This window comes from Rana temporaria, chromosome 6, assembly GCF_905171775.1.
Source record: "Rana temporaria chromosome 6, aRanTem1.1, whole genome shotgun sequence".
Taxonomy (NCBI): Eukaryota; Metazoa; Chordata; class Amphibia; order Anura; family Ranidae; genus Rana; species Rana temporaria.
Window position 1 is genome coordinate 13,612,598 of NC_053494.1, and position 60,948 is coordinate 13,673,545.

General features: G+C 45.6%; 2 protein-coding genes across 8 annotated transcripts in view; both read right to left on the reverse strand.

The window, feature by feature from the left end:
* The window catches only part of MTO1 (mitochondrial tRNA translation optimization 1), a 19,599-nt gene extending 16,264 nt beyond the window's left edge, over positions 1-3,335 (reverse strand). The window contains exon 1 of one of the 3 annotated variants that reach the window (XM_040356254.1): positions 3,232-3,335. In XM_040356254.1, coding sequence (XP_040212188.1) covers positions 3,232-3,234 — 3 coding nt within the window. In that variant the 5' untranslated portion in view covers positions 3,235-3,335. Of the gene's footprint in view, positions 1-3,177 lie in introns of all 3 variants that reach the window. The other 2 variants (XM_040356253.1, XM_040356255.1) reach the window with 2 other exon arrangements.
* A 17,224-nt stretch (positions 3,336-20,559) lies between these two features.
* On the reverse strand, positions 20,560-47,673 carry SH2B1 (SH2B adaptor protein 1). 5 transcript variants are annotated; one of them, XM_040356260.1, is made up of 10 exons: positions 46,422-47,672; positions 37,145-37,989; positions 36,352-36,453; positions 34,353-34,444; positions 34,110-34,219; positions 31,867-32,055; positions 30,715-30,926; positions 30,457-30,628; positions 25,132-25,231; positions 21,783-21,892 (listed from the first exon to the last, which is right to left on the reverse strand). In XM_040356260.1, the coding sequence occupies exons 2-10, from the start codon at positions 37,961-37,963 to the stop codon at positions 21,874-21,876; spliced, it is 1,815 nt and encodes a 604-aa protein (XP_040212194.1). In that variant the 5' UTR covers positions 37,964-37,989; positions 46,422-47,672; the 3' UTR covers positions 21,783-21,873. The 5 variants fall into 5 exon arrangements, with proteins under 5 accessions (XP_040212191.1, XP_040212192.1, XP_040212190.1 ...); XM_040356257.1 differs by lacking the exon at positions 25,132-25,231 and having other exon boundaries at positions 20,560-21,892; positions 37,145-37,986; positions 46,422-47,673; XM_040356258.1 differs by lacking the exon at positions 25,132-25,231 and having other exon boundaries at positions 20,560-21,892; positions 31,867-32,001; positions 46,422-47,673.
* Between the last annotated feature and the right edge of the window lie 13,275 nt (positions 47,674-60,948).

Consider the following 60,948-nt stretch of genomic DNA (forward strand, 5'->3'; position numbering starts at 1 on the left):
TTTCCCCAGCTATGAAGAACCTAGAAACATCAAGGATTCGGGTTTCTGCTGACACTTCTTCCCAGCTGCTTTGGTCCAGAGAAGAAGCGAATGCAACCATGATTGGCTGTCACATGATCGGAAGGCTGTTTGCGATCGGGAGCTTTTCGTTACGCGCCGGGAGTGAGTAGGGCGCATTCGCTTCCGCTTATAAGGACGAGCTCAGGCATGTCTGCAACCCGCACATGCAGAGCCTGCCAGGCAGCCAAGGATTGGGGAAATGTCTGCGATTAGCGCTGTGCAGTGCCAACTTCCTGGCAGGCTCTGCAAGTGCAGGTTGCGAACACGCCGGAGCTCATGCTTATCCACTTATTTGCCTCCTCCAATGCCACATTTGGCACCTTTCGGGGGAAGCAGGTACCTGGTTTTGACAGGTACCCGATCCCACTTCTGGCTGACGTTACTTCAGCGAACTCATCAGAAAGTCCGGCCCCCCTCTCCTCCTACCCCCACCGCTGGGTCATTAAGGGTGTCAAAATCAGGTACCCTCTCTCACTTCCTTTTTGACGTTACTGCAGCAAACTCATCCAGAAGTTCGGCCCCCCTCCTCCTACCCCCACCGCTGGGTCATTCGGGTTGTTATAACCAGGTACCCGCTCCCACTTCTGGCCCGACGTTACTGCAGCAAACTCATATGGAAGTTCGGCCCCCCTCCTCCTACCCCCACCACTGGATCATTCGGGTTGTTATAACCAGGTACCCGCTCCCACTTCTGGCCTGACGTTACTGCAGCAAACTCATCCAGAAGTTCGGCCCCCCTCCTCCTACCCCCACCGCTGGGTCATTCGGGTTGTTATAACCAGGTACCCGCTCCCACTTCTGGCCCAACGTTACTGCAGCAAACTCATCCAGAAGTTCGGCCCCCCCACCGCTGGGTCATTCAGGTTGTTATAACCAGGTACCCGCTCCCACTTCTGGCCCGACGTTACTGCAGCAAACTCGTCTGGAAGTTCTCCCCCCTCCTCCTACCGCCAGCCGCTGGTTCATTCACAATGCGCAGCAGGGAACTGGCTGTGAATCCACAATGACAGTGGCAGCACCCGAGAGGCGATTAAAAAATTGGCTCAGGTGAAGACACCGCTGGATTTATGGACAGGTAAGCGCCCCAATATTAAAAGTCTGCAGCTACCGTATTTGTAGCTGCTGCCTTCATTTTTTTCTGAAGGAGCCTTTAAGTATATAATTCATGATTATTTTGTAGATTTAGTATAATAACAGTGCGTCTTCTGTTATCAATATAGACCCAGATTCACAAAGCACTTGCGCCAACATAGAACAAGATATGCCGACATAAGTGCGCCGTCGTATCTGTGCGCCGTACCCACAAACTAAGATGCGCCTAAAAACAGGCTTAATCCCGCTGACGTAACTTGCCGGCGTAGGGTGGGCGCACATTTAGGCTGGATGCATGGTGGCGCTCCCATTGATCAGCCATTCAAATATGCAAATGAGGAAAATACGGCGATTCACGAAAGTACGTGCGCCCGACGCAGGCTACGCAATGTGCGCGTAAGTTGTATGTCCGGCGTAAAGTTAAGCCCCATAAAGGAGGTGCAACCCAGCAGCTGACATGCAAAGGTCTGCACCAAGGAACACAAGCCAGCGTATTTTACGTTGGACGTGAGTCTGGCTGGGGGCGTAGGATACGTTCATGGCGTAGGCAGTGATCCGGCGTATCTTAGGCAGCTGTTCCGACGTGGTTGTGAGCATGTCCACGGCACGACGGATGCGCAATTCGTTAAACGTACTTGTCTGGTGCTCGGACCATCATTTGCATGGGGTCACGCCTCATTGCATGGGTTTGCATGGGTTAAGCCCACTCCCACTTCCTGCGCCTTTAAAACCTACGCCACGCCGACGCATCGTGGGTAGCACTGGCTTCCTGAATTCCATGCATGCTTCTCTGCGCTGCGTCGGCGTGGCTTACATTGGTTTGCGCTACGGCGGCGTAATGTGCGCTCTCTGTGGATCTGGGCCATATTGTTTATTAAGGATGAGCTCCGGCGTGTTCGCATAGAACACGTGCGGAGCCCGCCAGGAAGTCGGCACCCACGCTGCGCTAATCACAGCCAGGCAGACATTTCCCGATGCTCGGCTGCAGAGATCCGGAAATGTCTGCCTGGCTGTGATTAGCGCAGCGCGGGTGCTGACTTCCTGGCGGGCTCCGCACGTGTTCTATGCGAACACGCCGGAGCTCATCCTTATTGTTTATGCATAGAGGGTTTGCACTATGGAGCTGCAGCTTGGAATGCACATTATTGTATTGTGCCAGTGCATATATATATATATATATATATATATATATTACTATAATAATACACGATTACAACGTAAACTGTTGGCGCTATATAAATCGTGTGTTATTATAATAATATATAACTCAGCTCTACTTTAACGCTAAACTGCTGAACTGTAAAGACTTTTAAAGCACCTCCTATAGAAAGTTTAGGGTCATTTGTCATCATTTCATGGGCGTTTACAATATAAAGCTTGGCATGTTGGGTATCTATTTACTCAGAACAACCTCATCCTTCGTATTCTAGAACAGTGTTTCTCAACTCCAGTCCTCGGGGCGCACCAACAGGTCATGTTTTCAGGATTTCCCTCAGATGAAATGGCTGTGGTAATTACTAAGGCAGTGAAACTGATTAAATCACCTGTGCAAAATAATGGAAAGACTGAAAACATGACCTGTTGGGGCGCCTTGAGGACTGGAGTTGAGAAACACTGTTCTAGAAAACATTGGGTAATATATTGTGTTGGTTTGCAATAATATGAATGTTTATGTTTTTATTATGAACATTTGCACTTCAGAGGCCAATGCAGTACGTATTGCATGATGAAAATGTTGCTCTGGCAGCAAAAGGGTTAAAAAAAAGGGGAAAAAAAGTAAACACTGCGATGTAACTACACATCACACCTCCCCTAATATATCTTCAGTAGAAGGTGTCCCCTTCCATGTCAGAGAGTTGTCAGGTATGTTATTGTTGTCACTGATCATCCCACAATACAAGGATCCCTTCATATTTTCATTGTAGACCCAAAACCTCTCTGCTGTTCCCTACAATGATTCCCCCAGGTGTCACCTTCCTTGTGTTCCCCCCACACAGCTCTGTCACCCTGAATTCCCATCCTTACCTTCCCCCCTTGCTCTGCTATGGACGTCGCCATCTTGCTGACCTCATGACTTACCATAGAGGTGACAGGGAGAGAAGGGAAGAGTTGCTCTCTGTGGCCCTCTGCTGGTCTCAAGGAATGCTGCTGTTCATTCTCTCTGGATCCCTGCCTCTAGGTTGGCTGCTTTCATGTGAAGCTGTACAGAAGAAAACACCACTATGGGGGTCAGATTTGTAAGAGAATTCTACGACTCCGAACTCCAAATTGGAAGTTCCGATTGTGGATTCATGTTTACAGTCTAGATCAGGGTCCTGGATTCAAATATGAGGAGGTCCAGCAGGAAAGTCAGTATGTAGGCATTTAAAAAATAAGCAAAATACAATTTCCGTAGCATTTCATTGTGCCCTCTTACATTGGGTGTTCACATCAGAGTCCCCTCTTATTTTGTGTCCTCGTCACAGTGTCCTCTTTCATCTGTTGTCCCCATCGGAGACAGAACCCCTGTACATCGGGGTACCCAAAGCAGTACCACCTTATATCAGGTGTCCCCATCACAGTGCTCCCTCCCTGAGATGTCCCCATTACATTTCCGCTTTACACCATGTGTCCTCATCAGGGCGCCCCTTACATCGGGTTCCCATCAGAGTGCCCCTTACATCACGTGTCCCCGTCAGAGCGCTCCTTACATCATGTGCCCCCATCAGGGCGTTCCTTACATCATGTGCCCCCATCAGAGTGCCCCTTACATCACGTGTCCCCGTCAGAGCGCTCCTTACATCATGTGCCCCCATCAGGGCGTTCCTTACATCATGTGCCCCCATCAGGGCGTTCCTTACATCATGTGTCCCCATCAGAGCGCCCCTTACATCAGTGTGTCCCCATCAGAGCGCTCCTTACATCATGTGTCCCCATCAGAGAGCCCTTTACATCACGTGTCCCCATCAGAGCGCCTCTTACATCATGTGTTCCCATCAGAGCGCCTCTTACATCATGTGTCCCCATCAGAGCGCCCCTTACATCAGTGTGTCCCCATCAGAGCGCCCCTTACATCAGTGTGTCCCCATCAGAGCGCCCCTTACATCAGTGTGTCCCCATCAGAGCGCCCCTTACATCATGTGTCCCCATCAGAGCGCCCCTTACATCAGTGTGTCCCCATCAGAGCGCCTCTTACATCATGTGTCCCCATCAGAGCGCCTCTTACATCATGTGTCCCCATCAAAGCGCCCCTTACATCAGTGTGTCCTCATCAGAGCGCCCCTTACATCGGGTTCCCATCAGAGTGCCCCTTACATCATGTGTCCCCATCAGAGCGCCCCTTACATCATGTGTCCCCATCAGAGCGCCCCTTACATCATGTGTCCTCATCAGAGCGCCCCTTACATCATGTGTCCGCATCAGAGCGCCTCTTACATCATGTGTCCCCATCAGAGCGCCTCTTACATCATGTGTCCCCATCAAAGCGCCCCTTACATCAGTGTGTCCTCATCAGAGCGCCCCTTACATCGGGTTCCCATCAGAGTGCCCCTTACATCATGTGTCCCCATCAGAGCGCCCCTTACATCATGTGTCCCCATCAGAGCGCCCCTTACATCATGTGTCCTCATCAGAGCGCCCCTTACATCATGTGTCCTCATCAGAGCGCCCCTTACATCATGTGTCCCCATCAGAGCGCCTCTTACATCATGTGTCCCCATATCAGAGGGCCCCTTACATCATGTGTCCCCATTTCAGAGGGCCCCTTACATCATGTGTCCCCATATCAGAGGGCCCCTTACATCATGTGTCCCCATCAGAGCGCCCCTTACATCATGTGTCCTCATCAGAGCGCCTCTTACATCATGTGTCCCCATCAGAGCGCCTCTTACATCATGTGTCCCCATCAAAGCGCCCCTTACATCAGTGTGTCCTCATCAGAGCGCCCCTTACATCGGGTTCCCATCAGAGTGCCCCTTACATCATGTGTCCCCATCAGAGCGCCCCTTACATCATGTGTCCCCATCAGAGCGCCCCTTACATCATGTGTCCTCATCAGAGCGCCCCTTACATCATGTGTCCTCATCAGAGCGCCCCTTACATCATGTGTCCCCATCAGAGCGCCTCTTACATCATGTGTCCCCATATCAGAGGGCCCCTTACATCATGTGTCCCCATTTCAGAGGGCCCCTTACATCATGTGTCCCCATATCAGAGGGCCCCTTACATCATGTGTCCCCATATCAGAGGGCCCCTTACATCATGTGTCCCCATCAGAACGCCCCTTACATCATGTGTCCCTTATGTACAGAGGTCAGGAGTATGTAACATACGCCACTGTGAGCTTCTCACAACGTGCATTAGACACTGCAGAAAGTCAGATAGAGCCCGCCTCATTTTCCTGGCTGGAGGATGTCCAGCATCATATAACCCTTTCCTTCCTAGCCTGAGTGTCCCCAGCCCACCCCTCTCATTCATTTAACCACTTGCTGACTATCTCACGTAGATATACTGCGGCACAATGGCTCTCCTGGGCGAAAACCCATACAGGTACGTCCTACCCGTTTTCGGCCACCTGAGGGTGTGCGCCTGCTGCATAACGTGGGGACCCAATGCGCGTGGCCGGCGGGCACGATCACGAGCACCACAAATCCCTGTGCTCTCAGAGGAGAGGAGCCCCGTTTCTTCCTGTAGTTTCTCTCCTAGTCACTCACATACCCACACAGTTAGAACATGCTGAGGTAACACATTTAACCCCTTAATCGCCCCCTAGTATTAACCCCTTCGCTGCCAGTGAAATTTACACAGTAATCAGTGCATTTTTATAGCACTGGTCACTGTATAAATGTCAATGGTGCCAAAAAAGTGTCAAAAGTCTCCGATCTGTCCATCGCAATACCACTAAAAATCACAGATCACCGCCATTACTAGTAGAAAAAAAAAGCCATAAATCTTTCCCATAGTTTGCAGACGCTATAAATTTTGTGCAAACCAATCAATAAATGCTTATTGCGATTTTTTTACCTAAAATACGTAGAAAAATATATGAAAAAAATATATATAGTTGCGCTAAGTGCTAAAAATCCTTGAAGGAATATTGGGATACTACCAGGCAGGGAGCATCCAATGTGCACATAGAATAAAACTTTGAGTACAGTTCATCATAGGTGACCAGTAAACCATAAACACAAATTATGTGAAAACAAACAGAAATTAGAATCCTAAAGGATTGTCATAGGGTCAGCATTGAAATGACCATGTGATAAAAGTTCAAAACAATAAGTGAAAAAGTCCATCCATATATGTGGTGCAGGAAACAACCGTGTGAAATCCAATTGGCTAAGCTCTGTGATGGAGTCTAAAGCTGAAGTGATGTCCACCACCATGAATAAGGTAAACTGCTTAGCAGAACCATTGGTCCATAGGACCTAATCCAGCATGTGTATATTATCCAGCGGCTGACAGCAACCAAGACCGTGGTATAGTAGACCTCCGATAGACTCCACAGCTTTCAAACTCGTTAGTCGTGGTAAGGAAACAAATGCCTCATATAGTGTAAAACCAGTGGTGTTTATTGGTAAAAAAACAGTAAACAGGCAAACCCGTCCGTATGGAGATCAAGCAGATGGGGGTGATGACGTCAGTACGCCGCTCATTCCGCCCTACGCGTTTCGTGATAGGTCACTTTGTCTCGGGGCACGAGCAGCCGGCGCTACAGGCTTAAGGCTGATCTATCTCATTTTACATGTGAGTTTTTACTACTGTTTTTACCAATAAACACCACTGGTTTTACACTATATGAGGCATTCGTTTCCTTCCTTCCGGGGCTGAAGCCGTTAATCATGGAGGCTCAGCATCACATGTGGGCATTAGCTAGGGTGGTCTACATGCATACATGCATCCTTGCAGGATAAATGTCATTTTTGCATGTGTGCGCTATAATCTGTTTTGTACTGTATTTGGTCTTATAGCAGCACCAGCTTAGATGTATAGCATTTTTTGGGTGTGCCCACCAAGTATCTTTTTGTATTTTGTATAGACCCTGACCAGGTCTCTTGGCTGGAGCACCCCTCCCCCTCTTCATTACCTCACATTAGTGGCCACCATTGTATAGGAAGAATCCCTTCAGTTCTCCCACAGAGAGGAGTTTATCTCCCATGGTTGAGACCCAGGTTCTTTCATTCTATTACTAGGGTAGGACCCACTAATTCGGGGTACTTTGTCGCAGTAAGTGGGCTTAGCACTATATGATTATATAGTGTGACCAAACCCCCGTATTTTTGAATATGTTCAGGTGTTTTTAACTAGCCTTGCAGGATAAATGTCATTTTTGCATGTGTGCGCTATAATCTGTTTTGTACTGTATTTGGTCTTATAGCAGCACCAGCTTAGATGTATAGCATTTTTTGGGTGTGCCCACCAAGTATCTTTTTGTACATGCATATACAGACAGCTTGCCTGCCAGGGATTGCCCACTTATCCAGACTGATACCCACCCATCAAAGCAGTCTCCTCAGCGGACAACGAATAGCTAAGACCGCTGACAGCCTATCATTGCACACGACGGCTACAGACTCAGCAGCAGCTGCTTCTCCACACACAGCGGTCAACCCCAGCAGCAGGAATCAGTAGATTCCCGCCAATGTGATTTATAGCATGGCAAAACACTGATGTAAATAGTGCCCTAAGAGCCGGTTCACACTGGGGCGGCATGACTTGCGTCGCTCCTATTAGAACGGTTGTATTGAATAGAATGGGACGCGACTCGTCAGGCAGCTGAGTCGCCTGACGATTTGCCCCAGTGTGAACCGGCTCTAATTCTGTCTGTATCCAGACACTCAAACTCTGCATCCCCTATGATGATAAAGAAAAACACGACACACGGGAGAGAGAGAAAGGCTTAGTTAAGTGTTTTTATTCTTGTTAAACAATACATTTTTTGTGGTTTCGGAGAAAACTTTTTTTCTTTTTTCCCCTCCGTTTTTTTGTTTCTTTTTTTTTTTTCTGTTTTTGTATCTAAAAACCGATCCAACAATTTTTTTATTTTTTTTTCCGTATAATAAATAATTTAAAGATATACTTTAGGCAAATAGATTTTAAAGGTAAATACGGTTTTACAAATGCAAAATAAACAAAACAGAAAAACCTTTAGATAAAATAAAAACAGCTTCAGAAAAAAAAAAAAAGTACCTATTATCACTATTACACAGTAGAAAAATAAATAAAAAAACAAAACAAAAAAAAAAAAGGATTACTTAAATTCGGGAGAAATATATTTATATATAATAGTGTTTTAATGGGAGTAATATATACACTAATAGTATGTGTGTGTATAATATTTTTATATATATATATATATATATATATATATATATATATATATATATATATATATATATATATATATATATCACACATATACACACACATAGAGCAGAATTAAAAGCATACCACGCCCATGTCAAAATAAATGTAAATTAAACATCAAATTGAAATGACGGACTGATTATGCACTCTCTCCGAGTACCTGTTGCTTGTCTGCAACCGAAGAAGCTATTTTGTGAGTAGAACCCAATAGGTATTAAAGGTGGAACTCCAGATAGAGGACAAACATTTAAAGTATACAAGAATGGATGGTGCCAGATATCTGTACATTAATGAGAACAGGTCGCATCTAATGCGAATGCAAGAATCTGAATACCTACAGGTCTGTTTGTTGGTCGTGCAGATGTGACAAATATTTGCATTATTAGGGAAAAACAATGCCTTACTTCCTTTATATGTGTGATTCCTATACTGTCAGGACCATAGAGTAGGCAAAATGCACCCCCCCCTGAAATACAGTACCTTAAAGTGGATGTAAACCCAAATTTTGTATTAATTTTTTTGATGTCACAATGTAGAGTATAAGATTTCCTATCATCTGTGCCCAGTCTTGCCACACAGAGTTAATCCAGCTCTGAGCAATCCTTTTTTATTGTTCAGTGAAATAAAACGGACTAACAGAGAAAAACCTTAGTCCGTTCCGCCCCCTTGCTGTGAGTGACAGGTTATTTACATATCTCATGCACTAGCCTGGAGACGGGCATTCTTTTTCAATTCCCACCCCCACTCATTTTCTGAAGTCATGTGGTTACTTTTCTGGATTTTGACTGGATGTTAGTGATCATAGCAGAATTTAGTGTAGGGAATACACAGGACAAGGGGAGTGTAGAGGAGGGCGGGGAATCTACTGACATCATGACTCCACCCACAGAGCTCCAGACAACAGATCCACCCACAGAGCTCCAGACAACAGATCCACCCACAGAGCTCCAGACAACAGATCCACCCACAGAATCTGCAGTTTTTCAGTTCTTATAGCAGACAGAGGGGAGACATTTGTCAGGTAAGGATACATGCAGGAGGCATCTATATCCTTATAGATCAGCACCATGGCAGTAATTTAGAAAGGATGAGAGTGGCTTTACATCCACTTTAAATCAGGAAAAAGTATAACATGGCCACTAGATGGCGCCGACAATATAGGAACCACACAGGAAGTATTGCAATTTTCACCCCGATTGCACAAATGTTTAATCACATCTGTACGAAGACATATACATTTATACATAGACCCCCATAATCTTTAAATCAAAGCAGAGTTACTGATGAACAAGATTAAATTTGATAGCAGCAAAATGTTGACTCCATCTGATGAAGATCCTGGAGTTATGCTCTGTGAGACCTGACAACCAGGGCTGTGACAAGATGGGTGGGGGGTTGGAGGGACAGCTGCCCTGGGCACTGTGGTATCAAGTGAGGTGGGTGGGGGGGATTTGTGTTAGAAGGGGGAATTTGGGGGGTGGCAGTATTGTTCTAGGAGGGGAAATTCTGTAAGCGGTGATTTGTGTAGGGAGGGGGATGGCAAGAAGATTTGTGCTAGGAGGCGGGGGGTGAATTGGGGGGAGATGTGCACTAGGATGGGAAATTTTGGGGGTAGAGGATTTGTGCAAGGAGAGGTGAATCTTTTTTGGTGGGGGAGGGGGGCATATGAGCTGGGGGGATATGGGGAATAGGTAGGGACAAAGATTTATGCTGAGAGGGGGAGAATTCAGCAAAGGAGTGGATGTGTATTGAGAGGAGGGGGCATTTATGCTTAGAGGGTAGGCATGCAGATTAGTGCTCAGTGTTTTTGTGGGGGGATTTTGTTGACACATAATGCTCATACATCCTTGGGGGGGGGGGGGGGGTGTCACAGTTTGGTATGTTCGCCCTGGGCTCTAGATGACCTTGTCCCAGCACTGCTGACAACTGTTGGGGTGTTCTCAGTGTAGGGTCTAACTAGGCCCAGTCTGCAGGGTGGTAGGCATGCAATAGAATTACATGACATCGTAGTGTGTAATCAATAAGGAAAAAGACATTGCAAGATCCAATGGGCTGTTAATATCGGATCTCTCCGGTTGTGTTCACACTGTTAATGCATGAAAACGCACGTCAATGTGCTGCCATTCATTCTTGATGGCATCTCAATGCACCTTGTCAACACAATACAATGCGTTGTGACGTGCAAAAAATAATAATAATAGTTAAAAAAAAAAAAAAAAGGGACATGCACTGGAGAGAGCAAAATCTGGTGCAGCTCTGCAAAGAAACCAATCAGCTTCCAGGTTCTTTTGTCAAAGCTTAATTGAACAAGCTGAAGTTAGAAGCCAAATGGAATTCACAGAGCACTTGCTCCCAAAACTGTGCTGCGTTTCCTAGGCGCAAGCTGGCGTATGTGGAAGTGGGTGTGAGCCATGCAAATGAGGCGTGACCCCATGCAAATGATGGGCCGAGCGCCAGACAGATACGTACAACGAACGGCGCATGCGCCGTCCCGTGCACGCATCCCAGTGCGCATGCTCACAAACACGTCGGAACAACTGCCTAAGATACGCCGGATCACTGCCTACGGCGTGAACGTAACCTACGCCTAGTTATATTCACGTCCAACGTAAAATACGCCGGCGTGTATTCCTTGGTGCAGCCCTTTGCACGTCTGTTGCTGAGTTACACCTCCTTTATGGGGCTTAACTTTACGCCGGACGTACAACTTACGCGCAGCCTGCGTCGGCCGCACGTACGTTCCTGAATTGGCGTATCTCCCTCATTCGCATATTTGAATTGAAAATCAATGGGAGCACCACATGCGTCCAGCGTAACTATGCGCCCACTCTACGCCGGTGTAGGCAAGTTACGTCGGTGGAATGAAGCCTTTTTTTAGGCGTATCTTAGTTTGTGGGTACGGCGCACAGATACGACGGCGCATATTTGCACTTACGCGGCGTATCTGGAGATACGTCGGCGCAAGTGCTTTGTGAATCTGGGCCAATGTCTTTGGAGTGTGTGTACAGATAGTGCCCTGGCTGGGGTTTAAACCGAGGACCCCAGTCCTACAGGGCAGAAGTGGCAAACCACTGTGATGTCATAATGACGAGTTTCTGTGACCGCTGCTTGTATCCCTGCAGCACTGTAAGATCACAGTTGCTGGGGTACCAAGAGAAAAGGAGGGGGGGGGGCAATGAACAGAGAAGCTACCAGCACAAGGGACACCTCTAATTCAATGCAAGTACCTTACTTTGGGTTAAAAAAAAAAAAAAAAAAAGTTAAAGCGGAGGTTCCGCCGAAATTTTCACGTCACTGCTCGGTTCCCTACTGCGCATTTGCGAGTAGCGCGGCGCGCCATCACTGGTTCCCGCTCTCTCCTGCAAACAGTGCGTTTCCCAGAAGATAGAGCGGGTTGCAGGTAGGGACGGCTGCCGCAGGAGAGTATTCCCGGAAGTGGGTGCAAATACCTGTCTTAGACAGGTATCTGCACCCCCCTCCCCCCTGAAAGGTGCCAAATGTGACACCGGAGGGGGGGTTCCGAAAAAGCGGAAGTTCCATTTTTGGGTGGAACTCCGCTTTAAATAAAAGGCAAGAATGCTCACCTAAGCTTGAATGGTGCGAGCCGCGACGCCCACAAGGTCCCTCACCAGGACCTAAAGAGTCCGCCTGTTTGGATTTTTTTGTTTAGTTTATGGCCTTTAATTCCACTTTAAATCTCAAGTTGAAAAGTCAGGTTCACACAAAGTGTAACTACACAACGGGGGGGGGGGGGGAAAAAAATATTTCATCAGTAAGTCTGCCCAGGAATAATACCCGAATATTCAGGATTTGTGCAGGAGGTCCTACGAGACGGGATCAACTCAAGTTCCCACAACAACCGTAATCTTATCTGAGCCGCTGTCCTGTACCTGTTCATCCAAACACTGTATAATCACATCTCTCAAAAGGCCACTGTCACCCCCTATTATTAAACCGTAACAAAAAAACAAGTGAAAACCTATCATACCACCATTATGTTCATAGGTAATACTGTCTAATAATAAAGCTGCTTTGAACAAGTTATCTAATAATACATTTCAGAAAATGTATATTGCAGAAAATATGGGCGATTTCTAAAGACCTTCAGCTCATTTTTCCACAGATTTATTTTTGCAGAGAAGCTCTACACCCTTGTTGCCCACCCTGTGGCTCTTTGGTGCAATGTGTGCTGCCCTCGGGCCCCAGCAGCATCTAATGGGTGTGGGATCATTGAGAACTAAGGCTGCATTCACACCTGAACGCGGTGTATGTTACCGTGATTTGCCGCGACAAAACGCAGCGTTTTTTAAGTCTACATACGCCGGAGGGGTGATCAACATTGTCGGCTATGTGAACCATCTCCATAGCAGACAATGTTAAATCACCCCTCCAGCGTATTGCAGGCTGCAATAGCGTCGCGCTACAGGCGACAATACGCCTAGGTGTGAATTGAAGTTGCTGTAATGGCAGTAATCTCCAGCAGTCTCTTGCAGCATGTCCATCGTCTCCGACTACTTCCTTTAGTATGTCCACAGTCTCTAACCACCTCCTATATTAGGTCCCTAGTCTTCAAACACCTCCAATACTACATCCCCAGTCTTTGGCCACCTCTTGTAGTATGTCCTCACTCCGACATTCTTATGCAGAGAATGTAAGATATATGAGAATGAGATATATATATCCCCATCTATCGATTTGTTCGATTTTTTTTCCCCCAGGAACGGTGCCGACACCCAGGGCCGTCTTAATAGCATTATGGGCCCCTGGGCAAGGTAATGCTCTGGGGCCCCTACAATGATGACAGTGCAGGTAAACAGACATCAAGTAGGTACTAGGCAGTCTGCCTCCCCTGTGTATTTATCACTCTGCCATCATGGGGCCCCCAATTTCGGGGCAGTGTGGGCTCAAGGACCAGCTGCTTTGGGGAAAGTGCAGGGGCCCCCCATGCAGTGCCCAGGTGTGCCCTCTCATTAAGACAGCCCTGCCGTCACCGCGCCGGTCCTGAGGAGCTGCAGGCAGGAGTTTTAAGGCGAGGCTGCCACTGCGGTCTAGTCCTCAGGACCGGTGCAGTGTCCATGAAAAAAATCTATTTGAATCGTAAATAGAGTTTTTCATCAAAAAAATAAATCACAGATTTTTTTTTAGGGGAAAAAAAAAAAGGCCAGCTCGAATATATATTCTATATACACACAGAGACACAAAATACTATGTGCCACCTACAAAAAAAACACACACCAAAGAGGGCGCACCAGTCTAGTGCATCATCCCATGCACCTTTTAAAGTGGGTGTGAACCCACTTTAAAAAAAAAAAAACCTGCAAGACAAAAGGCATAATGAGCTAGTATGCATAGCATACTAGTTCACTATGTAATGCTCACCTGAGATCGAAGCCCCCGCTGCAGTGTCCGACACAGCACCGGCCGGTGACATCCCAGAGTTACTTCTGGGTATCGCGGCTCCGGCGCTGCGATTGGCCGAAGCCGCAGGAGCGCCCAGTCATGGCATGAACTCCTTTAGAAACGGCACAATTGCCGTTTCTAAAGTGCGCCCGTGCCGTTGTCTACAGCGCATGCGCCGTAGACATTGGCGCAAGTCTCTATTGTAAATATCTCCTAAACTGTCGAGGTTTAAGAGATATTTCTTGCACCTACAGGTAAGCCTTAATTTAGACTTACCGGTAGTTAAAAGTGGCTGAACAACCACTTTAATAACAATTCCATTAAAGAGCTCTGAAAAAAAAAAAAAAAAAAACCTGCAAGACAAAAAGGGAATAATGAGCATACTAGCTCATGATGAAATACTTTAAGCAAAGCTGTTGCAGCGGTCCCCGCACACTGCTATCACGGCCAACATCTTTCCCGGAGCTTCTCCGGGGTTTGCGGGCTCCGGCGCCGTGATTGGCCAAAATCATGTTGACATCACTTCCCGCACAGGAGTCGCCTTTCATGGCACAGGCTCAAAGGGAACAGCACACGTGGGCGGTTCCTTCAGAGCGCATGCGCCAGTGATGTCACTGGCTGCATGCACTGGAAATATCTCCTTAACTGTACAGGGTTTAGGAGATATTTTCAATACCAATAGGTAAGCCTTATTATAGGATTACCTATAAGAAAAAGTTTGCCGAGGAAGTTTAGTTCCTCTTTAAGTAGTAATGCATCAACATTTTGGCTGCCAAAAATTATCGACTTTTTAGCGTTAAGCGCTGATAATGGCTGCTGAAAACGCCCACAATTTAACCTCTTTTCATAGGTCATGTGACTCAAGAAATGCATCAAAAATTTTTGATGCCTTCTTGCTGCGTTTACAATCCATTTCAATGGAGAGGTGCAGCAAGCAGGATTTTTTAACGCTGCTTCAAAAAGGTGCTGATAAAGGCCGACAATAAATTCATATTGATTAAAAAGCTGAATTTAATACAGTTATTTATACAAATCTATTTTTGTTTTTAAACGTCAATTTCGGTGAAGTGCATCCTGAATTTTCGGTTTCGGCACCAAAATTCAACGCACCACTACAAATAAGACAAACCATATGATGAACATAATATTTTAAAGTAAAGGCCTCAAGGTTGCTTGAGAAAGAGGGTTCATTCCTCGAAACACGCAAGGTAGCTATGATCCTAAAGGATGTCCTTTCCGCGGTTTGGAGTACGCTGGGCAGATTAAACAACCTTGAAGCCGATACTTTGAAATGTCGTTTATCATACGGTTTGTATGTATGTAGTAAAAAAGGTATGTGGGATAATGCTCTAGGCTGGTGCGCCCTCTTTTGTGTGTTATATTTGTAGGGTGCCATCAGGACTTTCCCAGTCCTAACAGGGCGGCAAGGCGGTGTGTGCTCCTGACCGGTGGCGTGCAGTGGATGTATACAAGGAACTGCCATCGGACCATCACACTGATGAGCAGGGAGTCTTTGCGTCTTTACCATGTGTCGCCCCTTGGGGATATCAGGGGTCAGGGGTCAGAGTCAGGCCCCTCCTAGCTCTAGTACGCTGGCCCCGTTTCGTCATATATGGCTACCCATCACATTTGGCTACCCGCTGGAGTGCGCAAGCACGACACCGCCATATGCGTTCCAACACTTTTACAAATGTGATGGGTAGCCGAATGTGACGAAGAATATAGCTAGAGAATTTAGCTGAAAGGAATTTGTGAACGTTTTAGTAATTACTTTTCGATGAGAATTTAGCATTTGTAAAAGTGTTGGAGCGCATATGGCGGCGTCGCGCATTCACACTTCCGCGGGTAGTCAAAAGTGATGAATCGCCATATGTGACGAAACAGCCCCCTTGCTCTACACCAGGGATCTCCAAACTACGACTATCCAGCTGCTGCAGGACTACAAATCCCATGAGGCATTGTAAAATGATGACATTCACAAACACAACTAGGCATGATGGGAATTGTAGTTCCTGAACTAGAGGGCCATAGTTTGGAGACCCATGCTCTACACCAGGTACATGCAATTAGCAGCCCTCCAGCTGTTGCAGAACTACAATTCCCATGAGGCGCAGCAAGACTCCAAAAGCCACAAGCATGACACCCAGAGGCAGAGGCGTGATGGGACTTGTAGTTTTGCAACAACAGGAGGTGCAATTGCATATCCCTGCTCTACACCATCACCAAGGGAAATTCTAGCTAAAAAATTTTTTTTTCGTTTTGATGAAAGCTAGGAAGAGTTCCAATTTTACAGCAATATTTACCTATAGTAGGGGTTCTAATATTGCACGCTACAGTGACCCTTGTCTTTAAGATGGGAAGCAAGAAACCCAGACAATATAAATACTGAGAAAGGAAAAAAAATAAATAAAAGCCAGCAAAACAATGTTAAAATTCAAACGATGGTAACCTTATTAATTCGGACAAAGGGACAAGAATTCCACTTTATTGATGAAGACTTGAGTGTAGCAAGTCAGAGGAAGAGGTCCCAGTTGGAGACTCTGTTTTTTTTGTGCAGATCAATAAAGTTACCAGTGATGAACAATAGAGTGTTGCCGACCTTTTTATTATTATTTTTTTTCTTGGACCATTTGGGTGTGTGGGGCATAGGACGGGCCACTCAGGGCCGTCTTAATAGCATTATGGGCCCCTGGGCAAAGTAATGCTCTGGGGCCCCTACAATGGAGACAGTGCAGGTAAACAGAAATCAAGTAGGTAGGAAGGAGGTAGGGGATATCTAGAGTGTAGAGGGGTCAGAGTGCTAGGGGCATATCTGGGATGTAGAAGGACAGCGGGCCGGGGGTTCAAGGACCAGCTGCATTGGGGAAAGGGCCCCCGGGCAGTGCCCTCTCATTAAGACAGCCCTGGGGCCACCGTCTAGCTTCTGGCACCCAGTTTTTCCATGGAGGGTGACCTCGTTTCAGGGTATGTGAGCAGCACAGGCATTATTTTAGTTGAAGGTTGTAACTTATTCTCAGCTTTATCCAAAGATAAAAAAATAAAAAAGTTTTGTTTTGTTTTTTTTCCCCATATTCTGACACACAATCTTGCCATGTCAAACTTTTATAAATTGGAGAAAAGCAGACAAAATTTAGCAGCTGAAAGAGGCAACAAGAGAAATGTGTTTCACCGATCCCCGTGGCCTAAACAATAATAAATAAAAAGTCGTAATCTCAGTACCAAAATATTAGAGTACCTATGGAGGGTACGAGAAGTACCGTCTCGGCTGGTGTGGCGCCAACAATTATGTCAATAAGATTGCAGCGTTCTTAATAAAAAGACGCGCTGTCCCGTCTTCATTACAGGTTCTACACACAAAACGTACTCCTCCATCTTATGTAGGTGACAGGTCCACTTGAACCTGCATTTTTTCACACAAAATCAATACAAGAGAATTTTTTTTTCTTCTTTTTTTTTTTAAACTTTAACTTATACCAATTTCTGTCACTTGGGAGAACCGGTGATTTGACTTTATCTCACAATAATTTTCGAGTTCAAAGCTCAACTCCAGGCAAATATTAAAGACACAGAAGAATATAGCGCTGCATTCATTAATGCATCTGATTTTTTTATGCAAACCGTGCGAGTACCTGTTTATTTTATTAGCCTCTTGCAGTCCATGTACAGCAAGGCTCAGGCTGGTAGGGGGGAGAGGCAGCACAATGAGCCCATCAAGTGAGCTGAAAGGAGGGTAGAGCAGCTAGAGAAATGGGCTTATTAGTCTGTTGCTGTCCTATTACAGGCTGGGGGAGGGACAAGACCTGTAAAGCTGCTTTTACATTGAGGCGTGCAGCCGCGGTGACGGTATAGCCGCGCTATTTGTAGCGCGGCTATACCGTCATATTTACCGTGATATTTGGGCGCTAGCGGTGAGGTTTTAACCCCCGCTAGCGGCCGAAAAAGGGTTAATACCGTGGTATTACCGCGCTTTCCCATTGATTTCAATGGGAAGGCGCGGTATAGGAGCGGTGAACACACCGCTCCTATACCGCGGTAAAGATGCGGCTAGCAGGACTTTTGGAGCGCTCCTGCTAGCGCACCGCTTCAATGTAAAAAGCCTTCTGGCTTTCACATTGAACACTACAAGGCAGGTTTTTTCATGCTGGATAGCAGCACTATTTTTAGCGCTGTACCGCATGAAAAACGCCTCAATGTGAAAGGGGCCTAAGTGTTAGCCCTTGTTCACACCGGTGCGACTTGTCATGCGCATTGACAGTTCCAAATTGCATGACAAGTCGCACTTCATTGCCGGTGTCCTGTCGAAAAATGCCCCCCTATCGAAAAATGCCCGGCCTGTACTGCGCATGCGCCACGCATATTGATGGTCAAACAAATTTACTAAAGAAATCTTTATCTAATATAGAAAAATTTGCACTTCAATTGACTAAACACGCCCCGTAAGTGTTCAAAATGATAGCAGATAAAGATTTATTTTGCACATTTCTTTGGCCATCGATAAAAATTGCGCCCCCAGCACTAAAAAAAATCCGACCCCATCTTGTAAATATCCACCCCTCACCTTCATGAGCTTTCCTCGGCCACGCGAGACAACAGCTGATCGTAACCTCAGCTGCTTTGCGGCTCCGTTGCGGCTCCTGCGCAGTTCCCCTTGGGCACTATTCGATAGCCGGGCACTTCGACAGAACACCGGCAATGGATTTGTTCAAATTGCAGCGACTTTGAAAAATGTTCCTGCATTGCCTTTTTCTCCCCAATTTCATTGCAACTTCCTGAAACTTCTGTCACAAGCCACAATAAAATAAGGAAATGCAAATCGCACTGATCTGCGGCTTTACAATTGCGTTAAAGTAGCGCGACTTCAAAGCTGCACCGTGTGAACCAGGGCTTACTGAACTGCAGAGGAGAAGAAAAATAAATAAATCAGGTCTCCGCTATGTGGTAGAGCTGTGTAACCCTCAGGACTGGATGAACAGAAATACTAATTATTAGGCCCTTATATATATTTTGTCTGTGTATTTAGCGGTTTGTCTGGAGTTCAGTTTTAAATGGAACTTGTCAGAACAAAAAATGTGTAAGCTGCTATTGTTGACTCGCTCTGAGGCTATCACCCCCCCCCCCCCCCCCCCCCCCCGTCCTGACCCTGGCTCCAATGCCTAGTAAGTACCTGTCCATAAAAGAGGCAATAGAGACCACGTTAAAGAAAAACTCCAGTCTCAATCGTCACAAGATATGCGTATGGTTCCCAATAAAATTGAATTTTTGGGCTGGCTTGCCTGCTCTCATTACTGGCTCTCTACCTTTAGCATGAGACAGCGGTCACATTACAAGCATTGCGGTAATTCGGCACCCCCAGACTTGGTTTACTGCACTGAAATTGATCTCTGGTGAGCTACTCAGCACAGTGCTTAACATCTAGAAGGATGCTGGTGGGTTTAGTGTTTTATTACAACACTGGAAAAAAGCATGGGAGCCAAGACAAAGCCTTTCACTTAGATCTCCACATCTACAAGACAAAAGGCTGGCAGGGATTCCCAATAGGGTTTGCTGGAATCCTCAGCATGTATAAAGCTGTCCTGGATGGAAATGAGATTGGAGTTTCACTTTAAGTGACTCCACAGGAAAGGTTGTTCGTTCTTTAACCCCTTCCCATCAAGTGTATACCTATATGTGGAGGAATGGAGATAGGCTGATACATATATGTGAACTTCATTTGTTTTACGAGCACCCTCACTGACTGTGCTGTCACCTACAGCTCACGTCCACCTAGCAATGATCAGGAACTGGCAGGACAGGCTCCCAATCTCATGATCACATGATCATGAGGCCCATGCACCGCTCAGCAAAGTAGTGACAGGGCTGTGGAGTTATGAGAGGGAGGGTGGGGGGTATATATGGCCACTGTGATATGACAATTTTTTAAGGCAAATGTTACGTATCAGAATCCTTCCTTGGCGCTGTCGCCTCCCGGCCCTTTTAGGGGTTTCAGATGCCAGGAGGCTGGGCAGGGTTTATGATCATGTGACCACTGATTGGCTGTCACATGATCGGAAAGCTCCTGATCCCAAGGAGCAATCAGGAGCTTTCCATTAGCTGCGGGTAACCGTGATGGGAGTGCACTCTCGGCACAGCTGCGTTTTCAGTTTGGCGCGCAATTATGCCGTCACTCTGCAGCAAGGACCACCCGCCGAGAAGCTGCACGTTTGTGTGCAGTCGGTGAAAAGAGGTTAAGAAGCCAAGACTTATACATTGGCAGACATTGACAGCAACGACAATGTCCACCAATAGCGGTGTATGCCCTTTCAAAGAAAACCAGTCACAAGCAGGCTTATGTAAGAAGCTAAATATACAGTATAAAATGATTAGAACCGAATAGGTATACTGATGAAAGATTTAAATCAGATTGTCTGAACCTTAAATGGGCTTTTTTCAAGCATTTGCTTAACCTCAGTCTCTCAGCTCCCAAGCATTCATTGAAGTATCCAACAGCCAAGCCATTTCTGTTAATGATTGGGCCTGTTATGTGATGATGTTATGCATACTCAGAAGCTGGGAGTCAGACTACAAGCTCTGGCAGTTGACCTGAAAACATGAAAGAGGGATTTCAGGTGACCTCTTACCCTTGATCCTCAAGCTGAAGAATAAAAAAAGGCAGTTGACCTCTAGGAAAGTTCAAACGTTGACAACTTTATTGTTCCCTTGTACGAGGTCCCAGGCAGGTACTTTTTTTCCAGAACAATAAAAATTATCAGTGTCTGAATGTTCCTGGAGTGCAGATTTCCCTTCCTAAATTTATTGGGCAAAGGACGAGCCCCCACCAGCGTTTAGCACTGGCAAGTGACCCAACCTAGGGCTTGAGAGCAGCACACTCTACAATTCTGTCTAAGCTTCAAGCTAAAGTGTCCAGCTTCAACAACAATAAGTGTTGCTTCAAATTAGGGCAGATATAAACCTTTTATTAGCAAGCCGGCTTGCATGATTTCAATTATGACCGGTTCTCTTTGAACTCACTGGCTACATGGAAGGAGTCAAGAAAAGCCTCTTTCAATCTTTTTACCCCAGAGGAACCCTTGAGATAATTTTCAGTTCTCAGGAGTCCCATGCTAAAACCAAGCCAGTTAGAAAAATGCCCATAACATGGCTGGTCAGTAGGAAGAATTCTCCCTTTACAGGGATGGTTAGAATGCCACCATTACAGACAGCTTAAAAAGATAACTGGCGCCATGCTACTGGCTGTACCATGTGTTGTTGGCCCTGGAACTAGGTAGGCACCATCAGATAGGAGCTCAATCAGCCACAGAACCTCTAGCAACCTCTTGTGGAACACTGGTAACAATGGCCGGTCTAGTCTGTAATCAGGAACATTGTGGTTGAGGTGAGCCCTCTTTAAAAGGGTGTAGTGTACCATATTAGCAGACCTTGAATGGACCTGTTAGTATGAAGTTTAGTGTGTGCCCGGTGTCACCGAGCTGTAGTGTAGTTGAAAGATTCCTATATTATTCACATACGGGGGGAGGAGCTGCAGTGGGTTTGCGTACTCTAGTATCTCTGGTCTAGCCACGTTAGTGTGTCTATATCAGAAAACAAGACTGTGTTTCTGCCTGGGAAGGCAAGCTGAAAAAACAGCAGGATGGGAGCAAGATCCAGCAACCAAAAAATCGGTCTGTTACTTAGCCTGACCCCACTTATACAAAGGAATACTGGTTGTTTACAGCTCGTGCGCGTGAAGCAGCATTGGCATCGCTCATATCCTCCGAGCTGGCGCCCCCCGGCTGCAACTGCTGCAGGCGGACTGCGGCCTCCTCCTGATTTTCGACAGGTGATGCGCCCTCCTCGTGCTGAGTGATGGGAGGCTCTGGAGGAGGCCGGCTGATCACAGAATCTTCTGGAGGGGAGGTGCTGGGCGGGTACCAGGGCGGCTGCATGTTCCCCTCTGCGCTATGATGCCGCGACAAAGGGTGGGGGGGCAGTGGGGGAGGATTACGGCTGCTGGCTGCCTCTGCAAACAGGAAAAGAAAAAGAAATATAAGACACACATTCATGAGCCAAACTAACACCATCTTGAATATAGATCTAGCGGGTGTTTAAGTACAAAATCATCTCTAAAGCTATAACATAAAGAGGAATTTGCAATGATCACAGGAGGTGTCCTACAGATGCAGAAAAGGGCATAAAAAAACTTTTATCTCTTGAAAAAGAAACCAACCATTCACCAGAGAAGAATGTAAGAGCACCATACAAACTTAAATAAGGACTGAAAAAATAAAATAAAAAAATAGAACTATAGGCAAGAAATAAAAATCACATACATGATTCAAGTTGCCCATAACAATAGGACTGCATTGTTTGTTTCTTTAACTTCCCACTGTAAAATATGCCTGTTGATCCTGCCAGTTCCAGTGCCAGTACCATTCATCCACCATAAATCTAAGGCAGGAAGTAAATTATTATAAAAAACATTCTAAAACCCTAAAATTAGTGTAATAAAATAAAAGCAGCGCTGTAAACAAACAATGCAAGATGAAAAATCAGTTTTCACAGGTATTCAAAAATAATGCCAATGTCCATAAAAGTGAATATGTGCACAAATTCCAAAAAATATAATTGATTGTAGATCCCAGGATCCAAAAATACAGGAAAAAAAGAAGAAAAGAAAAGCGAGAAAATCGCAAAAAAATCTCCAGAGCACATGGGCCCAGAAGAGCCATGTCATCTCCTTTTGCTAGGCAGAAAAAAACTGGGGCTGCATGATGCAGAGAGAGGGATGTACCCGGGGGATCCGCCCCCTGGGAGGTACTGTACTGTGTGGAGTGTTTTAACACTTAACATGCTGTTTTTCTGCCTAGTCAATCTCCTAAAAGGGAGGATAATACCCCAAGGTGAATTGCTGCCGTGTCCGTCCATGAACGGAAGAGAAATAATAATGGCTTGCAATCTTCCACCACACCCGGTGTCAGTGAATCCTCTACCGTCAGATGCAAAACTCTCGTGTTCGGCGTGTAAATGTGTACAAAAAGACCTCACTGGTAGGTATAGCAGATAATCCCAGTTCCAATCAATTCACTGCCAGAAAGCTCCGCATGTAAATAAAATTAGTGCTCAAAAATAGCGGGATACCGTAAAATCAGTTTAATAACACACTTAGATCTTCAAATATAGCATGAATCTCAAAAAATAGAGCAATACACTGCACAGCAAACACTCGCTCAGAGAGGAACAGAAAACCGAGTATATTGGTCGCGGCGTACCAAAAAGGTGTCCACAGATCGCTCACCACCTCCCCGCTGTTCCTTCCTGGAGCTCCGCTTCCTTGATACGTCACACGTTCACTTCAGATGGTTGTCGCAAAGCCACGCCCTGACATGTTTCGTCATAAAAGACTTAGTTATGGGATTGATTAATCCCATGACTAAGTCTTTTATGATGAAACTTGTCGGGGCGTGGCTGTGCAGCAACCATCTGAAATGAACTTGTGACGTATCAAGGCCGATCAAGGAAGCGGAGTTCCAAGAAGGAACAGCGGGGAGGTGGTGAGCGATCGGTGGACACCTTGGGTCCGCCGCGACCAATATACTCGGTTTTAGGTTCATCTCTGAACAAGTGTTTGCTGTGCAGTGTGTATTGCTCTATTTTTTGAGATTCATGTGAGTGCTATATTTGAAGATTTAAGTGTGTTATTAAACAGTGAGGTCTATTTGTACACGTTTACACGCCGAGAACACGAGTGTGTAAGGCAATTTGAGTTGGTGAGTTTTGCATCTGACGGGAGAGGATTCACTGACAACGGGTGTGGTGGAAGATTGGAAGCTATTATCATTATTTTTTCACAAACCTACTTGATGCGATATATGGACTTATATTTAATTAATATTTAAACACATTTATATATATTTTTGGGAATTTGTGCACATATTCACTTTTGTCACATGGTGACGTTTATGGACATTAGCATTATTTTTGAATACCTGTGAAAACGGATATTTCATCTTGCATTGTTTACAGCGCTACTTATATTTTATTACACTAATTTTAGGGTTTTAGAATATGTTTTTTACGGTTTGATTTTTTTTTTTTTTTTAAGTAGCCGATTCACTCTTGCAAATTTGATTATCGCCATTTGTTCATAAGCGCAGTGGTGCGAACACATAAAGGGCGGATTCATCTTTGTTACCATTATTTACAGGCAGTAGATTATGCAATTTACTTTCCTGCAACTATGTGTTCAGAATGGACATTAACCCGTTGCCACCTGTGTGAGATATCTGTGGCAGCAAGTGGGCGACACCCACATGCTGCACATACACATCTTAGCGGCCGAAGATTCTGTGCAGAGAGCGTGCTCACTGCACACTCCCAGCATAGAGAGAGCTATCACAGATGGCTCTTGGTCCTGACTAAGGATTGATAGCTAGAAGGACATGGTACGGGCCCCAGAACTCCAACTGGGCGATTACAGGAATCATATGGAACCCAGAATCCCAACTAGGTGATTACAGGCATGGTATAGGCCCACAGGATCCACGCTGGGAAATGGTTTTGCCAGAACAAAAGGGTAACAAACAAGGTTTTTAAGGTATAATGGAGGTAATGGGTAGAATATTGTCTGCTGTCCCATTATAAAAAAAAAGGAAAATGCTGGTTGCACATAAAACGCTCAATACCTCCTTATGTAAAGACCCCCTGGTTTTTCATTAGACTGAATCACACAGAGAACAAGTTGAGATGGGCTTCTAGTAAGAATTCCAATATTATGTATTAAATGATTGTGGTTGTATTAGTCTTCTTATAAAAACTGTATGATTACCCCAATATTTACTTTACTTACTCTGAAGACAACATCCAGAGGGCTTAGTTATGTTATTATAATACATGAGGTCTCCTAGCTCATTAGGGTGCCTAACATGATCAAAAAAGCAAAGCTGTAAAAATGAATATTCAAAGCCATTGGTGACTGGTAATCTAACATTGTGGTGTTCTACAAAGACAGAAAGCCTCATGTAAGTTAGGTGATGTGCAGTCTTGAATTTATTAAGAAACTACAAGTCCCAGCACACCTTATCAGGGCAATGCTGGGAGCTGCAACTCTTCTGCAGGTTGGCTACTGTGTACAATCCCAGATAAACCCCACAATGCCTGGTGTCTGCACAGGTACACCCCCCCCCCTAACTCTCACCTCCCTGGGAGGGGATTATGGGAAGGGACACAAATGGGGCATGAATGGTTGTAGTCAGCACTTACATACAGTCATTCGCTCCAATGGAGATGGGGTTTGATGGTGAGTCTGGGATGCGGTGAGGGACCTCACATACGGTCGTTCTACTGTCAGCCCTGTCTCGGCCTGCAAAGAACAGATGGTGCCCAATCAGAGAAGAGGATGGAGTGGAGAGGAAGGGGAGGGGGAGAGTAATGCATGTGGAGGGGGGGGGGGGGGGGGGAGAGGAGAAAGCACTTAGAGACATCTCCTCTGCTGAGCATATGCGACTTCCTCTGGTAGCCATCTTGTATAGAAAATGCAGACCTATCACTACAGACTTCACATCTTATCTGCTCAACAGAGCCAACAACAACAAATTCCAGCAACCAATTGCGGGTCACATGATGAGAATGTTCAATTAAATCAGACTTAAAGGGAGGATTCCACTTTTCAAAAAATAGCTAAAACATAAATAAAAAAATGTTCCCAACCTACTAAGGTCAGGTTGAGCTGTAAAAGTGACGGCACGTGGGCTGGATTTTCAGTCTGAGTGTGTCAAGGTGATGATCAGATGATCACAAACTATCCACAGCTTTTCATAAAAGCTTTTTCAGCTCTTTACAGATGGGGAGAGACTGATATTTTATGCTGACAATTGTCAGAATCCGATCTCTTCCAGCCAAAAACACTGCGCATAATGTTCTAAGGAGTATTTATTGTGGGTCATTTATTGTGGGTCATGTGCCATTTAACAAGTATGGATGTTGAAGTCAATCTAATGCCTCCTGCTAACATAAAGGGAATATGTGGCCAGGCCATGGACTTTCAAATATCTACATATTCTTAGCAAACATTAAATTAGCAGCAGCGGGACTCGGGAAAGAGTCCGCCCGGGTGCCACCAAGGAAAGTGGCGATGAAGAGGAGGGACTGGAGTGCCAGCGGGGGACCCCAGAAGAACAGGATTGGGGCTGCTCTGTGCACAACTATTGCACAGACCAGGTATGTATAGGCATGTTTGTTGTTTTTATAAAAAAAAATAAAAACAAAAAATGTATTAAAAGAAAAAAAGCTGAAGGTTTACAACCACTTTAAAAGATCAAGACCCTTTCACACTGTGTCGTTTTGCAGGCGCTATTGTGCTAAAAATAGCACCTGCAAACCGACCTGAAGCAGCCACTGCTGTCTCTCCAGTGTGAAAGCCCCGAGGGCTTTCACACTGGAGCGGTGCGCTAGTAGAATGATAAAAAAAAGTCCTGCTAGCCGTATCTTTGGAGCGGTGTGTATACTGCTCCTGCCCATTGAAATCAATGGGGCAACGCGGCTATACCGCCGGCATAGCGGCCAAATAGTGCAGCAAAATTGGAGGTAAAGCACCACTAAAAGCGGCGAGGGAAAAGCGCCGATGCTGCCCCCACCCCAGTGGGAAAGGGGCCTTAAAGTCTGCCAAATCAATGCTGGGAGGGGAGGGAAAAGCGGCGACTTTAGTCACTGCAGCCCCAGGATACCCAAGATGTTGCTGTTCCTGCAGCATGAAAACAATGCAATATCTCACTTGCAAAACTCCACATCACAATGCCAGATCTCTGTGTGCGCATACACGAGATCTGTCACTGCATCATTGGGGAAAGGGGATTGCAAGAACCAGAATGTGTATAAAAGGATAAATGCTGCACCATCACCAATAGTTTATTTGTGAGTAATAATGTCTGATCTGATGTTCTATGTGTTTTCAGCAATCATCACATACTCCGAAAAAAAACAAAAAAAAACAAACCTCAACCAAACAATAAAACAGCAAAAGTCCATATCATTTTGAAAGTAGTAGTCCCATGCAAAAGCCCAGGTAAGTGCAAGAAAGGCTTAATTTACACGAGACGTTTTAAAACCTCCCCTGAACGATTTAACTTGACAGATAGCAATGTTTAAAAACTTCAGTTTTGCCGCGCTTGTGTTTAAAAAAAAAAAAACAGTAGTCAAAAAAACAATAGTCAAAAATGTATCTCCATTAAAAACGCCTCCAGACGAAACGTGGCTAAACGCGCGTTACCGTGCTTAAACGCGTTTTCAAGCTGTTACAGGCATTTGGGCATTTCAAATGCCTTTGAAAATACGTCCTGAACGCATTTTTTTTGCTTTCAAAATAAATGCTTCTAAACTCAATTTCCTAGAAACCACCCTGTGTACATGTACTGATAACAAAGAGGAGAGTTCAGGGGAAGCTGAAACTAAAACACCCAACTGCTCCTAAACGTCCGTTTACCAGCAGCAGTGTACATGAAGCCTAACACCTCCACCACGTTGAATCACCTATTAACCCCCACAACAAAAGTCAATATGCGCTCAACAATAGATGGACTCCTTTCCATCTGAATCAGTAAGGACTTAGCAGTTCAGGTGGGCGGATGGATAATTCAGTGTGTATTTATGTGTTAAAAGACAATGAGAACCCATATAGTGCCCCCCCCCCAAAAAAAAAAAAAAACCTACAACATGAAAATAAAAAGCAACTCACATGTATTAAGATAAGACATGAGCCTTTATAGCTTCATACATTTAAAGCTATAAAGGTTCAGGTCTGGTCTTAAAGAGGTTCTTAGCCCTGTAAATACAAATTTTAAAGTCAGCTGCTACAAATACTGTAACTGCTGACAAAAAAAAAAACGTACCTGTCTTCAGGTGCACGTGCGGGCATCCTAATTGTGGGCAGCCGACTGACTCCTTCAGCATCCAACTGGCTGCCCACAGCTCATGTGTGAGCCACACTTTGCCGTGCGATTTGTCCCGCAGTCACCTGGGATCTGTGACAGGTCCCAAGAGACTGTGGATGGGGGACAAACTGATCAAAATCAGGTACCCTCTCCTCCCGGAAACTCAAAAAAAAAAAAAAGCCTACATATTGGAGAGGAGGTTAAAGCGGAGGTTCACCCTAAAAAACAAGTTCCTACCATGCCATCCAGCATGAGCTACAGTATGCCTTTATTTATTTATTTTTGCGCCATACTCACAGTTTAATCCTTTAGTTACGTTTCAGACTCCCCGCGGGGAGTAGGCGTTCCTATGCAGAGGGGAACACGATTGACGGCCGGCTATGGCGCGTCACGATTCCCGAAAATAGCCGGAGAAGGACTCGGCTCTTCACGGCGCTATACGGCGCCTGCGCACAGACTAGGAGCTGACTGCGCAGGCGCCGTGAAGAGCCAAGTCCTATTTCGGCTATTTTCGGGAAGCGTGACGCGCCATAGCCGGCCGTCAATCATGTTCCCCTCTGCATAGGAACGCCTACTCCCCGCGGGGAGTCTGAAACTTAACTAAGGGATTAAACTGTGAGTATGGCGCAAAAAAATAAAATAAAGGCATACTGTAGCTCGGCGCTAGTATGCTGAATGGCATGGTAGAATTTTTTTTTTTTTTTTTAGGGTGAACCCCCGCTTTAAAAGGAGAAAAAGCGGAACTTCCCCTTTTGGGTGAAGTTCTACTTGAAAACATGCGAGTGGCTTTTAATTTTTACGCTTCGTTTTTTTTTTTTTTAACTAACAGTGATCACTGTTATTAAAAAAAAAAAAACTAAGCATATGTTCTCATTGTCTTTTAACATGTAAATACATGCTGAATCATCCATCCACCCACCTGAGCTGCTGAGGTTCAGAGTCCTTGCTGATTCAGAAGGAAAGGAGTCCATCTAGTGTTGGCGCGCATATTGACCCTTATTGTGGAGGTCAATACAGAGAGGTGAGAGTTTGCAAAAAAAGAATTCACTGTGGTGGAGGCGTTTTGTACTTGCAGCACTTACCTGGAAGTGATATATATCACAAGTTGTATTATATGTATTTTGCCGTTTTATTGTTTATGATTGGTTGAGAGTTTTTCTGATTATTTTGATGATTGCTGAAAACACATTAAATATCAGATCACAGACACTCACTGGTTATTACAAATAAACTATTGGTGATAGTGCAGCATTTGTTCTGTTATGCACATTCAAGTTATTTTTCTCACTTTATACATGGAGCTTTAATTATTCGCACGCTTGTGCACAGATAATTACTACATGCACAAAGAACCAGGAAGTGACAGCCGAATGCCAATGGTACAGAAGAGATGGTGGCACAGGCCTGGGCGTGCAGCAGAGAGGATAACAAGAGGGCAGTATGTGATTCACTAGGCTAGTGAGAATGTTTATTGTACATTGAACAGCAAAAAAAAGGTAAAAGAGGGATTGGGCAAGATTTTATATAGGAAGGTGGAAGGTCCTCTTTAACCACTTGCCTACCAGGCACTTTCACCCCCTTCCTGCCCAGGCCGGTCATGCAACACTGTACCCAAACAAAAATGTTATCATTTTTTTTGAGACAGGTGGAGCTTTCTTTTGGTGGCATTTAATTGCCAGTGGGGTTTTTTTTTTTGCTATAACAGATGAAAAAAGATTTTTTTATGAAAAAAATAAAGTTTTTCTTAGTTTTGGTTATAAAATGTTGTAAAGAAGTAATTTTTCCCCTTCACTGATGTGCGCTGATGAGTCTGCACTGATGGGCACTTATAGGCTGCACTGATGAGGAGGGCATTGATAGGTGGCACTGACTGGCAGCATGACAGGCACTGTTGATCAGTGCCCCGATTATCAGTGTAGATGTCCCTGTATGGATTTGCAGGTTATCGGCTCTACTCTACACATGTGCTTTGAAGCATGAGAACAGGAATGCCGATAACCGGCAAATCCTGTTTACATTGTAATCAGCTGATCACATGGTAAAGAGCTGTGATTGGCTCTTTACCACGATCTGTGATCAGCTGTGTCTCAAGGGCACAGTGACCACAAAAGCCTGCGGATGTATGCAGCAGGGGGCACGTGAGAAGAGCAATCACGGGAGGACGTTATGTGACCCTCCCCGCAATGTACGACCACGCTGAAGCCGTTACTTGGCTATAGCGCAGTCATGAAGAGGTTAATGGCATCAACAATTATTTAAAACTTAGGCATTGATTGGTCAACAATGCCTGGGGCTAGGGAGAGTAAAGGGGGTTTGTTTTAAAGCTCATTCAGTGCTTCTTAAGAATATGCAAATACTTGAATGTCCATAGTCCTGCCACAGATTCAATTTAAGCTATTTTAAAGCCCATTAGCAAAGAGTGGAGCTGCAGTTAATGGCACAGCCTTTCATGTCAAATTAGAGACAGGGCAACAGAGGGATCTGTAATAAAAAAAACTTTGGTTAGAAGTAGACTTTAGGGCCTCTTAAAAAAAGAGGGTCAATACATGGATATAAGCAGCCGTGTAAATCTCCAGCTGAAAAAAATGGCTGTGTGCCACCAGACTGAGATTAAATAAGTGCTGACATATTTTCTGCTTGTAACGTGAAAAACACTTACCATGCAACCTTTGAGAAGACACCACGTAGCTGATGAGGGTGACATCACTTGAGCCCCCTGACTCCAGAGGTATCGGGTGCACGCGAAAGTGCTCTAGCATGTCGAAGATGGTCTGAAACCAGAGGTGCTGCACTCGGCACTGGCCATCCTCGTTCAGGGACAGACGGAGGTGCTATGGGAGGAGAGAGGGAGTGCAAATCACCCTTTGAGGAAAGAAGAAAGACAGAGCCGGCACAATAGAGATAAATAGTGACTGACCTTGGCTTTGCCCTGGAAGTTGAAAGTCAGCACGTACTCCCCTCTCCGAGTCTCACTCTGCCGCACCAAAAAGACACCGTGGCTGTTGGTGCCCCCTGCAAGCACAAGCTGGGCCGCTTTGAGTCGTGATAGTGTACCATGGAACCATTGGTACTCAGACAATGGGTGCTCCCCATCTCCAGGTTCCTGCTCTCCTTGGCATAGGAATGAAGCTAGAAAATGGAAATTAAAAAAAAAAAAAAAAAAAAAACACAATATATTTCAAATAGGAGTTAGGGACCTTATATTATAAGCTCCTCGAGGGCAGGGACTGATGTGAATGTACAATATATGTGTAGTGTGCTACATAAATTGACAGCGCTATATACAGTAAAATCTATGGTGCGCTTGTGAATGAAAAGCTATACAAGAACCTGTAATAAATAAAATACAATACATTTGATAAAGAAAATCGCAACAAAAATAGACTTTAGGTCTACACTATCTATCTTATAAGACACTATGCTGAAACTGAATACCTGGTCGTTAGACCCATAATGAAAGGTCGATAAGTTAGCCTACTGAAATTTTATGTTTCAATTAAATAAAGAGTTTGCTGTGCTTGGTATCTATTCTTCTGGGAGTTTTAGGTTTTCCTGTATTGTATATAGAGTGTTCCACACCTCCTGCTACATTTTACATAATATAAATTAAATGCAAAAGGGAAAGCCTGACCTCCTCATAATGGGCACAGCAGGTCTGCAGATCTGAGAACTCAATGCAGGGATCTCAACAAAAGAGAGTCCCAGAGAGAAGAAGAGACGGTCAACCGAATCATTTTTGCACCATCTACCTGTATGGACCGACTCCACCTTCTTAAGGCAAAGCCTACACCTTACCAGGGTGCACTGGTAGCCATTGCTTACTTGATTTTGAAAGTGCAAGCTCCAAGGCAGACACCTATGACAAGCCTTAAAATCAGAGGGTCACATATGAAGATTTTATAGGTAGTAAAAGGTAAAAGTGTTTACTCAGATCTGCATTGTGTACGACTTACTGCTTGCTAAAACTTGTGAGGAGGAGTTTCCTTTCCTTTCACAAGGAACCCATTAGAAGACCCTCACTGTACTCACTCCTAAATAAGCAACTGAAATCTACGCAAACTCTACGCACCTGCAGTGTCTGGGGTGTCTGGGAAAGGGGCCCCCATAGCGTTTTGCGGTCTCTCCACTTCGTCGATAGGTGCTCGTGGAGGCAGCTCTGGCGGGAGAAGCTCCATAGAGTCAAAGTGTGAGGCGGTTATGGAAACTGAAGTGGGTGAGATGGATGCAGAGGGCCGGTCAGAAAGGCCACCATAGGCTCCTATCAGGGAGTAAAGGAAACAATCACGCAAGGTCCCCCTCACATCTTTTTTCCCAGTGACAGGAGCTGAAGTAACACCTGGTTGGGAGAAGCATGTGTCATCACTGGGCCAACCAGCATTGTCTCACTTTAAAAATTATTTTAAATGTATTTTTTTGACGCTGTACCTTTACATCTCTTATCAACTTTATTGCCATCACAAAGGATGTTCTTCATCCGTTGTTATCATAATAAAGTAAAAAAAAAATGTAAAAAAGCTAGAGTGTCAAAAAAATAGCTGGGGCCGTGACAAGACCTCTTTATGGAGAGACCTGTGTTCCGTTAGACCCCAGATCTCTCCTCTGCCCTCTAAAGCAGTCAATCAAACCAAGAACGGTTTGAGCGATTGCTTTACAGCCGAAACCAGAAGTGTCGAAAATCCTTGTCACTTCTGGTTTCATATACAATAGAGAAGATCAGGGAACAGAAATTTCTCCTTAAAGCGGGGGTTCACCCTAAAAACACATTTTTAACATTAGAGCCAGCAAAATAAGGACATTTACTGTATGCAGGTCTTTTTTTTTTTTCTCCTTACATACCGTTATATTCTGATATTGTCTAGGGCTTCCGGGTTCTAATGACTGCGGGACTGGGCGTTCCCATCCCTGCCTCAGGGTTCTGATGACTGCGGGGCTGGGCATTCCCATCCCTGCCTCAGGGTTCTGATGACTGCGGGGCTGGGCATTCCCATCCCTGCCTCAGGGTTCTGATGACTGCGGGGCTGGGCATTCCCATCCCTGCCTCAGGGTTCTGATGACTGCGGGGCTGGGCATTCCCATCCCTGCCTCAGGGTTCTGATGACTGCGGGACTGGGCATTCCCATCCCTGCCTCAGGGTTCTGATGACTGCGGGGCTGGGCGTTCCTATCCTTGGATTACATGATTGACGGCTTGTGAAACAGTTCCCCTGTCGCACAACGCGCATCACCAGATTTCCGGGAAATAGCCGAGCTGCGAGTCGGTACTATACGGTGCCTGCGCAGTCAGCTCTACACGGCAGGCGCAGGCTATTTACGGAAATCTGGTGACGCGCGTTGTGCGACAGGGGAACTGTTTCACAAGCCGTCAATCATGTAATCCAAGGATAGGAACGCCCAGTCCCGCAGTCATCAGAACCCGGAAGCCCTGGACAAAAAGACAATATAACGGTATGTACCGAGAAAAAAAAAAAGACCTGCATACAGTAAATGTCCTTAGTATGCTGAATGTAATGTTAAAACATTTTTTTGGGTGAACCCCCGCTTTAATCCCTATAGACAGCTGGTGTGACCACTGGCAGCAGTTCTAGGCTTCCTAGTAAGACAGGAGAGCCAAGAAACTGCGGCGCTCAGTGGCCGGAGGGGGTAGGCCCCTTCTGCCGCTTGTAAAAGTGAACGAGCGCTGCTTTTGATCACCTTTATGAGAGAGAGGATCGCTGGCGTTAATCTTGAAGGCCTCTTGCACACTGCTGCTTAAAAACTCAGTGTTTTTTTTTTTTTTACTGATCTATATGCAGGCCATTGTTTTCAATGTGCCTGTACATACAGAAGCATAAACGTGTGCGTATAGATAAGTAAAAAAAAATGAAAAACAGAAGTCAGGTGTTGTCAGTCAGTATTTTATGCGTGGATATGCATGTAAACTTCTGAGAGCCAGAATGTATTTTACTCATGTACATGCAGAAACACGCAAAAAGAAAAAGGCCAGAAATACTGATATTCAATCAACAGTGCCGTGTGCAAGTACCATAAAGCAAATCTGTCCAGTATGGGAAAAGCACAGGTTCGCTTTAAAATTTTAAAAAAAGTTTGTCCACACACGTCCTATTACAAATTTTAGAACACAAACCAATACAAAAAAATATTAGTTTTATGTGTACCAAAACGTTAATCCTTGCCATGCCTTCTGCAGCTGGCAAAAGCTGCTCTCAGGTCTTACTAACAAAACACAGATATAACATGACGATGTAAACCAGAAGCTAGAACACACTTTCTGCTGGAGTCAGGTGACATGCATTAGGTACGTGGCTGCCTATACCTTGGCAGAGCTGCTCGTTGCTCTCCGTGGGTAACAGAGGTAGATCCCGGCTGGGCATACTTTCCGAATGGTTTATATGAATAGGTTCTGTGGGGTCAGGTCTTTCCCTACTGAGAAAAAACAAAACACAGGACAATATTACTCAGGAGCTAAAAGGATAATATAAAATTAAAACGTAATCTACTAAACTTTAGAAAAAAACAAACAAAACAGTATCTTACTGTTGAGTGACGCAAGACTTACCTAGAAATCATGCAGTCCTGTATGTCAGACAGCCAGGATCTCATCTGCAAAGGGTCTACCGACTCCAGTATGTACTCCAAGGAATTCTCTGTCTGGGGATTCAGAGAAATTAACATCAATGCCACAGCACAAAAGAAACTAGTGCAACATAGATCCACTAAGCAAACATGGGGCATATATACACATATCTGAACTGCAGCAGTGACAGTGGAAAAGCTGTAAGGAAATTGATTGGTCGCAATGTTCAAGAGATGATAGCACAGTGTGTGTGTGTGTCTGTTTATATATATATATATATATATATATATATATATATATATATATATATATATATATATATATATATATATATATATATATATATTTCGTATTTATCGGCGTATACCGCGCACTTTTTTGCCCTGAAAATCAGGGCAAAATCGTGGGTGCGCGATATACGCCGATACCCGCGCCGAGTTTGAATACTGCGCCGGCATATACAGAGCGCAGTACACTCGTGTATAGTAGGGCAGGCTCGGCTCCTCTCGCGCTCACGTCCTGGACGTACAGGACGTGAGCGCGAGAGTAGCCAGGCTTGCCCGACTATACACGAGTGTACTGCGCTCGGTATATGCCGGCGCAGTATTCAAACTCGGCGCGGGAAAGCGGGGAGGATGCCGCAGAAGGACGCCGTACCCGACGAAGAGGACACCCGAAGCCGCAGACGGACCCGACGAGGCCGCCGATGGAAGCCACGCAAGACACCAAAACTGTAAATACTAAAATCTTTTTTTACACGAATGTCAGGTCCACTTTAGGGGTGCGCGCTCTACGCCGGAGCGCGCAATACCCCGATAAATACGGTATATATAATATTATATATATGCACATGGTTGCTACTAGTTACTAACATCCACCATATCACCCTGCTGCCAGACCTCCATCTATCACCTCAGAGACAATGAACAGTCATTTGCGTTGTTTTGTTCTTTATTGATTTCGCTCTAACGAGAAAACATCCCTTGTAATAGAAATAAGAATGACAGGTCCTCTTTATTAAGAGATATGTGGTCAAAAAGACCCAAACATCTATCATTTACCAATAAAAACAAAAACATCAAAAAAAATAATTAAAATTATTTTTGAACTGTTGCTTTAACAAAAAAAAATGTTTTTATTTATTTATTATGGCCTGTGAACAGGAAGCGACGTCAGAGGTTGCTTCAGTCTTCCAAGGGCATAGAGATGAGTGGCAGCCATCTTGGGGTCTCTCTTCTCTATGCCCAAAGTCAGCATTGGATCACTCCCAGTCTACTGATGGGTCAGGTAAGCTTAGGAACGTCTGGGAACCGGCGGGAACATCCTTCCCTGCCTCTTCCAAAAGTGATCTTGTGGCGAATCCTATCTTACAGAGAATCAGTCATAGTAAACAAAAAATACCAGGGTTACGGCAGCCATTATTCTGGTATTTAACATCAAAGCAATGATATATTTTTACTATGGGCTGGTCGTCAAGTGGCAAGGACTGTATTTCAAGGCAAGCGTTGTCTGCTATAGTGTTAAATCATTAGATACTAAATATAGATTATGGAAATCTAACCACTTTATTTTAAACTATAAGAAAGATACCACTTTAAAGAGACCCTGTCACTTTGCTCATTCCCTCTACATCATAATAGGGCTTCAGGGTATGGGGAAGCCCTGACTTTCCTTATGAGACCATGCTCAGGTCTGACCAGCCAATCACTAGGCCTCAACACTTTCACGTATGCTGCCATGTCGTCATTCTGGTCTAATGTTCTACACCAGTTGACACTGATGCTTAGGCAGACAGGGAAGCTGTGATAAGAAGGTGGCAACAGAATGTGGCTGGGTAAGTATGTGTCAGTCTCATTTTAATATACATCAATAGAGTTTAAAAAATCACAATCCAAAAAAGAAAACCCTAATAAAAATCAAACCATTTTTGCTTTTAGAATGAAATAAAAGAAGCCTGGCCTGTTCCACCATGGCTCCTTACCTTCAACACAAACGTGTTTTCCTTGTCTGGCATCTCCAATGACGTTGTGGTCCGTACGTCAGCAATAGACGTACATGGGATGCTGACCCGTGGCTTTGTGGCCTAAAATGTAAAAAGAAGCGAAAAATAAAAGGAAAGGAAGTATAAGGGGACATATAGCAGGCACCAAAACAGTCACCATTAGCTTTTCAGGATCTCTACCCTGTGCTGCTGGACTCTTCTGAATAATCAATACTCTTTGGGTAGAGAGCCGGTAGGCATGCCGCTTCTATATGACAGGGCTTGGGAACTCAGCAATCTATAGGGGCATGCCCAAGCCTCTTCATAGAAGTCAGATATTGAAGAGAAGTTCTGTGACCTCTTAAGATGCCATCTCTCATCATCAAATAGCCGGGCAAGAGAAAACCATGGAGAGAGATTTTGCTTTGCGAAGGACGCAACAGGAAAGAAGAGGAAATCTTTACAAAGTGAGAGGAATTCCCCACCAAATTATTTCTCTCTTGAACATGCCTCCCCATTTAAAAAAAAAAAAAAAAAAACCTGCAAGACAAAGGCATAATGAGCTAGTATGCACTGTATGTGGTCCGTTGGGAGCGGCTTCCTGATATAAATAAAATAAAAAATAAAAAAAAATACTTGATGACTGACTCAACCAACCCAGCAGCTTCAATACTCTGGGCCGCTAACCTAGAACAAACATGCAGATAACCGCCCCTGACTTTACTGAACTGCATACTTGTTCTGGTGGTCCAGTCCCTGAGTACTCTCCTTTGCGGATTTTGTTATGGCTCACCTTGGGAGGAATGTAGAACTCCAATAGACACCCATTGATCTCAGGTTTTCGCAGGAGAAGCCGGCACTTCTGCCACCGAGCCCGGCTGCTGCTGTTCACCTCTTCTGCCACCACGAAGTTCAAAACCCCTTCCCGCCGCACGTCCCGCAGTTCCAGCCTGGGGGCCGGAGGTCTACTTAGCCGCAGCTTCTCAAACCTGTGTGTCCATCGTTCTCCGCTTGCCCTACCGGCTGAGGAATTGCAGTTGCTGTTGGCCCCCGTTTCTTCGGTGGGGGACTCCGCCGAGCTTCTCCACTGCAGAATCCCCCGGACGCTACCCCGTACGCTCCGACTAACGTTACGCAGCGAGAACCGCTTCTTCAGACGCGGTTTGGCCGTGGTCGAAGAGGTGGAGACGTCCTCAGAGCTGTGGGACTGACTGCTGGACAGGCCGGAGGTGATCCCAGAGGAGTCCTGGCGAGGCTGAGTCTCCACTGGCGAGGCCAGGGAGGAGTCACTGCAGGTCTCCGACAGGTCCCTGGTCGAGGTGTGAGCACCTGTAAATGGAGCGATGCTGCAGTGAGTGGGAGAAGGGCCGTCCGAGATATGGGTCTTGTTCACCTCCGTCTCAAAGTGCTCCACGAAAAACTCGGCAAACCGTTTGGAGAAGCTGCCCTCCGCCCCCGGCGTGGCGTACTGTGGATTCTCGGTCAGGAAGACCCGGAACCGCCGGGCGAAGTCAAGAGCAGCAGAATGGGCGTGAATCTCACAGAACTCCTTCCAGTTCGGAGATGGAGAGGAGGAGGAGCCGAGTCCCTCTAGGGGCAAACTACCATTCATGGTGGGGGCTCCAGCTGGATCAGCTGCTAAACAGAGAAAGAGAAACAAACCGATTAGAGGAGCATGTTCACCAAAATGAGGGAAAATACAAAAAAATATTACGAGCATTTAAACAACTCAACCTCGACCTCTGGAAGATTTACTCCCCTTCATGACCAGGTCCTTTTTTGCGATGCGTTACTTTAACCCCTTCCATACAGGGCACTTATACACCTTCCCGCCCAGACCCATTTTCAGCTTTCAGCGCTGTTGCACTTTGAATGACAATTGCGCGGTCATGCTACACTGTACCCAAACTACATTTTTTTCATTTTGTACCCACAAATACAGCTTTCTTTTGGTGGTATTTGATCACCTGTAGGATTTTTATTTTCTGCAACAAAAAAAAAAAAAAGACAGAAAATTTAGAAAAAAAAAGTTATTTTTTTTTGTTTCTGTTATAAAACATTGTAAATAAGTATGTTTTCTCCTTCACTGATGGGCACTGATGAGGTGGCACTGATGATGGGCACTAATATGCGGCACTGATGGGCAGCACAGATGGGCATGGATAGGCGGAACAGATGGGCACGGATAGGCGGAACAGATGGGCACGGATAGGCGGAACAGATGGGCACGGATAGGCGGAACAGATGGGCGGCATGTATGTGTTGTACTAATGGATGCCAATCAATGCCTGCCAATCAGTGATGCCCATTGTGAGCACTGATTGGCATCCATTGCGGGCACTGATTGGCATACCTTTGTTTTACATCCCTGGTGGTCTAGTGGCATCCTCGGGAGGCATATCTTTGTTTTACATCTCTAGTGGTCCAGTGGGCATCCTCGGGGGGGCTGTGCTGATAATTGATCAGCACTCACCCCCCCTGTCAACGGAGCAGCCGAACGGCTCTCCTCTACTCGCGTCTGACAGACGCGAGTGAGGAAAAGCCGATTACGTGGTAAAGAGTCTCCGTGATAGACTATTTACCTAGATCGGTGTTGCGGGGGGGGGGCTTGCCGACACCCTGCAACAACGTTTGCCGCGATGCGGGGGCGCGCAGCGGCTCAATATCCTGAGGACGTCACCGCAAATTCCTACCAGTGACACCAACAATGAGGCCCAATGTCACCAACGTTGGGGCACAATTCCTCCCAATGACACCAACGATGAGGCACTTACAATGACACCAATGATAGGGCCCAAATACCACCAATGATGGGGCACAATTCCTCCCTATCACACCAACGATGGGATCCAATGACCCCCAAGGGTGGGTCAATTCCTCCCAATGACACCAACGATAGGGTCCAATGCCACCAATGATGGGGCATATTTTCTCCCAATGAAACCAACGATGGGGCACAATTCCTTTCAATGACACCAACGATGGGGCCCAATGTCACCAATGATGGGGCACAATTCCTCCCAATGACACCAACAATGGGGCCCAATGAGTCCAAGGATGAGGCATAATTCCTACCAAAGACACCAACTATGGGGTGCAATTCTTCTCATTGACACAAAAGATGAGGCATTTACTCCAACTGATGCTGGGAAATTTTCTACTCCCGATGGCCACAGTCCGGCCCCCCTAAAACCTGAAGGACAGTAAACTGGACTGGAAAGTTTGGAGACCCCTGGTATAGTAGAACCTCGTGGATATTACTTACCTAGGAGATACTATTTTTTTCGTTCCAGCGTGGGCATCTTCGTTACGTACATCCCCGCAACAAGCGAAATCTATCAATTGAGTACTCTCTCTTTGGTTCCAACACGTGGTCCTTTTCTTTTATGTCTTCTATTTTATGTATTCTTTTGGATGCATCTAATGTTACGTTTGTAATAATTGTGTAATATTAAAATATTTTGTTACGTTTTTTTTAGCAAAAGTGCCTAGAAAGTCCATCTTTTTTTCTCCAAATCCTTACCATTCATTGATGGTACCGAGATACTACCGATAATTTGGTGCCGTTTGTAAACAGCCGTTTCATGTTCAGCTCACCGATCACAAAATAAAAAAAAAAAAAAAAAACTTTTTGTGACTAATGACCCCCGGAAATGTACAGCCCTTCGTTGTACGATCCTCCCATATGCTGGTGTACAGTCTTCATTGTGTTATCTGCCCAAAGCACGATCTTATCATCTGATTGTTCCACAACTGGGTTAGTAAAAGTAGATTGTGTAACGGTTATTGCACAAGACATGCAAATATACAGAGAGATTACAAGTTATACTTAGAACAAGGAAACCTTACTGAAGAAATAAGGAAGAGGCCACGGCTGTTCTCTCCTATTTATGGAATTGCTAATGACCTGGCTGTGTCTGGCTTGAAGCAGAAGTTTTCTCTGCTTACATTCTGCCCTCCCCGTTTCCTCTTTGACCCCCTTCATGAACAAGATAATGAAATGTTTAAATAAAACCTTTCCGTTTTCATAATATAACATATTTTAGACTCAGTGATGTCACTTCTGGGTCTCTCTGCTTCCCTATGCAATGCAGGAAGATCATAGCTGGTGGGAGGGGCCAGCAGGGGGCTGTACCTGTAGTTCTGATTACATCACAGCACCCGACCTCAGTCCCCCTTCTCCCAGCCCATCAGGACTGAGGGCTCTGCTCTTGGGAGGAGTTATGCAAATATTAAAATGTCCTGATGGGTGGGTGTCAGACTGGGAGGGATGGGAGTTTCTAGGCAGGCGGCATTTGCCCCAGGTAATGACCACGTGGGATTCTGAGACTCCATGACTGGAAAAACAGAAATTCCTTACTTCCTATTTTGGAGGTGGGACAGGAAGTGAAGACAAATCCCCCCAAAGGGACACATAGCAAAAAAAAAAAAAAAAAAAAAAGGATAGACAGGTTATAACCCTCCCTTAATACTCTAAATAATATTTTTTTTTTTTTTAACCACCTTCTGCCTGCTGTATTGACAACTGACAGGCGCAAGGTAACTCCCTCGTTTTGGGATGACATCATACGATATCGTCCCACTCTTGCATGCTACGTGGGGGGGGGGGGGGGGGGAGAAATCGGCGATGCGCTGTGTTCCTGGGACACCACGCGTCATCAATCTCAGTAAAGAGTGATCAGCTGTGTCCAATCATAGCTGATCACCTGTAAACAAGGAAATACCGCTTATCGAAATTCCTTTCCTCACTCAGAGTGTGAGGAGAGGCGATCAGCGGCATTTTCTCACAGGGGAGAGCTACACAGATAATAAGGGCATTGATCATCAGTGCAGCCCCAACAGTACACTGCAGTGATGTCAGTTATTGTCGCCCATCAGTGCCGCCCATCAGCACCGTCTCCTCAGTGCTGCATAGTAGTGCTTCCTCATCAGTGCCCTTCAGTGCCGTCTCCTCAGTGCTGCATAGCAGTGCTTCCTCATCAAAGCCGTCTCCTCAGTGTCCATCAGTGCTGCATATAAGTGCCTCCTCATCAGTGCCATCTCCTCAGTGCTGCATATTAGTGCGTTCTTATCAGTGCCCATTAATGCTGCATATTAGTGCCTCATCAGTGTCGTCTCCCCAGTGCTGACTATTAGTACCTCCTCATCAGTGCACTTTAGTGCCAGATTTTAATGCATTAGTGCCACCTCATAAGCGCACATCGGTGAGGGAGAAAAATTGTTTCTTTACAAAATTTTATAACAGAAACTAAGAAACCTTTTTTTTCAAAGTTTTCTGACTTTTTTTTTGCAAAAAAATAAAAAACCGCAGAGGTGATCAAATACCACCAAAAGAAAGCTATATTTGTGGGGGAAAAAAAATAAGTAAAATTTGTTTGGGTGCAATGCCGCACAATTGTCAGTTAAAGCGACGCAGTGCCGAATCTCAAAAAGTGCTCTGGTCAGGAAGGGGGGGTAAATTCTTTCGGAGCTAAAGTGGTTAAAGTGTATTTTTTCCCCAAAAAAATGCATACGTACTGTGCGACATTAAAAAAAATTGCAACAAGCGCCATTTCATTCTGCTAAACAAAAACAATGGAATAAAAAAAATTATATATATATATATTTTCTTATTTTTGGGGGGGGTTCTCAGTAATTTTCTAGCAAAAAAAAAAAAAATACAGATTTTTACTTGTAAATAAAAAGGGTCAGACTAGGCCTGGTCCTTAAGTGACTAACAAGGGAACAACGGTCCCAAGATGAAGCTCATTAATGGTGGCAGAAGAGCACTTAAAGTGACACTAAACACTACTCTTATTCTCCAAAAAAACAATCCATACACATCCTCCTCTACTTAATGGCCCTGTAATCTATTTTTCATGAAACAGTTGGTGTTTCCCTTCTTCCTTCTGATGTTCTCTGTGACCTCTTGAACCTCTCCTGGAAAAGGAAACTTTCACATCTGTTTGTTAAGAGCAATGCATGTTAGTTCTGGTCATGTACACTGCACATCCCATAGTCTGTCTCTGGAGTGAGAGAGAGGGTGGCTACGTTCCTACATACATTGGGAAGATGGAGAACGGACGTAGCCACCCTCTAAGGCCCCTTTCACACTGAGGCGGTTTGCAGTCGCTATAAATAGCGCCTGCAAACCATCCCTAAACAGTGGATGCCGTTTCTCCAGTGTGAAAGCCTGAGGGCTTTCACACTGAGGCGATGCGCTGGCGGCACCGCTCCAGAAGTCCTGCTACCCATTGAAAGCAATGAGAAACCGCGGCTATACTGCCAGCAATGCACCTATGCAGAGGCGCATTGCCGGCGGTATTAACCCTTTTTTCGGCCGCAATTCCGATGGTATAGCGGCGCTAAAAATAGCTGCGCTATACCGCCAACCGCACCTCCCGCCCCAGTGTGAAAGGGGCCCAACAAGAAGTCAGATCACAGCAGGAAAAAAAAAAAAAAAAAATTGTAGATTTGGGGCCAGATCCACAAAGGAATTACGCCGGCGTATCTATCGATACGCCGCGTCACTTTTAAGATGCCCCGTCGTATCTTTGTTTTGTATCCACAAAACAAGATACGACTGAATGTGGGCTCGATCCGACTGGCGTACGTCTTAGTACGCTGTTGGATCGTAGGTGCATATTTACGCTGGCCGCTAGGTGGCGCTTCCGTCGATTTCCGCGTTGAGTATGCAAATTAGCTAGATACGCCAATCCACAAACGTACGTCCGGCCCAGTTTTTTACGTTGTTTCCGTAAGGCTTTTTTCGGTGTAACGTTACCCCTGCTATATGAGGCGTAGCCAATGTTAAGTATGGACGTCGGGCGTAGAATGACGTTCATGTTGAAAGCATTGGCTTGTTGCGGGTTAATTTGGAGCATGCGCACTGGAATACCCCCACGGACGGCGCATGCGCCATTCAGGAAAAACGTCATTTACGTCGGGTCAAGACGTATTACCATAAAACACGCCCCATCTCATCAATTTGAATTGCGCGCCCTTACGCCGACACAGTTACACTACGCCGCCGTAACTTACGGCGCAAATTCTTTGAGAATACGGGAAATACGCTGTAAGTTACGGCGGCGCAGTGTATCCGAGATACGCTACGCCGGACGTAAAGAAGCGCCGCGCTACGTGGATCTGGCCCTTGGAGGCTGAGAGCAATAGAAGGGACTTTAATAGATAGGAATACAGTACATACTTGAATAAAAAATGCAATCAAAATCTCACTTTAAAATGTATTCAAGGGCAATATTTTTAATTATAAAGTATATACTTTATTTTTGGATAGAGCGGAGAGAGATTCAAACACCTGTCAGGTTTTTCTAGCAGTCAGTGTCCCCATCCTAGTGACCACCAGGAAATAGAGGGGAAATCTTCCAATGGGGACATGTGCCCCAGTGACAACCGTCTCACAAGAGAATTCCCTCACTTTGAAGAGATTTTCTCTCTTTCACTTCCTGTTGTCTGTTGAGGACAGGAAATGAAGAGAAATCTCCCCAATAATAAGCTGTCAGGTTAGAAAAACGTTGATATCAGAACCGATTCAATCATACAGTTTGTACTGCACTGAGTTTCTCAACTCCAGTCCTCAAGGCGCCCCAACAGGTCATGTTTTCAGGCTCTCCATTATTTTGCACAGGTGATTTGATCAGCATCACTGCCTAAGTAATTACTACAGCCGTTTCATCTGAGAGAAATCCTGAAAACATGACCTGTTGGGGCGCCTCGAGGACTGGAGTTGAGAAACCCTGACTTAGACAATGGGATAAAGGAATATTCTTGAACTTTGTTTTGTTTTATCTCACAGTTAATGTGAAATTGTGTGAATGCATCAATGCAGTGCATGTTATGTCAGCTTGCATTCATTAAATGAGTTTACCAAAAAATGTAAATATTGCAGATGATACAGCCTCATGCTACATAACTAAGCTCCATTTCATGCTGAATAAAACTAAATTATTAATGTATCTTAAATAGAAAACCATCTTTAGATAGATTTTTACTCCAAAGGCATTTTATTAAAATACATTCGATAAAAAAAATAAAAAAAAATCTGAAAAATCTGATTTGAATAAAACAGATTTTTTTTTTTTTTTTATAAATCATTGATTTTATCCACCCTGTCCATACCATAGTTTGTAGACCCTATGACTTTTGAGCAAACCAATCAATATACGCTATTGGCTATAAGTCACAGATTGCCGTCATTACTAGTATAAAAAAAAAAAAATCCAGTACCTATCCCGGTTTGTAGATGCTGTAACTTTTGCACAAATCAATCATTAAACGGTTATGAGGATTTTGTTTTTTTACCAAAAATATATATAGCAGAATACATATTGGCCTAAATGTATGAAGACTTTTCGTTTTTTTTTTTTTAAAGCGGGAGTTCACCCGAAAAAAAGTTTTTAACATTAGATTGAAGCTCATTTTGTGAAGGGGAATCGGGTAGTTTTTTTAAAATCGAAGCCGTACTTACCGTATAGAGAGCGATCTTCTCCGCCGCTTCCGGGTATGATCTTCGGGACTGGGCGTTCCCATTTGATTGACAGGCTTCCGACGGTCGCATCCATCGCGTCACGAGTAGCCGAAAGAAGCCGAACGTCGGTGCGGCTCTATACGGCGCCTGCGCACTGACGTTCGGCTACTTTCGGGAAATCGTGACGCGATGTTTGCGACCGTCGGAAGCCTGTCAATCAAATAGGAACGCCCAGTCCCGCAGCCCATACCCGGAAGCGGCGGAGAAGATCGCTCTCTAAAACGGTAAGTACAGCTTAGATTTTAAAAAAACTACCCGATTCCCCTTCACAAAATGAGCCTCAATCTACTGTTAAAAATTTACTTTTCGGGTGAACCTCCACTTTAATTTAATGTTTTATAGCAGAAAGTATATAAAACAAATATATATATATATATATATATATATATATATATATATATATATTTTTTTTTTTAAATCACTAATTTTTTGTTTATAGCGCAAAAATAAAAACCAGAGAGGTGATCAAATACCACCAAAAGAAAGCTCTATTGTGTTGCATGACCGCACAATTGTCAGTTAAAGTAATGCAGTGTTGTATCGCCAAAAATGGCCCGGTCATGAAGGGGGGTAAATCTTCTGAAGGTCAAAGAGTAACTCCACTTTTATTGGGGGGGGGACATTCCCCTCTGGGTGATCTCTGTACATTGCAGGGATTTTTACAAAGTTTGTTGCAGATTCCAACCTTTTGTTATTGTGAAGAAATAACTGTTTGTTTCTCTGGGTCCATGTCCAGAGTGAATGGGAGTGACTTTATAATGATCAAACAGCTGCTGCACTTACAGGGCTCTATTCAGGAAAATGGTAGGGTTTGAATCCCTTTAGGAGTATCTCAAGGAAAAAAAAAAAAATAATAATAATATAATTTTTTGCTGCAGGGGCTGCCTGAAATCTGACATGCATCTTAGTGCAGACTTCTGGGAAATTCAGTAAGCCAATCACACAAGCAGTAAATGCGGGGGGGGGGGGCGTTCTGCACCCATCAGAACACCTCCAGGTAGCCATATTGCATTGCAAATTACAGCGCTGCAGGTTAAAAACAAAAAGGTAATTTTTAATAACATGTAACTACAATATGACTTGTGTAGCATTTGTTTACGCTATATTCTTTTTTTTGTGTTTTTTATTTGCTATTTTCTTCCCACAAAAGTGGAGTTACCCTTTAACGATGTAGTCCAAGGGCCGGCCAGATTGGATAGGTTAGGTGCATCCGCCTAATAAATAAATTTGGTAAATCTAAAAGAAGATTGTATCGTTTGTGGCCACTAGTGATGAGCTCAGATACGGCATGAACCCGCCTCAGCTATCCCGCCAGCCAATCATAGGCGGCGGAGGCAATCCCTGCCACTGCATGTAATCATACCCATTGTTTACATGTGGCAGTGAGGTGGGGGGAATGCCTCTGCCACCTCCGATTTGCTGGCTGGAGGGATAGCTCAGTCAGGTTACGACTCATATCCATACACCCCTAGTGGCCATCTTAGGACACTGCATATATCCAATTAATGAAAAAACAAAACAAAGATAGTAATAGAAATAATACCTCTTGGGATCTCTTTCGCCTCTGCCCATCCTGTCCCGGGTCCTCTATGCACAGGGCCCCCGGGATGAGGCCCTTGGCTGTTTGTGATTTTCCTGGGTTGTGGCCCCAGCCTTTCTGCTTGCCCGCTCACAAGGTAAAGCTGTGCGTCTGTCCAGCCAGTTTTAGGGTTTGGTGGTGGGGGGGGTGACAACGTCAGATGAGGTGAATGATGAAGTTGCTATGAGATGAGTCACGAGGGGCGACTCAGAGGTGTGGCCCTGGTCTAGATTCTTCTAAAGGGCCCCTGTGAAGTCAGCGTGCTCTCCCCAGAACAGTAACAGATGGGCCTCTTACTGGAGATCCCAATAACAGTGATGTGTCAGCACCAGGCGGAGATCCGTGTGACGGGAGGGCTCCCGATAAGCCAGTGACAACCTAGAAGACAGTGACTGGTCGGCTCCCAGGAGGGGCCCCTGAAACAGTACCGCAAGTATGGGGTGCTTAGGAGAGGGGCTCCTAGCGACAGTAATGGCTGCACTACTATAACGATGATGTGTATAGTCGTGTGACAAGGGGGCTCCTACAAAAGGGGCCCAATGTGACGGTAAAGTGTGGGCTCCTATAGTGGGATCCCTGGGACAGTAATGGGTGGGTTCCTATTAAGGGCCCCCGATGACAGGTGGGCTCCTTTGAAGGGTCCCCCGGTGACAGGTGGGCTCCTTTGAAGGGCCCCCGGTGACAGGTGGGCTCCTATGAAGGGCCCCCGGTGACAGGTGGGCTCCTATGAAGGGCCCCCGGTGACAGGTGGGCTCCTATGAAGGGCCCCCGGTGACAGGTGGGCTCCTATGAAGGGCCCCCGGTGACAGGTGGGCTCCTATGAAGGGCCCCGGGTGACAGTAAAGGCTGGGCTCCTATAAAGTGGCCCCTGTGACATAAATATGAGGGCTCCCTAATGGGGGCCCCAGTAAATGTGATGTTTGGGCCCCCAGTGATATTTGGGCTCCTGTGTGGGGCCCCCAGTGATGCCTTGGCTCTATCAGGGTCTCTCAGTGACAGTGATACCTTGCCCCAGTCAGGGCCCCCCCAGTGACAGTGCTGGTCCCAGTATTGCAGGTCCCCAGCTCTTGCAGTCAGGTCCTAGGTCGTTCAATCACACACAGGGCCCGCCCTCCGCTGATCCCCGGTGCCTCTTGTTGACTGACTCGGTTCAGTCGCGTCCCTGGGGCTGCGGCCTCTCCACTAGCACGCCTGCGCAGTCAGCCTGACGTCACCGCCAGGACCAGCGAGAAAGCATGTAAACAAAGCAAGAGCGTCTCACACATACCATAGAGAAGAGTAACCCGAGCGCAGAGCGACCAAGAGCCAGCGATAGGAGGTCCGTACAGCAGGCAACAGCGCCACGGCCTTCGCAGCGGCCAACGTGTGAACTGCACCTATTATGATGAGCAGCACACTACAGCCATTCACTGTCATGTGTCTCATGTCACCCCTGCTGTATATCGACTGCAGCCGTTCAGTGCAGTCGTGAGAATGCTGCAAAACATCCTCGCCTCATATCTGTGGGATGCATAAAACAGATCACCATTCAGTATTTGCATGCATCCAATCTGACTATCCTTATAAATGACAACCAGGGTCACGTGGCTGCTGTCTATAAACAGCAACAATTCAGTCTCATCACTGGGCTATTGCTGATCAAATAAAACTATTAAATATCGTCATCCAATATGGATGTAGTAGTCATTTAGCACCATCATTGGTCTAAAATTACTTTAAAGTTTTGGTTTTATCATTTTAAAGCCAACCTTTGAGCTCCTGTGACTTTGCCTAGGCTGAGATGATGTTATCAGTCTCCTGCAGGCAGAAGGAAGCATTTCCTTAGTCTCCTCTCCCCAGTGATCAGACTAGAACAGTGAGAGGCAGGGGTGGATCTGTAAGAGACACCAGGAGTGGCCCCGATTCTCGTTTTCTGGGGTCCCGCGGTAGCTGTCTCGGCTCCTCCCCACCTCAGAAAACCCCCCTCTGGGAAGCGCTTTCCAAAGGGGGTTACCTTGCGGGCGCGCTCCCGAGTCCTGCATTTGAGTCCACGTCATTTGCGCCCGTGTCATTGGATTTGATTGACAGCAGCGGGAGCCAATGGCTGCGCTGCTATCAATCTATCCAATGAAGACCCGAGAAGACTGGGCCGAGATCCAGCGTGTTTTTGACGCAGGACTTTCGAGGGCTCAGCTAGGTAAACTGGGGGGCCGGCAATTATCGGATGTTTTTTCATAGGATGCAAGAAAATTGAACTTCTTTTTTTCAGGAACCCTGCCCCCCCTCCGGTGTCACATTTGGCACCTTTCAGGGGGGAGGGGGGTGCAGATACCTGTCTAAGACAGGTATTTGCACCCACTTCCGGGCATAGAAAGAGTCACGCCACTTCCTGCCCCCTCGCTGTCTCCTGGGAAACACACTGGTCCCAGATGAGAGCGGGGACCAGTGAGGATGGGCCGCGCCGCTCGCGGTTGGGCAGTGAAGCCGCATCGCTTCACTTCCTGATTCCCTCACCAAGGATGGCGGCGGGGCAGTCGAGAGACAAGCGAATTGCTCGGCCTCGGCTGCTGACATTGCGGGCACGCTGGACAGGTAAGTGTCCATTTTTTAAAAGTCAGCAGCTGCAGTATTTGTAGCTGCTGGCTTTTAAAAAAAAAAAATGTGGGTGGACCTCCGCTTTAAGGTGAAAAAACAGGAAGGTTTACAACCCCTTTAATTCTTTGTGGCATTGATTCAACAAGGTGTTGGAAACATTCCTCCAAGATTTTGGTCCATATTGATGTAGCCCTGTTATTATGTTGAACGGTTCATTGTTTCTTGTATATGAGTTTGTCTCCCCCTAGTGTCTGCTGATTTCCTTCCTTCTTGAGAAGTGAGCAGAGCCATGCATTGAGGGATATGTAGTCTAAATGAGGAAGTGACTCTGTTGCCTGGATCAGCTCTGGACTACAGGACGCACAATGCAAAGTGCGCAGAACAGCCTGCTGGGAGGAAAGGTAAAAGGACAGGCATGGCCTCTCTGGATGCCATTCAATACCTGCCAGCAGGAGGTCCGTGTGTGACTGGGAGTGAGGGACTGCGGCCTATACAGTGGAGAGCCGTATCGCCCGCCTCAGAGGGATCTTGGAGGACGGCCCTGCTAATCTAGTAGGCGGGTCGGCCTGTACTCCAGAACATTTGGAGCCACCTGCATTCCAGTCCACCTGAGTTGCAGCGTGGTGCGGCGGCGCCATCTTCACTGAACGGAGGCACCAGGAGGAGATTCTGGACGTCATCTGCTGGGATCCATTGTGGTGAGAGGGCACCTGCCCATCCAAGTAGAGACTACAGTATTGCTGAGTGAGTTTCTTCTTTACAGACTGCTGGTGAGACTTGTGGTTCCAAGGAAGTTGATCTGCTCCTTCACAGGCATCATACAGCTCGACTTCAGGGGCCCTTGCCTTTCTCCCCTGCGCTGTAAGGTAAGTACTGTATTACTCACACATGTAAAGAGGAATCTACAAGTGGGGATAGTTCTTCAGTTGAGCAATCATCAGCATAATTCTTGTTCTGCAGCTTTTTTTGCCTCTTTGGATTAAAAGCAAACGTAAAAACATCAGGCTAGCTGAAGACATCCAGGGCCAGATCCACAGTGAGAGTACGCCGGCGTATCTACTGATACTCTGGCGTACTTTCAAATTTCCCGCGTCGTATCTTTAGTTTGAATCCTCAAACCAAGATACGACGGCATCTGGGTTTGATCCGACAGGCGTAAGGCTTCGTACGCCTTCGGATCGTAGATGCAATACTTCGGCGTCCGCTGGGTGGAGTTTGCGTCGTTTTCCGCGTCGGGTATGCAAATTAGCTATTTCCGACGATCCACGAACGTACGCGCGGCCGTCGCACTCTCTATCGTCATCTGTAGTCGGCAATTTCCAGGGTAAAGTTAAAGCTGCTTTTTTGCGGCGTATAGTTAGATTTGCCATGTTAAGTTTGACCGTCGTTCCCGCGTCGAAATTTGAATTTTTAATTTTTTTTGCGTAAGTCGTCCGTGAATCGTGATGGATGTAAGTCACGTCTAAGTTTTAAAAATTACGTCTTTGCGACGTCATTTCGTGAAATGCACGGCGGGAAATTTAGAAACGGAGCATGCGCAGTTCATTTGGCGCGGGGACGCGCTTCATTTAAATGAATCACGCCCCCTAATCGCCGATTTGAATTTCAACACCAAAGATACACTATGCCGCCGTACAAAGCCAAGTAAGTTACGGCGGCGTAGCGTATCTTAGATACGCTGCGCCGGTGCCGATCTATGTGGATCTGGCCCCCAGATTTTACAGGAATATTCCCCATTTTCTTCTTTTACTGGGCTTTTTTGTTCTACATTGGAGTTGAGCTCTGAATTACAATATATGGGGAGCCATTTCGTGAGATATTATAAGAACTTGCACTGTGTCATTGTATTCATATGTTGTATATTGTATGCTAGTTTGTGTGCTGAGGCCTCAGTGGGAAGGTATTCAATGTACATGTGTTAAAGGTATTGGATATTTATCCCTCTGTGCACCTGTCCACATATACCCCTTCAGTTTATCACCAGGTTACATGTATATGTATGTATGTGCATGGAGTAATACTTTTGTCAATCATAGACTGTGTTCATTCATATGTTATTCATACCTTTCATTGTGTTTATCATTTATCTCAGTGAACATTTCTGAGTGGTTCAGTGATACTGTGTGAGTTTCTCATTACTGATGTGTGGCGCCCCCTTACTTTCAGTATGGGCACTATGCTAAAGTTAGTGGGGAATGGGAGAGTTACTTTGCTCCCATTCTTAATTTGTTAGAGGTAAGAGGTAAGAGAGGACCTGCAGAGTCGGGATGGGCAGTGGGGTACAGAGCCAATCAGCAGCCCCCATGGGAATACCGCTACATTGACATGATAGCATCAGGGCCGAAACTGGGGGGGGGGGGGGCAGGGGTGCATGCCTCAGGTGACGCATCTAGGGGGCACTGCCCCCACCTGCAGTGGGAACCTGTGCTCTATGAGCTTCACTGCCACCCAATCAAATGTAATGGACAGGCAGCGCCCGCTGCATTAGTTTGCCAAATACTGGAGAATAAAATAGGAGGGAGACTGCACAAGCGCACTAGCCCTGAATCACTCTGCTCCTTCTGCCCGCCGGTGCTATAGCAAGGCATTCCAGAGCGAGGCTTCAGCTACTGTTGCTTGATTTTTGTTTATAGCGCAAAAAATAAAAACCACAGAGGTGATCAAATACCACCAAAAGAAAGCTCTATTTGTGGGAAAAAAGGGCGTACATTTTTGGGAGCCACGTCGCACGACTGCGCAATCGTCACTTAAACTGACACAGTGCCGAATCGCAAAAAGTGGCCTGGTCTTTCACCAGCAAAATGGTCCGGGGCTTAAGTGGTTAAAGCAACTCAGTGCAGAATCGCAAAAAATGGCCTGGTGATTGGCCAGCCAAATCCTCCAGGGCTGTGGTTAAGGGGGTGCCCTTTAGGACCGGTTCACAGAAGAACGCAATGCAGGAAACCTGTGTTCCGTGTGTGTTTCCTGCACCGCTTTTCAAACTCAGTGCAGTTACGATCTGAAGCGGGTGTCAGTGCATTTGCCTGCATTGGATCGCATGATACAGAAGTACCATGTTATCCGGTTGCAGTGAGTTTCCAAAAGTAGTGCTTTTGGTGTGGTGCAGTTCAATTTGAGCCCATTTAAAATGAATAGGCTCAAATAGCACCACACTGATCTGCTGTGCCTCCGTGTGCATCTCCCAGTGTGAACCAGCCACTACACATAAGCATGCTGCATGTATTATAAAGAATAAATCTGATGACAGGTCCACTTTATAATGCAGCCATCACTCGGGCTACTAATAACTAGATAAGTGCATTCGTTTTCGCCCGAATGCATTTTCGTCCGAATTTCAGGTATTTTCGTTATCGTTTTAACAAACGATAACGAAAGCACAGAAAACTAAAACCGAAAGATCCGACATAAGCAAATGCTTTATTTTCGTTTTCGTTGCGGTCGAATGTGTCTAACCTTAACTTTATTAGTCCAATATTATTCTACATAAAGAGAAAAGATTCGACATAGAGAGAAACGATTCGACATTATAGAGACATGAAGAAGAGTCGACATAGAGAGAAAAGATTTGACATAGAGAGAAAAAATTCGACATAGAGAGACATGAAAATTCGACATAGAGAGAAATGAAGATTCGACATAGAGAGACATGAAGGGCCAGATTCACAGAGAGATACGACGGCGTATCTCCTGATACGCCGTCATATCGCCGACTTAGGCCAGTCGTATCTATGCGCCTGATTCATAGAATCAGTTACGATATGTCTAAGATCCGACAGGTGTAACTGTGTTACACCGTCTGATCTTAACTGCAATTTAAAAATGGCCGCTGGGGGCGTTCTCGCTGATTTACGCTGAGAAATATGTAAATCAGCGAGATACGCCAATTCACGAACGTACGCGGGCCCGACGCAGTGTTGTTACGACGTTTACGTAGCGGTTTTCCTGGTGTATACTTACCCCTGCTTCTATGAGGCGCGTAAAAAATTTTTTTTTTTACGTCGTTTGCGTACGCCGATTCTCAAAACCGCTCGTCGCAAGTTACGCTCACGCCGAAACCACTGACGTCCTAGCGACGTCAGTGGGAGCAATGCACGCCGGGAAAATTCACGGACGGCGCATGCGCATTTAAATTGGCGCGGGGACGCGCCTGATTTAAATAGTACACTCCCCCTAGCCGCGGAATTTGAATTACGCCGGGGGATTTACGATCCGCCGCCGCAAGTTTGGAGGTAAGTGTTTTGTGAATTTCCCACTTGCCTCTCAAACTTGCGGCAGCGGATCTTAAATCACATAGGTCACGCGGATCTAAAGATCCGCTGATCTAAAGATCCGCTGATCTAAAGATCCGCTGATCTATGTGAATCTAGCCCGAAGAGTCGAAACATTTTTTTAATCTTTTTTTAAGATTCTGTCGAATCTTCTTTTTTTTTTCTTAGGCCCCATACACACGAGAGGATCCATCCGCTGGAATTGATCCGCGGACCGGCTCCAGCGGATAGATCCCCTGGTGTGTACAATCCAGCGGATCTGTTTCCGCTGATTTTTATCCCCTGGGATGGATTTCCAGCGGATAAAAATTTGAAGACATGCTCTCAAATCTATCCGCTTAAATCCATCCCAACGGATTGATCCGCTGGTCTGTACAGACTCACCGGATCAATCCGTCCGAAGGGATCCCCCGCATGCGTCGTAATGATTCGACGCATGCGTGGAATTCCTTATATGACAGCGTCGCGCACGTCGCCGTGTCATCATCGCGGCGACGGCGCGACACGTCATCGCGATGGGATTTCGGCGCGGATTTCGATCCGATGGTGAGTACACTCCATCGGATCAAAATCCTCGAAAATCCTCGAGAGGATTTATCCGCGGAAACGGTCCGGTGGACCGTATCCGCGGATAAATCCTCTCGTGTGTATGGGGCCTTAGAACATTCGACAGACACCATAAGCCTTCAATTACAGATTCAACCTAATTTGGATTTTCAGACGAAATAAATAAAAACAAATTTCGGGAGTAACTAAATAAATGTATTTTTCGGACGAAAACGAAATTACGAAACAAAATATTTTAGTGTGCACATGCCTACTAATGTGGAGGAAAATTGTGACAAAGGGATTAATCAAATTTCTTCTTCTATTCCGTGGAAAAAAACAAAAAGACAACGGCCCGGATTCTCGTAGCACTTACGCCGATGTATCTACAGATACGCTGCGTAAGTGTCAATGTGCGCCGTCGTATCTGTGCGCTGTGCCCACAGAACTAGATAAACCTAAAAATAGGCTTCCTACGACCGACGTAAGTTTCCTACGCCGTCGTATCCTGGGCGCATATTTACGCTGGCCGCAAGGGGCGCTCCCATTAATTTACCAGTCGAATATGCAAATGATTGAGATATGCCGATTCACGAACCTACTTGCGCCCGGCGCATTAATATACGCGGTTTACGTAGGTCGTACGTCCGGCGTAAAGTTAAGCCTCATAAAGCAGGTGTAAGTCATGTTAAGGTATGGACCAGGGAACAGCTGTCGTATGTTACGTCGTCTACGTAGTAGTACGTGAATAGGGCTGGGCGTAGGTTACGTCACGCTACGCTACGCCCGCTCAAAGTTACGCCGCCCTACGAGAATCTGGGCCAATCTCTTTACACTGCCATGCATATTACTGATCTCTGTACACTGCCCTACATCCTACTGACCTCTGTACACTGCTCTACAGCCTACTGACCACCGTACACTGCCCTTCATACTACTATCCCCTGTACACTTCTCTACCTACCATAGATTTCTGTCCACCACTCTACATCCTACTGACCTCTGTATACTGCCCTACATACTATTGACCTTTGTACAGTGCCCTACATCTTACTGACCTCGGTACACTGCCCTACATACTACAAATTTCTGCCCACTACTCTACATACTACTGACCTCTGTACACTGCCCTACATCCTACAGACCTCTGTACATTGCTCTACATACCACTGACCTCTGTATACTGCTATACATATTATTGACTTCTGTACAATTGTTAGGAAAAATGAATCAGACTGAGACAGAAATGCAGTAAAATTCACACCTTATAATATAATGATAAAAATGGTACAGATCAGTAAACATGGTCAAACATATGCCAGGGAATCTGTAACCATAGTGGGTAGTCAGACATGCCAGTAATCAGGAAACCAGAGATCAGTGTAGTTGGAGGCAGAAGAACAGGATCAGGAACCAGAAGGGATGTCAGCCGGGCAAAGTCTTTCACAGACACACAGCAGAGGATCTACAGATACTGCTCTACCTACTACTGACCCTTATGCACTTTTCTACATACCACTGACCTATGTACACTGCTGAACATCTTATTGACTTCTGTACACTGCCCTCCCAACTACTGACCTATGTGCACTGCCCTACCTGATATTTACCTGTACTGACCTCTGTACATTTTCCTTACATACTACTGATTTCTGTGCACTGCTTTACATACTACTGACCTCTGTACACAGCCCTACCTACTATTGACCTCTACTGACCTCTGTACACTGCTCTACATTTTAACGACCTCTGTACACTGACCTACCTACGATTGGCCTCTACTGATCACTGTACACTGTCCTACCTACTATTGACCTCTACTGACCTCTGTTCACTGCCCTACCTACTATTGACCTCTACTGACCTCTGTAGACTGCCCTAATTACTATTGACCTCTACTGACCTCTGTACACTACCCTACCTATTATTGAACTCTCCTGACCGATGTAGACTGCTCTACATACTACTGACCTCTGTACACTATCCTACCTACTATTGACCTCTACTGACCTCTGTACACTACCCTACCTATTATTGAACTCCACTTATCTCTGTACACTGCTCTACATTTTAACGACCTCTGTACACTGCCCTACCTACGATTGACCTCTACTGACCTCTGTACACTTTCCTACCTACTATTGACCTCTACTGACCTTTGTTCACTGCCCTAATTACTAGTGACCTCTACTGACCTCTGTACACTGCTCTACCCACCATTGACCTCTACTGACCTCTGTACACTGCCCTACCAACTACTGAACTCTGTACACTGTTCTAAATACCACTGACCTCTGTACACTGCCCTACATACTACTGACCTCCGTACACTGCCCTACATACTACTGACCTCTGTACACTGCCCTGCATACTACTGACCTCTGTACACTGCCCTACCAACTACTGACCTCCGTACACTGCCCTACATACTATCAACCTCCGTACACTGCCCTACATACTATCAACCTCTGTACACTGCCCTACATACTATCAACCTCTGTACACTGCCCTACATACTATCAACCTCTGTACACTGCCCTGCATACTACTGACCTCTGTACACTGCCCTACCAACTACTGACCTCTGTACACTGCCCTACCTACTATTGACCTCTGTACACTGTCCTACCTACTATTGACCTCTACTGACCTCTGTGCACTGCTCTACATACTGCTGACCGCTGTATACTGCCCTACCAAATGACATGTTTACCAGCCCCTTCTCCCACTCTCTATCCGGAAAGAACCCCCCAGTGCTGGCTGCAGCTTCCAGGGGTAAAGGACAGGAGGGAAGCTGGCAATGCTGCAGGGAAAAGGGAAACATAGGGGGGCCCAGACAGCAGGGGAGTGAGGGAGCACATACTAGAACCAGAGGAGAAGCTGCAGCGCTGCAGGCAGAGGCACAAGAGGATCAGTGTTTGCAATAAGACAGTATAGCCGGCCCTCCTGCTTGGCAGGAGCCTGGGCCCCCCTTTTGAACTGAGAGGGCCTGGTACAGGAGGGCCGGCTGTAATGTCTTATCAGCAGCCCTGTGTACAATCCTGTAAATCAACTGCCAAAATAGATCTGTGACAACTTTTATTTCAATTTTATTTTTAAACTCGTCTCCAAAGATGCACACACCCACATGTGTATGTCAATTATTTTTCCTTTTGTTTCGCTAAAGCTCTGTGCTTCATAAACAAGTGTCATTGTTTTTTGTCCATAAAATAAAAAAAAAACATTATTTATCTCCATCTTAATGCTGCTGATCTCCTCTAGCCTCTTTTTAGCCACTTATAGCTAGATTCTGGATGGCGAGCGCATAGTTGCGGCGGCGTAGCGTATGGCATTTACACTACGCCGCCGTAATTTAGCGAGGCAAGTACATGATTCTCAAAGTACTTGCCTGCTATATTACGGCGGCGTAGCGTAAATCGGGCGGGCGTAAGGGCGGCCAATTCAAATTCAGCTGAGGGGGCGTGTTTTATGTTAATGGGGCTTGACCTGACGGGATTGATGTATTTTACGAACGGCGCATGCGCCGTCCGCCTACATATCCCAGTGTGCATTGCGGCTAAGTATGCCGCACGGTCCTATTGATTTCGACGTGGACGTAAATGACATAAATCCCTATTCACTGACGACTTACGCAAACAACGTAAAATTTTAGAATTTCGACGCGGGAACGGCGGCCATACTTTAACATTACTATTCCAACTATTTGATGGAATATCTTTAGGCCTGATAATGCGTTACGTAAATGGCGTATCTGTACTGCATCGCCCGGGTGTACGTTCGTGAATAGGCGTATCTAGGGATTTACATATTCTACGCCGACCGCAATGGAAGCGCCACCTAGCGGCCAGCCTAAATATTGCACCCTAAGATAGGACGGCGCAAGCCGTCGTATGTTAGATAGGTTTAAGTGTATCTCTGTTTGAGAATACACTTAAACTTAGGTCGGCGCAGATTCCGAGTTAGGTCGGCGTATCTACTGATACGCCGGCCTAACTCTATGTGAATCTAGCTATTACTGTCTTCATGCACTTGCTCCAGCTTTGGCTGAACATAATTGCTCTGGAGCAGCTTCCTAAAGATAACAATGGTGGATCATATAACAATGGTGGATCATGGCTTTGTAATGTAAGTCAGCACAGTAGTGCATGCAGAAAATGCGATGGTGGCAACGTCGGAGTAGAACTAGGAGACAGTTGTCACCCCATAACAGGCTGTACCTTAACCACTTTAGCCCCGGAAGAATTGGCTGCCCAATGACTGGGCCATTATTTGCTTTACGAGTAGATACGCCGTCGTAAGTCCGAATGCGTGCCGTCGTATATTTAAGCATATTCTGGAAACCAGAGACGCTTAAATTTGGCCAAGATACGACCGGCGTAAGTGTTCTACGCCGTCGTATCTTGGCTGCATATTTACGCTGGCCGCTAGGGGCGTGTACGTGGATTTACACGTCGAATATGCAAATGACCTAGATACGCCGATTCACGAACGTACTTGCGCCCGATACGCTGTTTACGTAAGGCGTTTTTCTGGCGTAAAGATAAACCACCAAAAAGATGGCGCAGCCCATGCAAGGTATGGACGACGGAACAGCCATCGTATTTTACGTTGTTTGCGTAAGCGTACGTGAATGGGGCTGGGCGTAGGTTACGTTCACGTCGAAAGCAATGAGTATTTGCAACGTGATTCTGAGCATGCGCGCGCATGCGCCGTACCAACGGCCCTCATTTACATGGGGTCATGGTTAATTTAAATGTAGCCCGCCCACTACATGCCTACTTTGAATTAGGCGGGGTTACGCCGGGCCATTTGTGCTACGCCGACGTAACTTAGGGAGGAAGTGCTTTGTGAATACAGTACTTGCCTCACTATGTTGCGTTGGCGTAGTGCAAATGGGATGCGCTACGCCGGCATAAAGATACGCCGCCATACGTGAATCTGGCTAATAGTGTCTACAAAATAGGTGATAAATTTATGGCATTTTTTTATATTTTTTTTTATTAGTAATGGCGGCGATCTGTGATTTTTATCGTGACGGTAACATTATGGCGGACATATCGGACACTTCAGACACTATTTTGGGACCATCGTCGTTTATACAGCGGTCAGTGCTATAAAAATGCACGGATTACTGTGTAAATGACATTTGCAGGGAAGGGGTTAAACACTAGGGGTTAAGTGTGTCCTAGGGAGCGATTCTAAATGTGGGGGGGGGTGGGCTACCAGTGACATGACAGCGATCACTGCTCCTGATCACAGGGAGCAGTAGATCCCTGTCATGTCACTAGGAAGAACAGGGAAATGCCTTCTTCTGCTCCGTGAGATAATCGCGGGCACCCGTCGTACACCGAATCCGCGGGACCCGCAGGCCCGCTCACCGAGCACCCGCACAGCGGGAAATTTAAAGGGACGTACAGGTGCGCTACTGTGCCATTCTGCCAACGTAAATGTACATGCGGCGGTTGGCAAGTGACCTCTGTACACTGCCCTGCATACTACTGACCTCAGTTCATCTTGCCATGAAGGGCCTTCATGGCAAGATTCACAGAATTTTTTGTAATAAAAACTACAGCTTTTAGAATTTGAAATTTGAATGACTAATTTTACATACTACAAGTCCTAGGTGTAGTGAAACACACTCACAAAACATAAAAAATGGTGCAAAAAAAAGAAAAAAGTGAGCACACAAAATCATGCACATGATGTATACATGATGCTCCTCTGGAGAAAAAGGACCCTTGCCCTGATCCCCTGGGGCACAATGCTTCTGACAGGGACTTGGTACTCAGTAGTCCACCCGTCCGAAACCAGGCAGACCCCTTTCTTTGGGAGGCCTACCGAAACAGGCCAACCCAAGTACTAGGTGGTGTTCCGCTGAAGGGAGACCCTATGGGAGGAGGGAGAACCTGACCAAAATGCTATGTGCCTTCCCCCCAAGATTTCAGAGCAGGCTCTATGACCTACACTCTAATCAGCGGGTGTTAAAGTGCAACTCTGCTGTGCAAAAAAGTGCCTTGACAAACACACAAAAAAAAAATGGAAAACGGAAATGTTGCTTAGTCCCATATTGCAATACCATGGCAGGTCTTCTGTCAGGGAATAAAAAACTCCTCTGGTCCTAGCCAAAAGGCCCAGCCTTGGAGGCAGGTGCAAAAAAAAACATGTACAGGGTGCAGTGACCATAGTGGCAAAAACCCAAGGTGAGCTCCCTGACCGTGAGAGCTATGGCACCCCTGGCCCGTCACTCCAGGGGCACGTACACCGCGGGTTTCTTTCACAGCCCAGCCCTCGATTAGTTTCCGCCACAAATAGCATTTTGACAGGTACCTGGTGACATTAAACAAGACAAGGGCATTGCAAGGACAGATTAGGAATAGATGGGGTGTCTCAACCAATGGGCAGGGATCTTCTTGGGTCCCTTGGCTTGCTGGGAGTGGGAGAGCCTATTTATTTGGGTGGATGGGGGTTCTGTGCCACCTGGACGGCTGTCTGGGTAGAAGTGTGCTTTACTGCTCTGGGCCACAAGGCCAGAGCTTGAAGGCCTATCCTGGGGACATCTGGCTGAATTTTCAACTTTCGGGATTTTGGATTTTCGAAGTTATGAATTTTCGCATTTTTGGATTTTCAAATTGCCGAATTTACAAATTGACGAATTTATGGATTTTCGAATTTACGTATTTCAGATTTTTTGATTTTTTTTTTTCTATGATTTTACAAATTTCCGAATTTTCGAAATGCTGGATTTCTGATTTACAAATTCTCAAATTTACGAGTTTTGAATTTGTGAATTTACGAATTTTCAGATTTCCAGATTTCGGAATTTCACATTTTCGAATTTCCGGATTTCAGATTTTTGAATGTACGAATTTTCACATTTCGGATTTATGAGTTTGCAAATTTACAAATTTTAATTATAACGAATGACCCCAAAAAAATAAAAAATTAAAACAAAAATGAAGGAATTTTTTGGTAGTGCATATGTCTAAAAAAATGCAAGAATACTTAAGAGATGCAAAAATACCTAAAATGTCAACAGAAAGACTGCAGGCCCTAGAAGAGTCAATAACACAGGAAGAAATAAGAACAGCAATAAATATCACAGC

What these genes read in the sequence shown, in the direction of transcription:
- SH2B1 (XM_040356257.1), bottom strand. Translation starts at nt 37,963, where the DNA reads ATGAATGGTAGTTTGCCCCTAGAGGGACTCGGCTCCTCCTCCTCTCCA. An exon ending in AGTTCTACATTCCTCCCAAG is followed by an intron (nt 36,454 to 37,144) that starts GTGAGCCATAAC and finishes TTTACATTTTAG; the next exon opens with GCCACAAAGCCACGGGTCAG. An exon ending in CAGGACTGCATGATTTCTAG is followed by an intron (nt 34,220 to 34,352) that starts GTAAGTCTTGCG and finishes GTTTTTTCTCAG; the next exon opens with TAGGGAAAGACCTGACCCCA.